Source organism: Mus musculus, chromosome 12 (assembly GCF_000001635.26).
Source record: "Mus musculus strain C57BL/6J chromosome 12, GRCm38.p6 C57BL/6J".
In the NCBI taxonomy this organism is placed as follows: domain Eukaryota; kingdom Metazoa; phylum Chordata; class Mammalia; order Rodentia; family Muridae; genus Mus; species Mus musculus.
The window spans coordinates 23,687,905-23,759,993 of NC_000078.6; the positions used below are offsets into that span (position 1 = coordinate 23,687,905).

Consider the following 72,089-nt stretch of genomic DNA (forward strand, 5'->3'; position numbering starts at 1 on the left):
CAGGCTGTGGTGATGATGGTAGCTGCCCTCTCACCTTTAATCCCAGTACTTGGATGTGTGTGGAAGAGGCAGACAGATCTCTGAGTTCAAGGCCAGCATGGTCTACAGAGTGAGTTTCAAGACAGCCAAGGCTACACAGAGAAACAGTGTCTTGAAAAACAGAAACCCAACCAACTAACCAAACACACAGCCAAAAAACAAACCCAAAATCTACAACAAAAAATCCAGACAAACATTCAAAAACCAACAAGCTTGCCAGGCTTTGGTGGCACTCGCCTTTAATCCCAGAACTTGGGAGGCAGAGGCAAACAGATTTCTGGGATCAAGGCCAGCCTGTTCTACAAAGTGAGTTGTACGACAGTCAGGGCTACACAGAGAAACCCTGTCTCAAAACAAACAAACAAAAAAAAAAGAAAAGAAAAGAAAAGAAAAGAAAAGAAAAGAAAAGAAAAGAAAAGAAAAGAAAAGAAAAGAAAAGAAAAGAAAAGAAAAGAAAAGAAAAGAAAAGAAAAAAACCAACAAGCTCTCCAGGACAAGAGAGATGGATCAATGAAAGTCCTATTTTCTTGCAGAGGACCCTGGTTTGATTCCCGGCACCTGCTCACAACCATGGTAACTCCAGTTCCCGTTGAGGGCGGTGGGGTTTATGCTCTCTTCTGTCCTCCACAGGCAGTAGACACACATGCACTGTACACCTCTAGCATGAATGCATAAAAACTATTTCCCTGGACATTTTACATCAGTGAATGTTTCATTTAAATTTTCCTTGGTATTTAATTATGTAGAGATTTGTGTGTGTGTGTCTGTGTGTGTGTGTGTCTGTGTGTCTGTGTGTGTGTGTCTGTGTGTGTGTGTGTGTGTGTGTGTGTGTGTGTGTGTGTGTGTGTGTGTGTGTGTGTGTGTACATGCACGCAATTGAGTGCAGTGCCAATGAAAGGTAAAGAGGCGATTGGTTTCCTGGAGCTGGCCTTACACTTGGTTGGGAGCTGCCTGATGGAGGTGTTGGGAACTGATCTCCCGTCCTCTGGAAGAGTATCAAATGCTGTTAACCACTGAGCCATCTCTCTAGCCTCTTCTCTTTGTTTTTAAATCAAATAAATCCCATAGTGAACTATCATTGCTTATCTGTCAAAATGGTCAAAATAAAAACAGTGACACACCAAACACTGGCAAAGGTTCACAGTGACTGAATTTCTCATAAATTGTGGGTAGGGATGTAAAATGTCCCAGCCACCTGGACTGGCAACTTTTGGTTGTCAACTTGACTTCATCTGGAATGAAGTAAAACCCAAGCTGGGTACACCTGTGAGAACTCTTTTTCTTTTGAAGTGGGAAGTCCCACTTTTAATCCAGGTTTTCTGAGGTAGGAAAGACCAACCTGTAATCTAGATCCTTTGAGGTGGGAAGGTCCACCTTTAATCTGGCTATGCCTTCCCATGGCAGCCTATAGAAAGAACATGGAAGAGGGAAGGTTTTGCTCTTTGCTACTTGGACCCGGGTGGGCATCAAAGTCAGTGATCCTACTCGAAGGAGGGGGTGGTGTTGGTGGAAAAGGGAAAGTCCATGACCTGGGGCCCTGGGATGACACCCTGTAGCACTGGTGTTATGGGAGTGAGGGCTGAGGGAGCGAGGTCCCCATGCAGGCGAGCATAACTGCAGCGGGCCTAGATGAACAGAGACAGTCTATGGTTTTAGAGCTTTATTATCGAAAGGCAGGGAGAATGAGAAAAGGTGGAAAGAGAGAGAGACCAGACATGGCCAAGAGAAGAGAAGGGGGAAAAGAAGAGAGAGAAGAAAGTCTAGAGTAAGAGGGAGTGAGTAAGTTTAGACAGAGAGAGGAGAGGAGAGGAGAGGAGAGGAGAGGAGAGGAGAGGAGAGGAGAGGAGAGGAGAGGAGAGGAGAGGAGAGGAGAGGAGAGGAGAGGAGAGGAGAGGAGAGGAGAAGAGGGGAGAGGAGGGGAGGGAAGGGGAGGGGAGGAGAGGGGAGGGGAGGGGAGGGGAGGGGAGGGGAGAAGCAGAGAGGGAGTAGAGGAGAGTGGAGAGTAAGTGTAAGGGGAGTAAGAGCAAGAGAATGGGGAGGGTCCAAACAGCCCCTCTTATGGTATGCTGTTATCTTTACTGTTGCTAGGTAACTGGAGAGTTTAACCTGAAGGTCAGAAGCTTGGGGCATTGCCTATGTGACTAAAGCCATGCTTCTCTTGTGGGGGCTGTGGGGGGCAGTAACTTTGACAGGAGCCAGAGTTTCAGGAGACATGAGAGAACTTCCATCTCATGTAGGTGAATTATCACCACTGGGTCCTGGGCTTACACCTCAGCTTGACTGGAGACCAGACTGTCTGTGTATAGCCCAATGCCCAACAGCACACAGGCTGATAAGATGACTAAGTGGGTAATGGTGCTTGATAACCTGAGGCTAAAACCCAAGATCAATGTAGCAAAACTGACTTATTCAATTTGTCTTCTGACCTCCACATTCACACACTCCACCTATGAAAGAAGTAAATGAATAAAAATTTAAAACAAAAGCCAGGCGTGGTGGCACAAGCCTTTAATCCCAGCATTCAGGATGCAGAGGCAGGCAGATTTCTGAGATCGAGGCTAGCCTGGTCTACAAAGTGAGTTCCAGGACAGCCAGGGCTATACAGAGAAACCCTGTCTCGAAAATCCAAAAAAAAAAAAAAAATTAAAACAAACAATTGAGCTGAGCATACAATTGCTGTGAGGTCCAACCATCGTGCTCCCGGGCAGTTATCCCAGAGACTTGGAAATTCGTGTTCACAGATACATCTTTTTGTAAGTGTTCACAATGATTGTGTGTGCCAGAAGCAGCTCTCCAGCTTCAATAGTGACTTGGTAACCGAACTGCCATGCATTGGTGCTGTGAAATGCAACTTAGCCATAAAAAGTGTCTAGGGAATTCTATGGAGTACAAAAATATCCCAAAAAGGAAGTGAGGAAGAGAGAGAGGGGGGGGTATATAATTATTAAAATGCAATGGGAGGATCCTGAAGGGGCTGGAACCATCTGGAGAATTTTTTGGACGGGGGAGGGGTTGAGACAAGGTTTCTCAGTATAGCCCTGGCTATCCTGGAACTTACTCTGAAGACCAGGCTGGCCTCCAACTCAGAAATCCACCTGCCTCTGCCTCTCAAGTGCTGGGATTAAAGGTGTGTACCACTACTGCCTGGCTTATTTGAATTTTTACAAGTGTCATTTATTTGTTTGTTTGTTTGTTTCCAGAATAAGGTGTATATACCCCAAAGTGGACCCAAATTTCACACTTGCTATACAGATGATGACAATGACCTTAAATTTATATTCCTCCTGCCTCCACCTCTGAGTTCTGGGACTATAGATGTGTGCAACCAGGCCTAGTTTTATGTAGCACTGAGTACCCCACCCAGTGTCATGAAAGTTAGGCAAGCCCTCGACCACCAACTTCACTACATGCCAGCCTGAATATGATTTATTTTTGTAACTACAAAGGAGATTTTGCTTTAAAAATAAACCTCTTCATATTAGTAGCAGTTGCTTAAGCCTTGCTAAGCTGGAGCCTGAAAACTTTCTCAAGCTGCTGAGGGTGATGAGAAGGTAGACACTTCTATTGCAAATGAGGACTTCTAAATTTCTACCCAACAACTTCCATCTCCACCTGGGTTGGTGACACATGGTTTCTGAGAGTCAGCCTCAAAAGCCACAAGGATGCCTGTACCTCACGAACTATAGGCACAGGTTCTTATTCTTTGCCCTCACCTCTTTCTAAAATCCCTGGCTGCGGGAAGATGTATTAACTGCTGGAAGATGTATCTGCTGCTGGAAGATGTATCAGTTGCTGGAAGATGTATCTGCTGCTGGAAGATGTATCAGTTGCTGGAAGATGTATTGAAAGACTCTGAAAGGAGCCCCTCGCTCAGGCCTCAGGACAATAGAGGACACCCAAGAACTCAAAATAGACCTAGCTTGATGTAAACCACATGAGGCTTTATTCGGGGAAAGCCAGAGCTCTGTGGACGATCATATCCCACGCAGGGGTAGAGGAGACGACCTCAAGGGGAAAGAGGTCCCAGTTTTTATAGGCCCTCAGGGGGGAAAGGAGAAGGGGGAGAGTAGGGGATTTCCAGATCTAAACAATGTCTATTCTCAAGAAATGGGTATGGGAGGGGTACAAGGAAAGAGTCTGGTGCAGGTGTAGCAACTTAGGATTGGCCGGGTTGTGGTTGCTGGGGAGATTTTCTGACTCTTTCTCTGCAACCAATATCACAAACACCTGGCAATGGGCTTCATCAGTGGGCACACACATGGGTTCAAGGAACATTCTAAACATTGGAAGACACACGGGTTCAAGGAGTGGACAGAACATTGTGCGCCTCTATTTTTCTAAATCAGTGAAGCTAGTTCTGCTAACAGTGACATCTATCTTGCCAATTTCAGGGCTTCTGTGACCTTTTGCATTCTGTCAGGATCTTTCAGTATCTGCTGCTGGAAGATGTATCTGCTGCTGGAAGATGTATCAGTTCCTTACAGATGTATCTGCTGCTGGTGTTCCTGTTCATACCCATCTACAGGTCTTTTTATTATCTTCTCTGTCCCTCTCCTACTCCAAACATCCTCTTAGGCTCTATCAGGGCCAGGTCTCTGCCTGCTGCATAAGCATGACATGTTTGTTCTTCAGAGGTTGCCTTGCCTGAATATTGTAACCAGCTCCCCCAGGAAAGATAGGACCCATCTCATTGCTAACAGTTTTCCCTTCTGAATTCCCATGAGCATGTCTGTTCTGCCCATGGCTCAGCTGTATCTGTGAGTAAGGAAGAGAGTTAGTTAATACTTAGTTGAACTCAAGCTCTTGGGTGAGACTCTATGGGGCTTGTGTCTTCTGGGGCAAAGTCAAGAAGCAGCCCCACATGTCAGTGTTCACACATGCTGCCATGAGTGTGCTGAGAAAGCCTATTCATCAGTCTAGTGTAGACTGACAGCACCTCCTCTCCTGCCTCCTCACTTGGAAAATGTCACTGAGCTCGCTTTGTGGGGAAAGCAGGAGCTGGGAATTTCCTAGGTCTGTGCCACTTTGTGCGATGGAAGGGGGCCTGGCTCTTTTCTGATGATGAAAATAAGGACATGTTGCTGTCTTGGATTACCCACTTCTGGATCTTGTTACTATGGAAGAAAGGTTCTTTCTCAGCTGCAAGTGAGTAGCTCAAATGAGAAAGCCATGTCCAACAGAAGCCCACAAAGGAGGAAGGACAGGACACTTAGGACTTAATATGGAGGTGTCAAATGCGCTGTGGAAGACAGGTGATGAAATTGCTTCACATCAATTCTGGTTTCTGTTTTAAAACATTTGATTTGTTGCTATGAAAACAAATATATGGAAAGAATGCAGTTCGGTGACACAAAAGGCATTTCTTCTTCCTAACTTTAGATGCTGTTTCCCTCTACCCTTTGACAAGTCGCTGGCCAGCAGAGGAGACAGTTGTGGAAGGGCAGCAAATGCTCTTTCTGGAGAAGTGGCCTCAGCCCAAGCTCACAAGGTGTGTGGGGTGGGTCAGGTGCAATTTTAAACTAATTGATGAACTGCTGTGTGGAGTCTATTCATTAAGACACGCTCTTGGTACTGATGAAACCCTAAACTACAGGGACCAGGAGGAGGCTTAGAGACGCTGGCCAAGGGGACATCTTCATGGTTCTGTGTGACTCACCAGACTGTCTTCTGGGGACTGGGGACAGCCCAGTTTTGGTAGCAGGGAGACTCTCACTGTGACTGCCTGTCTATTTAAAGCTCATGAGGAAACCGAAAGAGGAAACAATTGTCCCATAGGATAGTCTTCTGTAATGTCACTGCTACAGACCCTTCTACATAGGACTCATTAAAGGTCTAGCTCTGAGGACCAAAATGGGGCAAGGGTGTCTGGGATGGAGGAGAAGTGCAGGAACAGTGTGGCCCCTCTAAGTCCCTCCCTTGGTAAAGAGAAGGTTTAACTTACATTGATGTATTAGGTCTATATTTTGCTGTGAGAAAAGATATACCATACAAATCAGAGACCTTTTAAAGCAGGTGGACTGTGGGTTAGACACTCCTAGGTTCCAAACTGGCCTCAGAGCACACAGCAGAGGGACAACTGCAGTCCCAGGTGAGCTCCCTAAGGGCCCTCTCCCCACCCTGAGGGAGGTGACTTCCTCATAGTCCCTGCCAGGATGGGAGCCCACCCCACCCAGGTACTCCTAGCAATGCCATCCTTTCTGAGACCAAATGTTTCTCTTTTCTCATACAAAACCCATAGACAGTCAATTGTTGTGCTTCCTCTACTGATCCCACCTCTCAGATAGGCAGGCCCACCTCACTATCAACTCTGGAGTAGGCGAGAGGGCAGAGGAGGCAGTGAGATGGGCTCGTGTGTGTGTGTGTGTGTGTGTGTGTGTGTGTGTGTGTGTATGTGTATTAGTGTGTGTGTGAGAGAGAGAGACAGAGACACAGAGAGAGATAGAGACAGACAGAGAGAGAAAGAGGTAGACAGACAGACAGAGAGCTGAGAGTACTGAGCACCTATCTCAGTGTGTCTTTAGAAATTCTTGAGACTGATTCTCCCTCTGTTACTTACTGGCCAGTCTGTGTTGGAGACCAGCAGTTGGCATGGTGGGAAATAGGATGGGATGAGTGGGCCATTCTTTACTTCAGCCCAATCTTCTCTCTCCCCCTCCCTCCCTCCCTCCCTCCCTCCCTCCCTCCCTCCCTCCCTCCCTCCCTCTCCCTTCCATCCCTCCTCTCTCTCTCTCTCTCTCTCTCTCTCTCTCTCTCTCTCTCTCTCTCTCTCTCTCTCTCTCTCTCTCTCTCCTCTCTCTCTCTTCTTTCTCTTAACGCAGACCAGGTCTCTCTATAATGTAACTTTAGCTGTCCTAGAATTCTGTATGTAGATTCAGGCTGTAGATCAGGCTGTATCTTTGTGTGTTGGGATTAAAGGTATATGCCACCGTGCCTGGCTTCTGCTTTTTTTAAAAGAGATTATTAATTTTATGTGTTAAGTATTGGTCTGCATGTATGTAGGTGTGCCACATGAGTGCAGTACCTCTGAAAGACAGAAGAGGGAGTCATTGGAGAAACTGACAGTTGTGAGATGCTGTGTGAGTGCTGGGAACCAAATGGGGTTGTCTGCAAGAGCAGCCAGTGCTCTGAGTCACTGAGCCATCTCTCCAGCCTGTTTTCTTTTTTTGTTTTAAATATTGTCTGTGACTGTTGAAGAGCTCTTAGTGACTGTCAGCAGCCCAGGACTTCTCAGAAGCAGTCACATTCCCCACGGGTCCCCACAGGTGTGCCTTCAGACAGTGGACCTCCTCCCAAGGTTACCCTTAAAGTCATGTTTGCTCTCCCAGCATTCCTGTTGCTCAGGAATGCAGTAGCTCAGTTGGCACAGAATCTGGGCTGGGGCCAGGGCAGCCTTCTCTCTGTGTGTTTTCAGGTGGCAGCTGGCAGGCCCTGTTTCTTGTGGGCTGTTGCTACCTGGGCCTCTCTATAGGGCACCTAACACTGGCAGGTAGCTTCCCTCCTAATAACGAGTGGGCAATAAGTTGATAGAGACCAACTCAGGGGCCTCTTTTATCACCAGACCTTAGATGTCACCTGTAGGTTGAAGTTGGAACCCTTGGGGACCCCTAAGGAGGTTGCCTCTCATCTCTCTCCTTTATTTCTATTATTTATTTGTTTGTTTGTTTGTTTATTTATTTATTTATTTATTTATTTATTTATTTATTTATTTATTTGAGATAGGGTTTCTCTGGGTAGCCATGGCTGTATGGGAACTCACTCTGTCAACCAGGCTGGCCTCGAACTCAGAGATTCAGCTACTGCTGCTCCTGTTGAGATTAAAGCCATGCTCCACCACTACCTGGTGCCTTATTCTTATATACAGAAGCATGCCAAGCTTTTTCATGTGGCTATTTAGATATATCTTAGTCTTGAGACTATATGTACCTATGTCTGTGTATCACACATTCTGCATACTGCATTCCATACCCCAAAATTGCTTGACTGCATCTCTCGCGATTGATATTCAGTACTTATGTCAAAGAATGCTCTAGTGAGCGTTTGCCAGTCATGTCTGTGTGGCTGAGGGAGAAAGCTCTGATGTCAATCTAGTCTCCTTCCTTTCTCCCTCTGACCTCTAACTGACTTGCACCCTGGCTCATCTCATAGCTTGTTAACAAGTACCAGCAAGGCCAAGGCAGTTGTTTCTCCTCCCCTCTCCTCTCCTCCTCTCCCCTCCCTTCTCCCTCCCCTCTCCCTCTCCTCCCCTCCGCTCTCCCTCTCCTCTCCTCCCCTCTCCCTCTCCTCACCTCCCCTCTCCCTCTCCTCCCCTCCCCTTTACTCCCCTCCCCTCCCTCCCCTCCCCTCTCCTCCCACTGATCATCTTTCTTCTATCTTATGCTTCTTGTTCTTCCCCAGGTGGCCCTGCTTGCAGCCTAAGCTCCATAACTCCCCTTACCAGCTTCAGGCAACCTGTATGAACATTCCAGGTCAGACTGGGCATCTCTCTTCCAGGTCCCACAGTGAGCTGAGCAGGGTTCCATTCAGAACTTGGAGGCTACCTCAGGACTATCTGCCATGTCTGTCTTTCTGGGCCTGGAAGATCTCCACTAGCAGGTATCAGCTGAAACTCCGAATGGAAGCCTTGTATAAACCTGGCCTTAGCTGCCATGCTCTGATACCTAGTGCAGGAATAATGGATCAACCACACCTTGACAATGAACACCATTGTTAACAGAGTTGCCTTTCAAGGCTGGAGACAAACATAGTGAACAGTCAGTTCTAAGTACTTGTGCAGTGTAATTGCATCTCTGGACTGTGGCTCTCTGACCTCCATTCCTTTTCCATGCAGCTCTGAGCACGTTAGAATTTTCTTCCTCCTTTGGTCCTCTGACATTGATTTCTGCTCAGCCCCAAGACCTGAAGGGGCCTTCATCTCCATGCTGAGTTACAGTGCCTAATGTTGGCCTTCCTCACTCCAAGGAAGTGACAAGCCATGCTCACAGTGGCTGCTGGTGGTAAGGAAAAGCATTTATCTCCCTGTAGGTAGTCTGTGCCCACTGGGGAGACACATTGGTGGCAACTTTTCTTCTACCCAAATTATAAGAATCAGCACAGTGAGGCTCAGTGGGCCAGGTATGGATGGAGTTCCATTGGAAGAGATTTGTGATTGATCCTCTGTGGTTGCATAATATTAGTTGTTAGTTTGACAGGATCTAGAGTAGCGATTCTCTTCTCAGCCTTCCTAACACTACGACCCCTTAATATAGTTCCTTGTGCTGTGGTGACTCCAAACCACAAAGTTATTTGTTGCTGCTTCAAACCTTTATGTTTTTATTGTTACAAATCAGATTGTAAATATCTGATATGTAACCCCACCCCAACCCCAAAGGGGTTGAGACCCACAAGTTGAGACCCACTGATCTAGAATCACCATAGAGCTATGCCTCAGGGTATGTCTTCAGGGGATTATCTGTTAGGTTAATTGAAATGGGAAGAGCAACCCACCTTAAATATGGACAGCAGTGTCCCCCCCACCCCTCCGATAGATTTCCAGAGAGCATAAACAGGAGAAAGCCAGCTGAGTCCCAGTATTCATCTCTCTGTGCTCCCTGCTGCCATGATAGACTGCATCCTTTTAAACCATCTGCCATAGAAATCCTTTCTCCCATGAGTTGCTTTTGGAAGATATTTGGTCACAGACACCAGAGAAGAAATCAGCACACCCTGCCAGCTCTGGGTGCAGTACTCAGCTTCTCTAAGCTGAGGAACTATCTCTAAGAGATCTGCCCTAGGGAATGTCAGAAGGGGCTCAGTGAAGGACTGTTGGGAGCCATTAAGGCAACGCTATTGTCCTGATCTCTGAATTGGGCCTCTCCCCCACCCCCACCCCCGAGAAGAGGGTCAAAAGCGGGCCACCGACACATGGATTCCGAGAACCATGGGAGGTTCCAGCCCTAGGTCATCACCGATGTCCTGACCACACCCTGATACCACCAAGTTCCTGCTTCCCCGTGTAGCTGCCAAAAGAAAGAATTTCTATTGCCCCCCTCCCACTGATAAATACTTCTCCTTTTGCTTGTATTGCCCTACCCCTCCCACTGATAAGTATCTGTACTTCCCCCTTTGCTTGTGCATTTAAACCTTAGACCTTTCTCAATACATTGGGGTCTTGATACAACTTCAGAACATTTCCGTGTCGTTATTCGTACAAGACCCTCGTCTCTCTCTACCCCCCATTTGGTTATTAGGAGGAGGTCCCCTCGAGATCCTCGAATAACTGGACCTGCTGGACGGGTCAAGTGGCGCCCGACGTGGAGCACGAGGTACGACTGCCCTCCGGACAACGGATTAAGGATTAAAGAGGTACCGCGCAGACAGAGAAACAGTGAGACAGTCCACTGACACTTCACTTGAGTGTCGAGTACGGACGTCAGGAGGTAAGCCTAGGCATTCAGTTGTTGTCCCATTAACCATGGGGCATTTAGTGAAGAGATAAAGGGTTCTCTTAAGGAGAGAGGGATAAGAGTTTTAAAAAAAGGGAAATTTAATAATATATTTTTGTTTTGTGGACAAGAGATGTCCATGGCTGGTATTAAATGGTTCTGAAACTTAGAATAAAGTAGGCAAAGAAATCAATAGTTTAATAAAACAAGGAGGAGATGTCCATGAGTCCTTTTTTAGTTATTGGGGAATCATCAGAGATCTCTTTGAGCAGGCAGAAAAGGGCGGAAAAGGTGCTCGCCTCCTAGCCCTTACTGAAGATTTTTTAGAAAACGACCAATCGCCATCTCACAAAAGCAAAACTAAGCTGCCAGCGCACAGTATCTCTATTGGAAGGTTTAGCAGAAGGCTACTTGGTACCCAATAAATGAAATAAAGTTATTCAGTCTGTCCTCACTAGAGGCCAATATTTAACTTGAAAGTCAGAGTTTGTGGAAGACAGCCTCCTGGACTGCTGACAAAATCTGTGGTTAAGGCAATTTCGCTACAGACATAAAACAATTAGGGCTCTCCCCTGGTGTCCTTGCCCCGGCCGCACAAGCGGCCCTGAGAGCTTGGCGCGCTGTCCCTGCTACAGGGGCACTAACTATGCCCCTAACCAAGATTATACAAGGGCCCCAAGAGTCCTATGGGCAGTTCGTTGCCAAATTGCAGGAAGCAGCTGAGAAAATTTTGGGACCTGAGGGTCTGTTAGTCCGACAATTTGCTCTTGAAAACGCCAATTCAGCATGTAGGGCTGCTCTGAGAGGTAAAACCAAGAGTTTAGATATAAATGGTATGATCAAGCTTTGTAATGAGGTAGATGTGTTTTCTCAACAAGTTTCTAAGTCTATTAACCTGGCCATTGGGGCTGCTCTAACTCCAGCTCCAAGATTGGTGTCAAGCCCCATTGGCCCAAGTTAAAAGTAGACATCTGTGTCCTCACATTGGGTATAGATGCCGCCTGGGGCACCCCTGATTATTATATGCCTCAATTAACAGCAGTTAACACAGGTAAATTTGAGCCCCCTCCCCAAAAGACGTTTTTTCTCATCATCGGCCGAGTGTCCAGACTTTTACAAGGCCTAATGGTGACTCCTACAGTGGTTGACACCGATTACCATGGGGAGATAAAAATCTTAGTCACCGCCACGCAGGAACCACTTACCCTTAGGGCTGGAGAGCGCATAGCCCAAGCCTTACCACTCCCACTATTCGGCCATTTCCCTTATATGAAAGAGGAGCGAGGACCTTCCTCCCTGGGATCCTCAGAAGTCTACTGGGCACAGAAAATAACTGATTCATGGCCCATGCCGACTTTGTTTCTAGAGGACAAACAGTTCAAAGGGCTCCTAGATACCAGGGCAGATGCGACAGTAATTTCCTCAACACACTGGCCTGCAGCCTGGCCCTTACAGCCCACTAAGGGATGGTGTAATCCACTGATCATAAAATTTACTGCTAAGAGGAGGAACTTAGAGGCTTGAAAAAGTTCTCGCCCTCTCACCTGGGGCCTAAGATTGTATCAAGATAACTATGACAATGGCCTGACCTTTAAGGTTCCGCTTCCTAAAACCATCCCTAATAATCATAAAGCAGCCATAGGACTTCCAGGCACCCGCCCCCCTGTTCCTGCCCCAGGGTGTGCTACGACCCTGTTTCGGCCCACTCTCCCTGCGGGGAGGCCCCCCTCTTCCACTGATTTACTGTGGTCTATATTAAATGCTTCTGCTTTAGCCTTGTTGTATAAGACACAAAGAGATAATGCATCAGAATCTGAAGATTGTTGGATGTGCTTTTCTGCTTCCCCGCCCTTTTATGAGGGCATAGCCTTATTTGAAAATTTTACCCTGCTTTCAGACGCTAGGCAGCTTCCCCTTGAGTCAGTTCAGCTTACCTTGACAGAACTCTCTGGGGTAAGAAGTTGTGTGTTGGGCCCAGGCATGCTTCGAGGCCCTTGCTAGAGATTTGCAATAACACATTTATAGTAAATAAAAGTGGGTTTTAAAGAGACTTCGTAAAGGTCAAAAAATTCATAGATTAGGTTTTATTGGAAGTTAAGAAATCATTTCCTAAAACTATATAATTCATTTTGTCAATGGTGTTTTTGTTGGTTGCAGAAAATAGAGAGCGTTTTTACAGATGGCTATAAATTATTTAACTAAGTGTGGACTGATAATGACTTCAAAAAAGATTTAGCATGGTAAACTTTTAGGTTATTTGAGACATTTAGTGTATAGAGATTGTGTGTTTTCTCAAAAATTTGCCCTCAGATTAAATAAATTAAAAGTTTTAGATGCTTGCCAGAAACTGTTAGAAAATCTTGGATTTTAATCTTGGTTTGACAAGCTACCTCTTACAAGCAGGAAAGGAAAGGAAGGAATAAAGGAAAATGGATTTTAGAACTCTCCCAGGGACAGAGAGAAATCGGGGGACGCCCTGTTTTATTCTCTCTGGCCCCTACAGGAGAAGCTCTCTACCCTCTTTTGCACCAATCACGTCAATTCATGTATGTTTTTTGTCTCGTTGTCTAAATGATTGTTTCGTTGTCTGAATGACTGGCTGTTTTATGTTTCATGTTAAAAAGAAGAAAAAAAAATGGTTAAAACTTTACCTGCTGAATCACTCTCAGTATGCACAATTGAGGCTGAGAGGCCCTTCCCTTTAGCCAAAATCAAGCACAGCAGGAGAGGTCCTGCTGAAAAACTTCGAATCTACAACCTCTTAGTTCTAAGGCAAATAAGCTGATAGTTGTTCTTTCCTAAAAAATTCTCTGCAATTTTGTGATTATTGTATTTAGCAAATGACAAAGTGTGTTTTTATCTTATAAGTATAGCTATAAAAAGTAAAAGTCTTTAATTGATCTAAATTTATAAGATTCGTGAAGCCACTTCATTTGGTTTTTGATTGGTCTTAAAGATATAAATATGATCTACATATTTTGGTCATAGAAAATTGGCTTATAAGTTATTTGGGTATGATTAAAAAGGTATAACACTGGTTACAAAGTTAGCTTAAGTAATAACTCAAGGCTAGAGTCATTTTCAAACAAAAGCACCTGGCATAAAACAGCCCAGAAAACTAGTCCTCTAAAGATACTCCTAAATTGAGATAAAATTTTGTGTAATTCTTATCCCAGAAAGTAGACTTATAGAGATAAGATTTTAAAACAATGTCTCTTTAATAGAACATTAAAATTTACACTGTCATGCATTCATAAATTAGCAGCCAAACTTTATAACATGATAGTGATGTTTCTAGTATTGACTTTAAAGAAAATAAATTGTTTAAAATTGGGTCTTGCTTTCCAAAAGTTATAGATATATTCTAATATTACAACGGAAACTTAAAAATTAGGGTTAAAATTGCCAGTGTTCCATTGACTGCCACTTGCAGTTTGATTACAAATTTAAGGTCTTTAATTCACCTGTATATTGTAGTTAAGATAATTATAAGAGTAATCATCCTTAAGAAAGAGTATCAAAAATTAGAGGCATAGATAGTTAAATTGTTCCTCTAAAACTGGTCCTTATTACAGGAGGGCCAAGATGCTCAGATTAAAAAATATTCTACGTTTAAGTTAATGTAGCCCAGAGAAGATTGCGGCCTTCTTTTATTTTTGCAAACAGTGCCTAAGAAAGTTTTTCCCTGTGTTCAAAAAAAAGTTCTTTTTAGCTTTGTTACAGATCTATTCAAATGTTTAAAATAATGCTTAAATTCAAAGAGTTTTACTTTTAGTGAACTGGTGATCACTAGATAATTTTGCCTGTAGGTATGGCTAACATAGCTTTACAATATGTATGAAATTTTTATTGTCTGCTTCAATACAAGAAACAAAGTTTAAATCTTTCAGTGTATATTGTTTCCTAAGTGAAAAAAAAGTATTCTATTAGCTAATGCCTCCAAAGAGAAGTTTAAAGTTCTGAAAAGTAATTGTTGCTCCATAAGATTTAGAGGCAACATATTTTTAATATTTAGGATTTTAGTTACAAAAAATCTAAAAAAGAAAAATTTATTTGCTTCAAAATTTTTATTTTCAAAACCTCCAAAAGATGTTTTGTCAACAATTTAATGTTACACATGTTACTGAGATATTTTATAATTCTCAAAGACAAGGTATTGTAAAACTTTAAAAACTATACCTTCTTTAAAAACAAAGAAGGGGGGAGGGAAATTATATCCCCGTGCACATTATTTGGATCACATATTTGTTTTGGAAAAACTGGATAAAATAGTGTCTATGGCAGATAAAAAGGATCCACTTATTGGCACTTGCCATGATCCTGTTCAGATACTTAATATGGGGAAAAGGGGGAATGTTTCTGTTTTTTCCACAGAATGCTACAAGAGCATACTAGCTTCCAATGTGACAGGCAGACCTGTGACCTGTGAGTGCCCTGACAGTGGTGACCAAAAAGCTGTGCTGAGTGCACAAAAGAGGAGAAATCGGAGAGCATCCACTTACAAACAGATAAAGAAACTTCGTATCTCCACCATGGGTTGCAGCAAGGAGTACCAACCTGGTGCCAACCTAAAATAAAAACAACTAAAAAAGCTGACTCATGAGGCAAAAAGACTGGTACAGAGAATGTACAAGATGCTTTCGTCAGAGACACTGTTTTTGAGCATTCAGGCCAGCTCCTTATAGCTATGAAAGTTTGTACCTTACCTATATGCTTATTGTTAGATAATTTTAAGAGTTAAGATCGCCAATCTTGGAAAGTCTTTTCATATTCATTGTAATTCTTGTCAATTAACTAATTGTGTAAATCCTAATTTAGATAAGGAATCTACTGTTATGTTTTTGTAAGAGACCTGCTTATGCTTTGCTGCCCATTAGAGTTAGAAAATGATCCTTGGTTTTAAAATCTGAAAATGCAAACTTTAAAAAGGTATCTACCACAGCTTTAGATCAGCAGCTACATACTGCCCATTTTGCTAATGATAAGCATAGGGATATTTCTATAGCTTTGTCAGAGCAACATATTATATAGATAAAAATTTAGAGGCAAAAGATGTCTTAAAAGTAGTAGTCTTAGTAAGAAGACAGGATATAACATACATTAAGGCTAGAAAGGTAGAAATTTTAGACATAGCCAAGCCTTGACCGGTGTTCCACTGTCCTAGAAAGTCCTTGAGCAGACCATGGGCTTAGAATTCAGGAAGAAAGTTGACTATTCAGTGACATTCAGAATTGCCTCTGGCATTACACTATCACTTTAATAAAAGCTAGGTCACTGCCTTACACAGGAATTTAGCATCAACTAGGAAAAAGGAAGTTTAAGACCTAAAGAGGAACCAGAGTAGATACTTAGAACTGTAGATAGCTGAGTTACACCCATACACAAGTATTTACAATGGCCTAGAGGAAAGGTGAACTACCAAAACTGGTTTTCAACCTCCCCCTGGCTTTCGACCTTGTTGCCCTCCCTTTTAGGGCCCCTATTGGAATTCCTATTATTGATCTTCGGTCCTTGGGCATTTCAGAAATTGACCCGATTTGTTAAATCTCAAGTTGATTCATCTCTCTCAAGTGCATTTGTTTCAGTCCATTACCATCGGCTGGATGTTGGCGATAACAAGCAGGTTACTGGAGAAGAGACAGACTTGGATACCGCTTCATCACCCTCTTCTCGGGGAGAGAGACTCAATTTCCATAAAATGCTTAAGTAAGATCATTCCCCTCCCCCTAAATTCGGCCATCAGTCTCATGCCACAAATCATTTATAGATTGCCGTAGTCTGTGCTTCCGACATGGTAATATACGTTCTCGCCACATTGGAAACTAAACAGTCATCCCAGGCTAGACACATCAAAAAATTAAAACTTGAAGCCGTCGCCCGTGAGAGTTGTAAGACTAAGTACTGCACAGAGATTAGTCTGAAAGCTGTTAGACAGTCTCTGAGAGGCATGTCTGATTGCATAAAGGTTGAGTGCCCCAGGGACCTTTCCCCAGAAAAAACGGCACAGGAGCAGGTCAGGGTTACTCTGGGCAAAAATCTGTGGGCCTGAGAGTCAATCCTGTACATGGCCCCTAACATTAAACACTGGGGATCAGACCTCTACCTCTACCCACGGAGCTTGCTTCGTTCCTAAATCCCTTGGCTGGCCCAAGTTATACCCAACAGACTGGGACCATTAATTCAAGCCTCATAGATGACTTGTCCTTGTGTCCTTCGTGGTTTTAGAGAATCATCCGGTGAGCAAACAGACGTTTAGGTGATCGTTAAAAACGTGGCTACAAATTTATTATACAATATGCCTTTATAAAAATATTAAAACGGGGGAGATGTTGGGAGCCATTAAGGCAACGCTATTGTCCTGATCTCTGAATTGGGCCTCTCCCCCCGAGAAGAGGGTCAAAAGCGGGCCACCGACACATGGATTCCGAGAACCATGGGAGGTTCCAGCCCTAGGTCATCACCGATGTTCTGACCACACCCTGATACCACCAAGTTCCTGCTTCCCCGTGTAGCTGCCAAAAGAAAGAATTTCTATTGCCCCCCTCCCACTGATAAATACTTCTCCTTTTGCTTGTATTGCCCTACCCCTCCCACTGATAAGTATCTGTACTTCCCCCTTTGCTTGTGCATTTAAACCTTAGACCTTTCTCAATACATTGGGGTCTTGATACAACTTCAGAACGTTTCCGTGTCGTTATTCGTACAAGACCCTCGTCTCTCTCTACCCCCCATTTGGTTATTAGGAGGAGGTCCCCTCGAGATCCTCGAATAACTGGACCTGCTGGACGGGTCAAAGGACTGAGTGTTTAATTGCTTGGAGTCTCCATTAGAGTGAGGGATCCACTCCCAAGCATCATTCCTCAAGACTTTGCTCTACCCCTTCAGAGACCACATCCCCACACACTATAGTTTTATATTACAGCTGACCTCCCAATGTCCATTTCCACAGTGGAGCCTGAACTCCTGACAAGAGCCAACATTGTAGCACGGCTATGGCCTCTGAGCACAGTGTCTGTTGAATGGACTGACTCTCTTCACTGCTGACCTCCTACCCAAGCTCCCTGCCACAGTTAACCCTCACTGTGCATCTCTTCCGTGCCAGCACCATTCCAGGCTTAACAAAAGCCATCCTAGTTAGTATCCAACTGGCCACAGTGAAGGAAGTGCTGCCCAGCCTCTCTTTACCCCCATAACCACTGATCTTTGCTAGTTATCTTGACTTCATCTGGCAGCAACTAAAATCCAAACTTGTTGGCTATGTCTGTGCACCAGCAGATTATACAACTGCAAACACAGATGAGAGAGTTAGGGTGTTGTTGGTCCCTGCTTGCTCTTTCTGTCCTGCATCCCAGCCTGCACATCTGTGGGTTTGAGGTAGACTGCCCCACCCTGGCTTAAACAAACACCCTCCAAGATGGCCAGGACATCTGGGAAGACTAGGGGCGGGGCTGCGTCATCCATATGGCTATGGAGAAGAACTGGTCCCTGCAGGATAAAGGCTTTCTATGTGTAGCCTTTTGGGTGAGGAGCACCCACACTACTGCAAACACCTCCCACTTATGTTCTCTAAGGAAGCTCAATAAACTCATTGGCTTTACAGAATGAAGTTCAGCAAATCTTGTTTCCGTTTGACATGGAGACCTTACGGGGAACTGTAACATTTTGTCTCCCCAGAGGAAGGATTTTAGTACTGCATGAGTTTAGTTAGTTTCACTTCACAAAGGAAGGAGCAGAGATTTGGAAAGTTGTGTGACTTGTGGGCTCACACATAGGTCACACGTGTCCTAGTTGTGGGTGAGAAGAGCAGCTGAGGTACAAAATGTCCTTAAACTCCAAACTCCCCAATCACATGTCCACCTGCTCCCGTGGAAGCTTGCTCCAGGCCTCTTATCTGGTGCCTAAAGCCTGAGAGGTGCTGAGTGGACTTTTGGAGCCAGCCCTGGCTCTGGAACCAGAGGATCAGGTTTGGCTAGTTCGTTCTGACCAGATAAAACCTGGTCTCCCTAGAAACTGCTTGTCTTTCAGCCTGAAACTCTCCTTAAATTTTCATGTCTTTTGCTTCAGACACTTAGTTTGTCTAAAATTTCCACAAAATAGGAGATCATTACCTACGGAGACAAACCCTGTATCCACCATAGGGCTACCCTCTAAGGCAGGTGCCCAGCCCACAGGGAGCTATGCCAGGTGATTTTGGTGCTGGGAAAGGCTTCTGGCCAGGGTGATGGGTCTGGACTTTGGGTCTATTCTCAGTGTCGATTGCTCAAAAAAACAATTGTCAAGAGCCTGAAGTCTTGCCAGATCTAAAGATGGAGAAACTAGCCCCAACCGGAGCAAGGCAGATTTATCAGTTCTCAACCTGAGGGTTATGACTTTTTGGAACCCCTATATCTCCAAAAATATTTATATTAGAATTCATAATAGCAGCAAAATTGCAGTGATGAAGTAGCAAGTTAAATAATAATTTTTTGGCTGGAGGTCATCACAACATGAGGAACTGTATTAAAGGGTCACAGCATTCGGAAGGTTGAGAATCATTGTTTTAAGTGGACATAGAAGGAGATGCTAAGGAGGACTCCAGTTTCTAGCATGGAGTGGCCCTGAAATTCAGGACCAAGACAATGATAGGTTTCCTTCATGCCAAGCTAGTTGGAGAAAGCAATATGTAGAGTGGAAAGGGCCAGATATACAAACCTCAGCTGAGGTCAGAAGAATGGCTTGGTCACAGACTCATGGGCCTACAGATTTCTTTTCATTTTTGATTTTAATGTTTTTGCATGTGTATGCATATGCACTGTGCATGTGTATTTCCATATGTATGGGCACATGTGCATGTGTGGGCAGCTCAGGGTAGACATTGGGTGTCTCCCTACCCCACTCTCCACTGTATTTATTGAGGCCAGTTCTCCTGAACTGTAGCTTGCTGATTCCAGCTAAGCTAGCCAGGCAGCTGGCCCAGAGGATGTCCCCTCTGTCTTTCAGATGTTGGGATTACAGGTAACTGCCATACCTGCCCAGCTATTACATGGTTCTGGAGATCTACATTCCGGTCTTCATGCCTACACAGTGCATGTTTTAAGCACTAATCCATTGTCTCCCCACAGCCCTGTTTAAAAAAATAAAATAAAAGTTTTGATGTTTGAGTAATGACAGACCCAAGGGAAGCTGCAGCTGGGTCCATGCATCTGTCCTTCAGGTTCAGCCCCTGGTCCTGTCCTGCACAGCTACAGTGACATTGAAGTCAGGGATAGGGACACTGCTACCATCCACACAGCTTTGTTATTGTCATGATTGTGTGCACGAACAGGCACATGCATGCTGTGTGCATGGTATCTGATGCAGTTTCAGAGCAAGTGTAGATCTGTGTTGTCACTGTCATTGATGGCTCTTCCAATGGTTAGAAAATTGCAGAGAAAATTCTGTGGAGAGGTGACCCTATGGTCTCCTAATAATGAACCTTCCTGCCCCATCCTCGGCTCTGCACCCTTCCTTCCTGCCCCATCCTCCTCTCTGTACCCTTTGTCCTGCGGCTTTCTGCTCAGGCTCACTTCTGAGTACCCTCCCCCTGTGGTCCATCCTGTGGTAAATAACCAGCTTAGAAATCACAATGGACTAGTTTCTAAGCTGCATTTACCAGAAAAGTCTACATGTCTTGAAGGCTTTGCTGGGCCTTGTGTTAATTTTAGCTTGAATCAAAGAAAATGCACTTTCATGATTTGTCGATTACATTTAACAGCTGCAGCTGACGCTGGAGTGACCCTGAAGTCCGTGTCATGAGGTTAAAGCATAGCTCTGTACACAAGTGACACCATTGGTGGTGCTTCTGTTTTTTGGCTAAATTCTACACTTTGAGGGGTCTTTCCTTACTGAGACAGTCTCTGAGAAACCTAGTAAGTGAACTCCCACAGAAACAAGGGGGAGGGAAACACCCATTCTTTTTGTTATCAATTTTCTGCTCCACATATTTTTGGTCACTCAGTAGCATATAAATTCTTCCATCCATGAACTCTGATGTTGGAGGTCTGTAAACAGAAGCCCCAGACTCACCCAGTGGAAAAACAGTTCTGCAAACTGCAGAAGCAGCAATTGAGTAGTGCACCACTGCCATCTAGGGGTCACGTTTAGTGTTGCCACATATGATGGCTCTTGAGTATCTTGTTAGTCTGTTCCTGGGCCTACCAATGGGAACTATTCAGTCAACTTCAATGGCTCCCAGAAAAAAGAAGTCTAGTGTGGAGAAGCTGGGGTCAAGGGGACCCTGAGATGAAGCTGACAAAGCTTCCCACACTCTTTGGAAGGGGACAGAGGCAAGCAGTGGTGACAGTATCTAGGGGCTCTGGGTCAGGCAACACAGGGTTTGAGTCCTGAATCTGTCCCTTGTCAGTTACTGGACCTAGAACAAGCTACTTAGGCCTCTTCATTCATTCTATGAGACAGGGTGTACTTGGGGATGCAAACATGGCCGCAAATTTGAGATTCTTCTGCCTTAGCTCCTCTAGTGATGGGATTGGAAGGTTGAACCATCATGACCTGACCACTTAAACTTTTGGAGATTGGTGGTTTTAATACCTAGTGGGAAACAGGACTAGTGATTAGGCCAGCATGGCCATTAAAAATATGTGAACCACGAGGAACATAATAGAGCCTCCAAATGGAAGGCATATATAGTTCTTACTGACTGGTAGGTAATAAGACTAAGCAGGAGAGGTATGGGGGACAGGGAAGGCTACACAAATGAGACAAAAAGACAACGTTTCACAGGGTCAGTAGGAGTTCTCCATTCAAAGGGTAAAGGACAATCAAGATGCAGGAACCGTGTGTAAAAAGGCATTTTAGTAAGAATGGTCCCACTGTGCTGAGTGCATTTCATTGAGTTTGGCCTGGTCTAAGCTTAAAGTGGATGAGGTGTGGCTGGAGAGAAGCTCACCCACAGCCACAGAAATGCAAAAGCCACATTCTGCAAGGCTCACCAAGACTTTGTCCCTTTTGGGTGGTGCTTCCTTCAGGTGCTGAATGGCCCTGGCTTCCTGACAGGAAGTTGATCTTTAGATTTGAAAATGGACTGTGGGATTGTAATCTTAGGGATGTGTTGGTAGTGTCCCTTAGGCTATGAAAGCTGATTAGCACCTTCACTTCCAACAAGACATCCTGTGGGTGTTCTGGGGTCCCATGGAGAAGGCTAGCTCAGGGTTTGGCCACAAGACAGCTTCTTCCTTGAATAAATTCTTCCTTTTCTTTTTAAAGGTGTATCTAAATTTATTTCACAGGCATTGGTGTTTTGCTTGTATATATGTCTGTGTGAGGGTGCCAGATCACCTGGAACAGGAGGTACAGACAGTCTTGAGCTGATATGTGGGTGCTAGGGAATTGAACTCAGGGCCTCTGGAAGTGCCACCAGTGCTCTTAACCACCAAGTCCTAATAAGTACTTACTATAATAATTGTCAGATTTTGTTTTTGAGACGGGGTCTCACTATGGAAACCTGGCTGGCCTCAAACTCAGTATGTAGCTAGGAATGGCCTTGGACTCCTGATGTGATTGACAGGTCCCCAGACTGCTGGGAATGTAAGCACAGCTGGAGGCCAGAGGACAACTTATGGGAGTCGGTTCTTCCCTTTCACCACGTGGGTCTAGGAGATCAGACTTGTTCTCTGCTCTTGGATTTTTGAGCTGAGGTCTCGCTATGGAGTCCAGGTTGTCCTAGAACTCATGACTTTCCTGCCTCAGCCGCCCCATTTCTGTGCTCTTATTTCTGCCCCTCACTGTACTCTCACATCTTGTGTGTCTTTGGGTTCTCCATTTGAGAAGACTACCAAGGCTGGAGAGATGGCTCAGCTGTTAAGAGCACTGACTGCTCTACCAAAGGTCCTGAGTTCAAATCCCAGCAACCACATAGTGGCAGAGAGGGAGAGAGAGAGAGAGAGAGAGAGAGAGAGAGAGAGAGAGAGAGAGAGAGAGAGAGAGAGAGAGAGAGAGAGAGAGAGAGAGAGGTCTTCATAACTGGACAGAAACATTCATCAATTCTCTTATTCCCCATTATTTGAATAAGTGATCCTGAACTTGCTGGATGACATTATCCTGAGGGACTGTTTCTGTCCAATATCTAAAACACCTTCTAGCCAACAGCACCTTTCTCCTTGAGGTGAGGTGGGAGCAAAGACAATGTCTGGCCAATCTCAGAGTCTCCAGTGCTCACCCAGGACAGGTGCTCAGTGGGTGCTTCCTGAACATCTTCAGATGGTCTGGGGCTAAGTCTACAGGTTATGTGGCTTTAAGCAGGAGGGCCAATGGCCTTGTTGTGTGTGGATCCCACTGAGTGGTAAAAAGGCTGGCATGGAATACTCTCTGACTAAATTCTCTGCTGTTCCATACATTCAAGTACTTTCCCCATGTCTACCACTTACCTGCTTCATCCCCACACTCACTGGAGAGTGAACCATGAGCAGGGTGCTTGGGGCAACACAGGAAACTCAAAGACCTTGGTTTATTTGATCATTTTAATATGCCAGGTCAATGGAAAGGAAGGACAGAGCACACAGGAATACCTGTGTTTGCAGGACAGAGGGCAGATGTCCACAGCCTTGGGCATGCATATATCTCCTGTGTAATTAGACAAATGACTATATAAATACCACAGCACAGCCAGACTTGGGGGTGGGGAGAATCACAGGCCACAGGGGACCATGCTTTAACAGCAGTCAGAGGCTTTAAATACAGGGGCTGAACCTTCTCACTTTATACAAAATGTATATATTAAAAGTAAGGATACCACGGTATATACATGAAAGCAGCTTTGGTCAGAGAAAATGAACAAGGGAGGTGGAGCCATGCACAGGAAGGGCTTGCCTGTCTACTCTCCATCTTCCTCATCCTCACAAAGTCACCTGGGATCATAGAATAAATCTGCTGGTCTCCTTAAGATACTGAAAAGTCCTGTCTGGTGTCCTTAAGGGTCTCCAGGCCCTCTGTGGGCAGGGAAGGAGCCCTACAGCTGAGAACACTTGAAACCTTGGAAGGAACCAGCCTGGACTGGATGGGGAGGGACATCTATTGGATCAGATAGCGGAGGGAGCTGCATTCAGCCAGACCAGGTGAGTGTGTTATGCTGCCTGGACCCAGGTCCCTAGAGAGGAGGAGAATTCACGGAGAAATCCACTTTTGCAAGCAAAGCTGAAGATGGCAGGTCAAGCCTGTGTTTCTCACAACTGTGTAAAAGCCCATTCCCCTCAGAACTGGCTAGCACTGCTGGGATCACACTGCAGCAACCAGACAATGGATGGGTCCCTCTTGGCACCTTTGTTGAATTCTTCCAGGGACATTTTGCCTGAGGAATGGAAGAGGGAGACTTAGGACTAGCCAGTTCTCTGGTTAAAGTCTGGAACCCTCTGGAAAATGGAAAATGTCCAGACTCTTCTCTCTCTCTCCCTGTCTCTCTTCCTCCCTCCCTCTCTCCCTCCTTTCCTCCCTTTTGTTTTGTTTATTGAAACAGGGTTCCTCTATGTAACAGCCTGGCTGTTCTAGAACTCACTTTTTAGACCAGGTCAGCCTTGAACTCACAGAGTGCCTCCTGTCTCCTATGAGCCCCGATTAAAGACATGTGCCACCATGTCTGACCAGAGGGTATTTTCTTAACTAGTGATTGATGGAGCAGAGCCCAGCCCATTGTAGGTGGTACAACCCTGGGCTAGTGATCCTGAGTTCTATAAGAAATAAGGCTGAGCAATCCATGGGGAGCAAGCCAGTAAGTAGCAACCCTTTCATGGTCTCTGTATCAGCTCCTGCCTTCAGGTCCCTGCCCTGTTTGAGTCCCGCCCTCACTGCTTTTGATGATGAACTGTTATGTGGAAACTGTGAGTGAATAAACCCTTTCCTCCCCAAGTTGCTTGTGGCCATGGTGTGTCATCAGAGCAATGGAAACCCTAACTCAGACAACGTGGATGAAGCCTACAGCTCAGAGGGTCTACTGACAATGCCCATGGTTATAGAGCCCTAGGAAGGGTGCAGGATGCAGGCTAGGTGTACCTGACTCTGAATTCTAGTCTCCCTCCCTCAATCAGAGCTGAATCAAGTGGGCTGGAAAAGGGCAGGCCTGCATAGGGAAGAGGGTATATCCCAAACACCTCTGTGCCATCAACAATTTCACAGGCTCATTTACTTCTCTCTCCCAACCCCCACCCCCTCTCCCAATCCCCTCCTCCATCCCCACCTGCTCACTCCTGACATGTTTCCTACCATCTTTCTTTGTGTCCATCTGTCTGAAGACCTTGTCTGTTCACTTCTCGGGCATGGACTCGTCCCCGGGCATCCTCATAGGGCACCATCTTGTAGATGGCCTGCAAAGGGGCATCTGTGAGTGTGCTCTGGAGGATGGAGGGTGGGTTATGGTTCTCGCTCTGCTAACCAAGGAGCATGGACAGGGCAGAGTCAGGACCCTTCTCTCATCACAACAAGTCTCACAGACAAGGTGCTGGGCAAAGGGAGCCAGGAAAGTTTAAGTGACGTTCAAGAGCACAGGATACAGTTGGGGTGTGGAAGAGTGGAGGGCTCCTTGGTTCAGATTAGAGGGGAGGTTGTGGGTCAAAGCGTCTGTCTGAAAGGAAGATCTTTGGTGGGGAGCTGGGAAATCCTGGAGGGAAGGTCAAAGGGGAAATATATTGAGCCCTGCCCACCCATGGGTCATGAATCTGCAGATCCAACAAACTCCAGGTGGGAAATGGTCTAGAAAATGAAACTGGAGATACACAGACAGTTTCTTGTTATTTCCCAAATAATACAAATTATTATTAACATCTATAGCCATTGTCTTAGGACTGTATATAACTACTTATTTTATGGATGTATGTAATTATTTATTTGGGAGAGATGATCTCACGTGGAATTCAGAGGACAACTTGTGGAAGCTGGTCCTCTTTTCCTACCATGTGGGTCTTAGGGATCGAACCCAGGCTGCCAGGCTTGGTAGCAAGTACCTTTACCCACAGCGTCAGCCCACTGGACCAAATACAGAGATGGTTTAGAGCATGGAGCAGGAAGGATGCAGGGTGCACATAAGCACCGCTCCTGTGAAGAACTGACTGCTGACTCATCCATTACTGTGTCTTTCTGATTTCTATAGGAAGCCCTACAGACAGCTAATGTGTGTGTATGCTATACATGTGAGTGCAGATGAACACCCACCCATGCAGAGGCCAAACAGGAATACCGGTGTTCACAATATTCCCTTTTCTCTCTCACTGAACCCGGACGGGGCTTACCATTGTAGCTAGGCTGCCTGCTCAGCAAGCTTCTGGTACTCACTTGTCCCCTAGTTCTAGGGTTTCAGGCATGCTCAGCCACTCCTGGCATTTCCATGGGTGTTGGGATCAGATCAGGTCCCCATGCTGGGTATCAAGTGTTCTTCCCCACTGAGCCACTTTCCCAGTTCTTGCTTTGACAATTCTTAATCACCTATCTGAGCCTCAGATCTCATTGGAGGTTTTTTGTTTTGTTTTGTTTTGAAAAAAAAAAAAAAGATCTGTTTTATAGAACTCTGTGAATAAACCTGATGGATGAGCTCAGCTGGGGCCTGATGTCCAGCAAGCAATCGATAGATGCTTGGCTTTTATCTTTACTCTCTGCAAAGACAGGCATTCCTTTAGTACACCAGGTAGCAAGTGGGCAGAGGAATGACCTGGTGTATGGGGCCGGGGATGGGGGTCCTGGATCCCTGCACTCCCCATGCTCCAGGCCCTGTCAAGTGCAGGTACCTGCACTATCTCCAGCATTTCACTGCAGCTGATGTAGCCATTGCTGTCTAGGTCGGACATGCTGAAGGCCCACTTGACCTTCTGTTCCAGCTTGTCCTGAGAGGTCATGCTCAGAGCAATGATGAACACTGGGAAGTCGATGGTGCTGTCGCTGTTGGTGTCAAAGGTGTGGAAGACATGTTCAGTGAACTTGGAGGTGTCTCTGTAGGGGAAGAAGTTGGCCTAGATCTTGAAATTGTCCATGGTCAGGTGGCCAGTGGGACAGTCATTGAGGAAGTGTTGTACCACTCCTGAAGCTCATGGTCGGTGAACTCCCTGTGTTTCCGCAGGTCCTGCAGTACCTCAGGACACAGCTTGCTGTTCTGCTTGCCCATGGCATCTGGCAGTGGAGAAAAAACCTGCAAGGCCAAGACACAGGTGAGCTGTGGGTACCTGAAACCCCAAGTCTGGCTTCCTATCACACCCTACCACCATCCTGGCTAAGCAATATCCTCTGTATGTCCAGTGCCATCCATTACAGCAGTGGTTGGTTCTCAGCCTTCCTAAAGCTGCAACCCCTTAAAACAGTTCCTCATGTTGTGGTGAACTCCCAGCTATAAAGTCATTTTCATTGCTACTTCGTAAGTGTAATTTTGCTTTGGTTATGAATCATAATGTAAATATGTGATATGCAGGAGGGTCTTAGGTGACTCCCTGTGAAAGGGTCATTCGATCCTCAAAGGGGTTATGATAACACAGGTTGAGATCTTCTGGGACAGAAGAACTCTAGACCATAATAGTGCAAGCTCTGACTTTTAGCATTTCCAGGATGGCTCTCCTCAGGAGGTACAAAATGGTTCTATATAACATGGCAAAACCCAGAACACTCTAGGAAAGAAAGAAAGAATATCTTTTTATGGCTAAATACAGTTTACTTGGAGCATGCATGCAGAATCGTGGTATAAGGGGACAGGGAGAGACAACCTAAAATCAGTGGATGAAGCTTTGTCAAATGTCCTGTAAGGGTTAAACAAGAGTCAGGATCGAGACAAACCCCTCAGCTCATCAGCTTGGGGCAAAGGGGTCTCATGGACCCAATGCTGACTCTTCGCTTTGAACAGCTAGTTCTTTTTCTTGTGGGGGACTCAGTGTGTGTTTGTTTCCTTGTCACAGATACATTTGCTGATGTTGCATAGTAAATAAATCTTGCCTGTGTAGGTGGATGCTAGTGGTACACATTCTTAGCTAACACAGCTAGGGTAAATTTAGAACTAGGTTGACACCCATCTTGAGTGGACTCAGGGATGATACCAGAGAACAGGAACATGGCTTTGGCCCTTCAAAGTTCAACTTCATTAATCAGCAACCCTAACTTTATGAATGACATTTTAAAACCCCATTCTTACCCAGATTTCTGGGTTAATCTGGGTAAGTAGGGTTTCATGGGGACCCAGGTATTAAAGCTTTGAAGCATGTTGACAGGGGGCTTCTAGATACCCCAAGACCTCCCTGTCCCCCTCCATACAATACTGGGAGAAGTTACCAGCACATGCCATGCTGTTTTAACCCTAGAAGAGACATCTGGGAACCTTATGGGAGTCCCCACTCTCTATTATGCCTATGAGATATTGTTCTGCCAGGGAGATCTAGAATTGCATCAATTTTCGGTAAATGTCAATGTGAATGTTACCAGCTGAAACAGCCCCCTTGGAAATTCAGGACTGTGCTTCATTGGCCAGCACACCCCACTGCAGTCTCCCACAAGGCCCAAGTGTGAGATCCTGCAGTGATTGGCCACTGGACATTAATGCTCGTTCACTTCCCTACCTCAATTTTGGTTTCTTTCTTTCACAGTATCACACCTGCAATAGCTCTGTTATTTTTGAAATGTGTAGAAGAACTAGTGTGGGTGAGTCTCTTCTACCCAAGTCCCAAAGGAAACTACTCTGAACTGCTCAGAGGCTTATGAATTCTAAGCACTAGGTGCTAGGTCCTGTTAAGGAAGATGAGACATGCACTCAGTATTACCTGCTATCGCCCCTGTCTTCTTCACCTCTTTCCCAGGCTGTTAATGTTCTAAGTACATATTTTATTTACTTATCTAGATGACTAGGAGATATTTAAAGTTCCTTGTCCAACACAGACATATGGCAGCTTGATATTGCCTTTCAAAGCACACATTTACTTATCTAAACACGTTCTCCCCTGTAGAAACAACCAACTCAATTGTCCACAGCATCTTGATCAGAAATAACCATCAACTGAGCTAGCCTGGTGCCACACATCTGTAACTCCAGAACCAGAGGGTGGGGGCAGGATTATCTTGGAGTTCAAGGTCATCTAAGACTATATAGCAATTCAGGACTAGCCTGGGCTACACTAGACCCTGTCTCCAAAAAAATTATATTAAAAGAAAGAGAACAAGCAGGCAAGTAGTGGTGCATGCCTTTAACTCTAACACTCATTGACAGAAGCAGACAGATAGGAATTCAAGGAAGGCTAGCCTGGGCTACAGAGCAAGTTCTAGGATAGTCAGGACTACACAAAGACCCCCTCCCCTCTCTCTCACACACACACACACACAAACACACACACACACATGGGGTGGAGAAGGGAGAGAGAGAGAGATCTACCAATGGAAGAAGATCTTGCACAAGGGCACGTGATGGCAGGTGCCATCTTTGAGAAAAGGTCAGATGGCTTTGTCTGTGGAGGCCTCCTCTGGAAGAACTTACAGAAAATGGTAAAGTTGAGTGAAGAAGGGAAGTGGCTGGATGGTCAGGGACCTTGGAGGCCCTTTTGTCGTGTTTTCCTTTGTAATTTTATTTGTTTATTTGTTTTCTGAGATAGGGTCTCATGTAGCTCAGGCTGGCTTCAAACTTACTATGTAGCTGAGGACGACCTGTACCCTTACCTTCCTGCCTCCCCTGTCTAGCAGTCACAGCTGTGATCCACCGGGCTTGGATCATTTACAGTTTTAAGATATTGAAATGTGGAGGCAGAGGCAAGCGGATTTCTGAGTTCAAGGCCAGCCTGGTCTACAAAATGAGTTCCAGCACAGCCAGGGCTACACAGAGAAACCCTGTCTTGAACCGCCCCCCCCCAAAAAAAAGATGTTGAAATGTGTCCACGTGTTCATTTCCTTTTTTCTCCTTCAATGCTTTAATAATATGTACTTATATAGTATGTTACAAATGTTTTTCTTGTTATATAATACATTGAGTGTGTGCCTGGTACTTGCTGAGGCCTGAATAGTATGTCAGATCCCTGGAACTGGAGTTACAGAAGTTGTGAGCCACCATGTGGGTGTAGGGAACAAGACTGAACTGAGGTCCTCTGCAAGAACAGCAAGAGCCCTCTCTCTAGGATCCCAGTCCCCTTAGATTTTATTTTCTACTCAAAGAAGAAGCATCCCCAAATCACAGTGGCCCAGCCTCTATCTCTTGACTGGTGGCATGTCTAAGAACCTCTGAGTTGATAGAACACTTTAGGCTAGGAACAAGAAATAGAGACAGAGCCTTGGTGCTGGCACACAGCTCCAATCCCAGCAGTCAGAGGCAGCCAGATAACTTTGAGCTCCATGCCAGTCTGGTCTACACAGAGAGAAGCCTGTCTTGAAAACAAACAAAAAAAAATCCAAAGAAGGCAGAACTAAGGTCCTGGAGGACCTGCATAGAGGGGCGCAGGCCCTCTCAAATCCCCCGGTGATGGCTGACTGCCAGATCCTCTGTTTTCTTGTTACACTCACTTCCTATCTCACAGCCTTGCTTCTACCAAGGTTTACTGTCCTCTTTCCTTATCACCTACAGCCTGGGCTTCAGCCTCGAGTCAACCAACCTCTCCCTGCCTCACTGGACATTGAGCTTGACAGGGTGGCCAGTGCTGGCCAGAAGTACCACAAGAAGCTAGCTACATCCAGCTCTGAACAGAAGCCCACAATACCAACTTCTGCATCCACAGAGTCTGCCCTAAGAGGACAAATGCGACTGCTGGTGGCTGAGGGGTACCACAGGCCTAGGATAAGCATACAGATGAAGAGCTAGCTGCTCTCCATGGAGCCCACTACCCAGGGCTCTAATCCACATCCCAACACAGAGTAAGAGCATATCATGAATCTTTGGGAAGGGATAGAAATGCCCTAGTTTTATTGTAGGTAATTCATTTTGGAAACTCAATTAATAAGACACTCGTAAAATTGAAGCCACACTGGAACACGGAAGTGGAGGTAAGAATAGGACAACCAACTGTGGGAGGGTAGTACACCTAGTGATGGTTGGTCCAAAGAATCCCTTAGTGGAGCAGGACAAGGCATGCAAAAAGAGATGTCTGGGGACAATCCAGGAATATTGATGGGGAAGGAAGGGAGGGAGGAAGGAAGGAAGGAAGGAGGAAGGAAGCAATGAAGAAGGAAGAAGAAGGGAGGGAGGGAGAAAGGAAGGAAGGAAGCAAGAAAGAAGGGAGAGAGGGAGGGAGGGAGAAAGGAAAAAAGGAAGAAGGGAGGGAGGGAGGAAGGAAGGAAGGAAGAAGAAGAGAGAGGGGAGGGAGGGAGAGAGGAAGGGAGGGAGGGAGGAAGGAAGGAAGGAAGGAAGGAAGGAAGGAAGGAAGGAAGGAAGGAAGGAAGGAAGGAAGGAAGAGGGGAAAGGAGGGCAGGGGAAGGAGAAGGGAACAGGAGTACCTAGAGGAAGGGACAATGAGCTGAGTCCAGGAAAGTGGCTGCTTGGATGTCTCTATCAGTGGCAGACCCTCAGGAGGCCTTCAGGCAGGAGATACATCTGTGTGGGACAAGGTGGATGGGGGGCCCCAGAAAACAGGGCAGAGTTTGGGGTGGTAGGAGGTGGAAGGTAGAGAAGCCAGGTTGGACCAAGCTGTGGGGTGTGTGTGTGGTCCCCTGATCAAACAATAATATTGGAGAGAGAAGACCTAGACCTGGTGAAGCCATGTAGCTACAAGGTCTCACCAAAGAACCATTAACAGAGGGAAACTTATAACGTGTGTCTGAACTGGGGTCTTCTAAGAAACTTCACCCATCAGACACATCTTGCTAACCAGAAAACTGACCATCAGAGAACTGCAGAACCTCTCCTAAGTGAGCCAGGACCTGACTCCAGGATACCTGGCTATGGGATTGTGCTGGTATGACAGTCCCAGAGAGGGCCATGTGGAAACAGCTGCATTGCCACCATAGCCAGCCCTATGCTTGTGGCTCCTCTTCATGATCAACAGCCCTGCTCCCCACAGCCTTGCCACAGACCCTTGGTTTCCAGCTCATGCATGCAGCATCCACTCACCTCATTGAACACACATCACTGCTGTGTCTGTGATTTATCATCTAACAGATGCTACTAGAATGCCAAACTCCTGGTACCTGCTCTGCAGGTATCTGCCGGGAGAAGGCTGCAGTGCAGACAGCCTTGGAGGTGTTGGAGGAGAGGATTCGTTTCCCTTATTTCCCATTCCCTTCCCAATGGCTTGAAGATCTGCTCCTTACCCCTCTGTCATTCATTAAGCAACTGAGCCAGCCTTAGTGATGTTTAGCTGTCTGGGGGAAAAAAACCTGACCAAAAAAAGGAATGCTTATACAGTTACAGAAAAATCACTGTGTGCTCCCCTGAAGAAATACCTACCCAGCCCTGGCCATGAAACTAACCCAGGCTTCATTGATCAGACAGCCCTACTTTCATCTTTTTAGGGGGTGGGGAATGAGGGTCCCTGGATCACACAGCCACCTCCCACTTGTTTAAAGCACTTCACATTCTAGCAGGGATTAGATCTGACAGACAACAGCCTTGGAGATCAGGACATGTGATTTCACAGTAATGGGAATTGGGGGAGGGGGCTAACAGCTCCTACCCCTTCTCCCAGGGTCTGTTATGCTCTTATTGTCCTTAGCACACTGAATTGTAAATTAAGGAAAGAGCAAACAAGTAGCTGGGAAGCTCTGTGGAAATATTTAACCCGAGCTTGGTACTGCAAGTAAAAAGCTTTGCTAACAGCACAGTTGTGCTGTCACTGGGAAAGGCCCTTGGGAGCTCCAATGTCCCATTAACCACAGCTCAGTGCTGGCTAGGAACATGCATGGTACAGTTCATCTCACCACGCAGCAATCTCATCAGTCAGACTGCCATACCTCAAGGACTGCTAGACATCGACCCTGGAGGGAAGGTGGTGGGAGACGTGGGTACCAAATCCCTAGGAAGTCCTGGACTCAGGAGAGACTGGGTGCATCCTCTGTGAATTTGAACTTCAGCAGACCATCTGCACTTGGATGGTGAAGAGCCTGTTCCATGTCAGGTGGAACAGAAGATGGCAGGGGGAAATCAGCCTCAACTGTGCTCTTCGTTATGGTGACCGGCAGAATATTGTTCCTCGTCTTCCTTGTCCTCATCCTCGTCCTCCCCCTCGTCCTCCTCCATCCTGCTGTAGGTGAAACTCAAACAGCCTTAGGGTCCACTTGAGTGCAGCCCTCTGCAGAATGGCCATCAGCTGCAGGAGATGCACCTGGAGCCACACAAGCTGCACTGAGTCTGCACGGACACTAGAGGGCGCAGGCTGGCAGATTCCCTAGCCCTCAGCACACACCCCTTTCAATTTCTAAACTAGGCAAGAAAGCATAGTAGGTCTAAACCAGAGCTTCTCAATGGGTGGGTCCCAACTCCTTGGGGATTGCAGGACTCTTCATAGGGGTTGCCTAAAACTATCAGAAAGCACATATCTATATTATGATTTGTAACGATAACAGAACTTACAGTTATGAAGTAGCAAAAAAATAATATTTTGGTTGGGGTGACCATGACATGAGGAACTGTATTAAAGGGTCACAGCATTAGAAGTTTGAGAACCACTAGTCCAAACTAAGTAAAACCTTAGGTTAAAATACACAGTTATTGGGCCCGTTTGGAATACAATGGGTTAAATCTAACAGGCTGTGGACATTGTTCACCCCGTTTCTCTTTCCTCTTTCCATGTGGTTGTAGAACAATCTCATATTATATATGAATGTTATCATATTTCTTGGACAGCGCTGGGCAGTACCAAGGACTCTGGAGCTGATACCACCACACAGGGATCCTATTTACAGCAGTTAGCATCCTATGGCATCCAATGATCACTTTACTCACTGATACCGGGAGTGGGAGATAATGTGTTGCCATCCCACAGGCCTCCTCAGGTCCACAGACCTATCCTGCAGGGCTACCTTGGACCTCTCTGGAGAAGCCAGCTATAAGGTACCAGAAGCCTGAGTCCAGCCAGGGAGGCAGAAGGCTACAGTGAGAGAGGTACCCTCCTCTTCTGAGTGGGACAACAGCCAACCACCCAGTGAGATCTATGGGAGGGAGTGTTACTGCAACCTCAGCCTGCCATCTGAACCATAGATCCCATGTCATGGTACTAGTCACTGCAAAACCATCCTGACTCCCAAGCCACATTCCAGGAGCTCACACTTCCAATTCATCAGAGCCTCAATGACTGTTTTTTTTTTTTTAAAAAAAAAAAAGGTATCAGAGCCATTGAAATGACTCCCTGGGTAAAGGCACTAGGCACCAAGCCTGATGACTTGAGTTTAAGCTGGGACCATCTATGAGAACTTTTTTTCTTTTGAAGTGGGAAGTCCCACTTATAATCCAGGGTTTCTGAGGTGGGAAGACCAACCTGTAATCTAGATCCTTTGAGGTGGGAAGGTCTACCTTTAATCTGGCTACGCCTTCCCATGGCAGCCTATAGAAAGAACATGGAAAAGGAAGCTTTTGCTCTTTGCCTGCTTACCCTTGCTCTCACTGGCAAGCTCATTCCTTCACTGGCTTTCTATGTCTTCGGGATTCCAGTGTCTACTGAAGACCAGCCGAGGTGCTCATCTTCATGAACTGAAAAACTACTGGATTCCTGGACCAATAGACAGCCATTGTTGGACTAACTAGACCACACCCTGGAAAAAACACTCTAATAAATCCCCATTTTATGTCTCTGTATAGGTTTGCTATCTGTTCAGGTCTCCTAATTCACCTTCCTAGAAAACAGTTCAGCTGTTTTGTAAGAAACAAAACATAGCACACTGTGGGTACTAAAGGGGGGCAAGGGAAGGAGGGGGAAGGGAGGATAGCCCACGTCCGGCCAGAGTTCCTCCTATGCTCTGGGCAGGCAGACTCAGGAGGGCTGCCAGATGCTTTCCACTTGGAACCGGGTGGGTATCTAAGCCACTGACCCCACTCGAAGGGGTGGTAGTGGTGGTGGTGGTGGTGGTGGTGGAAAAGGGAAAGCCCCTGACCTGGGTACACAGGACTACACCCTGTAGTACTGGGGTAATGGGAGTGAGGGCTGAGGGAGAGAGGTTCCCACGCAGTCCAGAGTAAGCGCAGCAGGCCTAGATGAACAGAGACATTCTATGGTTTTATAGCTTTATTATCAAAATTCAGAGAGAATTAGAAAAGGTGGAAAGAGAGAGAGACCAGCCATGGCCAAGAGGAGAGAATGGGGAAAAGAAGAGAGAGAAGAAAGTCTAGAGTAAGAGGGAATGAGTAAGAGGTGAGAGAGAGGAGAGGAGAGGAGAGGAGAGGAGAGGAGAGGAGAGGAGAGGAGAGGAGAGGAGAGGAGAGGAGAGGAGAGGCGAGGCGAGGGGAGAAAAAGAAGAGAGAGAGGAGAGGAGAGTGGAGAGTAAGTATAAGGGAAGTAAGCAAGAGAGCAAGAGAATGGGGAGGGGCCAAATAGCACCTCTTATGGTATGCTGTTATCTTTACTGTTGCTAGGTAACTGGGGAGGAGTTTAACCTGAAGGTCAGAAGCTTGGGGCATTGCCTACGTGACTAAAGCCATGCTTCTCTTGTGGGGGCTGTGGGGGCAGTAACTTTGAAAGGAGCCAGAGTTCCAGGAGACATGAGAGAACTTCCGTTCCATGTAGGTGAATTATCACCACTGGATCCCGGGGTTACACCTCAGCTTGACTGGAGACCAGACTGTCTGTGTATAGCCCAATGTCCAACAGCACACAGGCTGGTAAGATGGCTAATTGGGTAATGGTGCTTGATAACCTAAGGCTAAAACCCAGGATCATTGTAGCAAAACTGACTCCTTCAATTTGTCTTCTTACCTCCACATTCACACACTCCACATATGAAAGAAGTAAATGAATAAAATTTTAAAACAAACAATTGAGCTGAGCATACAATTGCTGTGAGGTCCAACCATTGTGCTCCCAGGCAGTTATCCCAGAGACTGGAAACTCGTGTTCACAGATACACCTTTTTGTAAGTGTTCACAATGATTGTGTGTAATGGCCATAAGTGCTGTCCAGATGTCCTTCAATAGTGACTTGGTAATTCAGCTGCCATGCACTGGTGCTGTGGAATGCAGCTTAGCCATAAAGAGTCCCTAGGGAATTCTATGGAGTGAAAAAAATATCCCAAAAAGGAAGACAGGAAGAGAGAGAGAGAGAGAGAGAGAGAGAGAGAGAGAGAGAGAGAGAGAGAGAGAGAGAGAGAAAGAGAGAGAGAGGTATATGGTTATTAAAAAGCAATGGGAGGCTGCTGAGGGGGTTGGAACCATCTGGAGAAATTTTTTGGAGTCGGGGGTTGAGACAGAGTTTCTCTGTATAGCTCTGGCTATCCTGGAACTCACTCTGAAGACCAGGCTGGCCTCCAACTCAGAAATCCACCTGCCTCTGCCTCCCAAGTTCTGGGATTCAAGGTGTGCACCACTACTGCCTGGCTTATTTGAATTTTTACAAGTGTCATTTGTTTGTTTGTTTGTTTGTTTGTTTCCAGGATTGGGTGTATATAGCCCAAAGTGGACACAAACTTCATGCTTGCTGTTCAGAGGATGACGATGACCTTAAATTTATGATCCTCCTGCCTCCACCTCTGAGTTCTGGGACTATAGATGTGTGCAACCATGCCTAGTTTTATGTAGCACTGAGTACCCGACCCAGAGTGTCATGAAAGTTAGGCAAGCCCTTGACCAACTTTGATACATGCCAGCTCAAATATGATTGATTTTAATAGCTACAAGGGAGATTTTGCTTTAAAAATAAACCTCTTCATATTAGTAGCAGTTGCTTAAGCCTTGCTAAGCTGGAGCCTGAAGTACTTTCTTGGGCTGCTGAGGGATGGTGAGAAGGCAGAAACTACTATTGCAAATGAGGACTTCTAAATTTCTACCCAACAACTTCCATCTCCACCTGGGTTGGTGACACATGGTTTCTGAGAGTCAGCCTCAAAAGCCACAAGGATGCCTGTACCTCAGGAACAATAGGCACAGGTTCTTGTTCTTTGCCCTCACCTCTTTCTGAAATCCCTGGCTGCTGGAAGATGTATCAGTTGCTGGAAGATGTATCAGTTGCTGGAAGATGTATCAGTTGCTGGAAGATGTATCAGTTGCTGGAAGATGTATCTGAGCTGGAAGATGTATCAGTTGCTGGAAGATGTATCAGTTGCTGGAAGATGTATCTGAGCCGGAAGATGTATCAGTTGCTGGAAGATTTATCTGCTGCTGGAAGATGTATCAGTTGCTAGAAGATGTATCTGCTTCTAGTGTTCCTGTTCGTAGCCATCTACAGGTCTCTTTATTATCTTCTCTGTCCCTCTCTTACTTAAAACATCCTCTTTCATTCTATCAGGGCCAGGTCTCTCCTTGCTGCATAAGCATGACATGTTTGTTCTTCAGAGGTTGCCTTGCCTGAATATTGTAACTATCTCCCCCGGGAAGGATAGGACCCATCTCATTGCGAACAGTTTTCCCTTCTGAATTCCCATGAGCATGTCTGTTCTGCCCATGACTCAGCTGTATCTGTGAGTAAGTAAGAGAGTTAGTCCTCTCCTGCCTCCTTACTTGTAAAATGTCACTGAGCTAGCTTTGTGGGGAAAGCAGGAACTGGGAATTTCCTAGGTCTGTGCCACTTTGTGCGGTTGAAGGGGTCCTGAATCTTTTCTGATGATGGCAATAAGGACATGTTGCTGTCTTGGATTACCCACTTCTGAGTCTTGTTACTATGGAAGAAATGTTCTTTCTCAGCTGCAAGTGAGTAGCTCAAAAGATAAAACCGTGTCCAACAGAGGCCCCAAAAGGAGGAAGGAAGGACACTCAGGACTTAATATGGAGGCACCAATTGCGCTGTGGAAGACAGGTGATGAAATTGCTTCACATCAATTCTGGTTTCTGTTTTAAAACATTTGATTTGTTGCTATGAAAACAAATATATGGAAAGAATGCAGTTCGGTGACACGAAAGGCATTTCTTCTTCCTAACTTTAGATGCTGTTTCCCTCTACCCTTTGACAAGTCAATGGCCAGCAGAGGAGACAGACCTGGGAGGGCAGCGAATGCTCTTTCTGGAATAGTGGCCTCAGCCCAAGCTCACAAGGTGTGTGTGTGGAGGGTCAGGTGCAATTTTAAACCAAATAATGAACTGCTGTAGGGAGTCTACTCATTAAAACACACTCTTTGTACTGATGAAACCCTAGGCTACAGGGGACAGGAGGAGGCATGGAGACACTGGACAAGGGAACAGTCTTCATGGTTCTGTGTGACTCACCAGGCTGTCTTCTGGAGACAGGGGGACAACACTGTCTTGGTGGCAGGGAGAGTCTAACTGTGACTGGCCGTCTATTTAAAGCTCATGAGGAAAACGAAAGAGGAAACAATTGTCCCATAGGATAGTCTTCTGTAATGTCACTGCTACAGACCCTTCTACATGGGACTCATTAAAGGTCTAGCGCTGAGGACCAAAATGGGGCAAGGGGGTCTGAGATGGAGTAGAAGTGCAGGAACAGCGTGGCCCTTCTAAGTCCCTCCCTTGTTAAAGAGAAGGTTTAACTTACATTGATGTATTAGGTCTTTATTTTGCTGTAAGAAAAGATATCCCATACAAATCAGAGACATTTAAAGCAGGTGAACTGTGGGTTAGACTCTCCTAGGTTCCAAACTGGCCTCTCTCCCTCTCCCTCTCCCTCTCCCTCTCCCTCTCTTCTCCCTCTCCCTCTCCCTCTCCCTCTCCCTCTCCCTCTCCCTCTCTCTCTTTCTCTCTCAAAGCAGACCAGGTCTCTCTATTATGTAACTTTGGCTGTCCTAGAACTCACTATGTAGATACAGGCTGTCGATCAGGCTGTATCTTTCTGTGCTGGGATTAAAGGTATATGCCACCGTGCCTGGCTTCTCCTTTTTTTTCAAGGGGTTGTTTAATTTTATGTGTATAAGCATTGGTACCCATGTATGTAGGTGTGCCACATGAATGCAGTACTTCTGAAAACCAGAAGAGGGAGTCACTCGAAAAACTGACAGTTGTGAGATGCTGTGTGAGTGCTGGGAACCAAGTGGGGTTGTCTGCAAGAGCAGCCAGTGCTCTGAGTCACTGAGCCATCTCTCCAGCCTGTTTTCTTTTTGTTTTAAATGTTGTCTGTGACTGTTGAAGAGCTTTTAGTGACTGTCAGAAACCCAGGACTTCTCGGGAAGCAGTCACATTCCCCACAGGTCCCCACAGGTGTGCCTTCAGACAGTGGACCTCCTCCCAAGGTTACCCTTAAACTCATGTTTGCTCTCCCAGCATTCCTGTCGCTAAGGAACGTAGTAGTTCAGCTGGCCCAGAATCTGGGCTGTGACCAAGGTAGCTTCTCTGTGTGTGTTTTCAGCTGGCTGCTGGCAGGCCCTAATTCTTGTGGGCTGTTGCTACCTGGGCCTCTCTATATAGGGGTCCTAACACTGGCAGGTAGCCTCCCTCCTAATAACGAGTGGGCAATAAGTTGATAGAGACCAACTCAGGGGCCTGTTTTATCACCAGATCTTAGAAGTTGCCTGTAGCTTGAGGTTGGAACTCTTGGGGAGGAGGGTGCCTCTCATCTCTCTCCTTTATTTCTATTATTTGTTTGTTTGTTTATTTATTTATTTATTTATTTATTTATCATCTCTCTCCTTTATTTCATTTATTTATTTATTTATTTATTTATTTATTTATTTATTTATTTATTTATTTATTTATTTATTTATTTGAGATAGGGTTTCTCTGGATAGCCTTGGCTGTTTGGGAACTCACTCTGTAGCCAGGCTGGCCTCAAACTCAGAGATTTAGCTACTGCCGCTCCTGTTGGGATTAAAGCCATGCTCCACCACTGCCTGGTGCCAGATTCTTATATACAGAAGCATGCCAAGCTTTTTCATGTTCCTATTTAGATATACTTAGTCTTGTGAATGTATGTACCTGTGTCTGTGTATCACATATTCTGCATACTGCATTCCATATCCCAAAATTGCTTGACTGCATCTCTCAGGACTGATGTTCAGTTCTTAGGACAAAGAATGCTCTAGTGAGCGTTTGCCAGAGTGTGGCTGAGGGAGAAAGCTCTGATGTCAGTCTAGTCTCCTTCCTTCCTCCCTCTGACCTCTAACTGACCTGTACCCTGGCTCATCTCATAGCTTGTTAACAAGTACCAGCAAGGACCAGGCAGTTGTCTCTCCTCCCCTCCCTTCTTCATCCCCCTCCCTCCCCCTCCTTCCCCTTCCCTCCCCTCCCCTCCCCTCCCCTCCCTTGCCACTGATCATCTTGCCTCTATATTACCCTTCTTGTTCTTCTGCAGGTGTCCCTGCTTGCAGCCTAAGCTCCATAACTCCCCTTACCAGCTTCAGGCAACCTGTATGAACATTCCAGGTCAGACTGGGCATCTCTCCTCCAGGTCCCACAGTGAGCTGAGCAGGGTTCCATTCAGAACTTGGAGGCTAACTCAGGACTATCTGCCATGTCTGTCTTTCTGGGCCTGGGAGATCTCCACTAGCAGGTATCAGCTGAAACTCCAAATGGAAGCCTTGTACAGTCCTGGCCTTAGCTTCCATGCTCTGACAGCTAGTGCAGGAATAATGGATTAACCACACCTTGAACATGAACACCATTGTTAACAGAGTTGCCTTTCAAGGCTGGAGACAAACATAGTGAACAGTCAGTTCTAAGTACTTGTGCAGTGTAATTGCATCTCTGGACTGTGGCTCTCTGACCTCCATTCCTTTTCCATGCAGCCCTGAGCACGATAGAATTTTCTTCCTCCTTTGGTCCTCTGGCACTGATTTCTGCTCATCCCCAAGACCTGAAGGGGCTGTCATCTCCTCGCTGAATTAAAGGGTCACAGCATTAGGAAAGTTGAGAATCATTGTTTTAAATGGACGTAGAAGGAGATGCTAAGGAGGACCCAGTTTCTAGCATGGAGTGGCCCTGGAATTCAGGACCAAGGCAGTGATGGGTTTCCTTCAGGCCAAGCTAGTTTGAGAAGTCTGGGGGATATGTAGAGAGGAAAGGGCCGGATTTACAAACCTCAGCTTGAGGTCAAAAGAATGGACTGGTCACAGACACCCAGGCCTACAGATTTCTTTACATTTCTGATTTTAATGTTTTTGCATGTGTATGCCTATGCACTGTGCATGTGTGTTTCCATATGTATGGGCACATGTGCATGTGTGGGCAGCTCAAGGTAGACATTGGGTGTCTCCCTACCCCACTTTCCACTGTATTTTTTGAGGCCAGGTCTCCTGAACTGTAGCTTGCTGATTTCAGCTAAGCTAGCCAGGCAGCTGGCCCTGAGGATGTCCCATCTGTCTCTCAGATGCTGGGATTACAGGTAACTGCCATACCTGCCCAGCTATTACATGGTTCTAGAGATCTGCATTCCAGTCTTCATGCCTACACCGTGCATGTTTTATGCACTAAGCCATTGTCTCCCCACAGCCCTGTTTAAAAAATAAAATAAAAGTTTTGATGTTTGAGTAATGACAGACCCAAGGGAAGCTGCAGCTGGGTCCATGCATCTGTCCTTCAGGTTCAGCCCCTGGTCCTGTCCTGCACAGCTACAGTGACATTAAAGTCAGGGATAGGGACACTGGTACGATCCACACAGCTTAGTCATATCGTGTGTGTGTGTGTGTGTGTGTGTGTGTGTGTGTGTGTGTGTGTGTGTGTGTTGTATGTGCACGCGTGCACCCATGCGCTGGCACATACATGCTGTGTGCATGGTATCTGATGCAGTTTCAGGGCATGTGTAGATCTGCGTTGTCACTGTCACTGATGGTTCTTCCTATGGTTAGAAAATTGCAGAGACGATTCTGTGGGGAGGCGACCCTAGGGTCTCCTAATAATGAACCTTCCTGCCCCATCCTGTTCTCTGTACCCTTCCTTCCTGCCCCATCCTCGGTTTTGCATCCTTCCTTCCTACCCCATTCTCTAATCTGCACCGTTCTTTCCTGCCCCATCCTTGGCTCTGCACCCTTCTTTAGTGCCCCATCCTCGGTTCTGCATTCTTCCTTCCTGCCCCATCCTCGGCTCTGTACCCTTTCTTCCTGCCCCTTCCTCCTCTCTGTACCCTTTGTCCAGGTGGCTTTCTGTTCAGGCTCACTTCTGAGTACCCTCCCCTTGTTGTCCATCCTGTGGTAAATAACCAGCTTAGAAAGGACAATGGACTAGTTTCTAGGCTGCATTTACCAAAAAAAGGCTACATGTCTCGAAGGCTTTGTAGGGCCTTGTATTCATTTTAGATTGAATCAAAGAAAATACACTTTCACGATTTGTCGATTATATTTAACAGCTGCAGCTGACGCTGGAGTGACCCTGAAGTCCGTGTTATGAGGGTAAAGCATAGATCCGTGCACAGTGACACCATTGGGGGTGCTTCTGTTTCTTTGGCTAAATTCTACACTTTGAGGAGTCTTTCCTTACTGAGACAGTCTCTGAGAAACCTAGCAAGTGAACTCCCACGGTTTCCCTCCCTCGGAGGGAAACACCCTATCTTTTTTATATCAATTTTCTGCTCCACATATTTTCGGTCACTCACTAGCATATGAATCCTTCCATCCATGAACTCTGATGTTGGACATCTGTAAACAAAAGCCCCAGACTCATCCAGTGTAAAAACAGTACTGCAAACTGCAGAAGCAGCAATTGAGTAGTGCACCGCTGCCATCTAGGGGTCACGTTTAGTGTTGCTACATATGGTGGCTCTTGAGTATTTTGGAATCCAGCCTTCTTAGTCTGTTCCTGGGCCTTCCAATGGGAACAATACAGTAAACTTTAATGGCTCCCAGAAAAAGGAAGTCTAGTGTAGAGAAGCTGGGGGTCAAGGGGATCCTTAGATGAAGCTGACAAGGCTTCCCACACCGTTTGGAAGGGGACAGAGCCAAGCAGTGGTGACAGTATCAAGGGGCTCTGGGTCAGGCAGCACAGGGTTTGAGTCCTGAGTCTGTCCCTTGTCAGTTACTGGACCTAGAAAAAACTACTTAGGCCTCTTCATTCATTCTATGAGACAGGGTGTTCCTGGGGAGGCAAACATGGACTCAAATTTGAGATTCTTCTGCCTTAGCTCCTCTAGTGCTGGGATTAGAAGGGTGACCCATCATGACTGGAACACTTAAACTTTTGGAGACTCGTGTTTTTAATACCTAGTGGGAAACAGGACTAGTGATCTGACCCTAATTAGGCCAGCATGGCCATTAAAAATATGTGAACCACGAGGAACATAATAGAGCCTCCAAATGGAAGGCATATATAGTTCTTACTGATCGGTAGCTAGTAAGACTAAGAAGGAGTTATGGAGGACAGGGAAGGCTACACAAATGAGACAGAGAGACAAGGTTTTACAGGGTCAGTAGGAGTTTTCCGTTCAAGGGGGAAGGGCAGTCCAGATGCAGGAACCATGTGTACAAAGGCATTTTAGTAAGAATAGCACCGCTGTGCTGAGTGCATTTCATTGAGTTTGACTTGGTCTAAGCTCAAGGCAGATAAGGTGTGGCTGGAGAGAAGCTCAATGGTTAGAGCACTTACCGCTTCTGCTGGGATCAGAGTTTGGTTCCCAGCATCCATGTACCTGGGCTTACAACTGCCTGTAACTCGAGCTTCAGGACATCCAATATCTTGCTCTGGGCCTCCACTGGCACCTGCATGCATATATGCAAATGCATGTAGTCTCTCTCTCTCATGCACATGCCCACAATTGAAGTAATAAAATACATCTTAAAAATCCACTGAGTGAAATAGAACAGGTGAGTTTGGCTAGAACCTCCAGGACGGCTCAGCAGTCCATCTTGCTTCCAACCTTCCTCCAACCTCTCATGTCCCCACCTTGACATTCCCTCTCTGGGCTTCCTGCTACCACTGTCTCCAACACTGTCTAGCTACAAGGTTTGGTTTAGGGCAAGGTGTGGATTGGGGTTAGCTTCACCCACAGCCACAGAAGTGCAAAAGCCACATTCCGCAAGTTTCACCAAGACTTTGTCCCTTTTGGTGGTATTTCCTTCACATGCTTAAATGGCCCTGGCTTCCTAACAGGAAGTTCATCTTTAGATTTGAAAATGGACTGTGGGATTGTAATCTTAGGAGTGTGTTGGTAGTGTCCCTAAGGCTATGAAAGCTGATTAGCACCTTCACTTCCAACAAGACATCCTGTGGGTGTTCTGGGCTCCCATAGAGAAGGTAGCTCAGGGTTTGGTCACAGGACAGCTTCTTCCTTGAATAAGTTCTTCCTTTTCTTTTTAAAGGTGTATCTAAATTTATTTCACAGGCATTGGTGTTTTGCTTGTATGTATGTCTGTGTGAGGGTGCCAGATCACCTGGAACAGGAGGTACAGACAGTCTTGAGATGATATGTGGGTGCTAGGGAATTGAACTCGGGGCCTCTGGAAGTGCCACCAGTGCTCTTAACCACCAAGTCCTAATAATTACTTTCTATGACAATTGTCAGATTTTGTTTTTGAGATGGGGTCTCACTATGGAAACCTGGCTGGACTCAAATTCAGTATGTAGCTAGGAATGGCCTTGGACTCCTGATGCGATTGTCAGGTCCCCAGACTGTGGGGTTGTAAACACAGGTGGAGGCCAGAGGACAACTTATGGGAGTCGGTTCTTCCCTTTCACCTTGTGGGTCTGGGAGATCAGACTTGGTCTCTGCTCTTGGATTTTTGAGCTGAGATCTCACTATGGAGTACAGGTTGTCCTAGAACTCATGACTTTCCTGCCACAGCCGCCCCATTTCTGAGCACTTATTTCTGCTCCTCACTGTACTCTCACATCTTGTGTGTCTTTGGATTCTCCATTTGAAAAGACTACCAAGGCTGGAGAGATGGCTCAGTGGTTAAGAGCACTGACTGTTCTTCCAAAGGTCCTGAGTTCAAATCCCAGAAACCACATGGTGGCAGAGAGAGAGAGAGAGAGAGAAAGAGAGAGAGAGAGAGAGACAGACAGACAGACAGACAGACAGACAGAGACAGACAGAGAGAGAGAGACAGACAGAGAGACAGAGAGAGAGAGAGAGAGAGAGAGAGAGAGAGAGAGAGAGAGAGAGAGAGAGAGAGAGAGAGAGGGAGAGAAGTCTTTATAACTGGGCAGACACATCCATCCATCCTCTTATTCCCCATTATTTGAATAAGTGATCCTGAGCATGCTGGATGACATTAGCCAGGGCACATGCCCTGTTTGGTCCTGAGGGACTGTTTCTGTCCAATATCTAAAACACCTTCTAGCCAACAGAATAGGAGGGCCAATGGCCTTGCTGTGTGTGGAGCCCACTGAATGGGGAAAGGCTGGCATGGACTCCTATCTGACTAAATTCTTGGCTGTTCCTTATTTTCAAGGACTTTCCCGATGTCTACCACTTACCTGCTTCATCCCCACACTCACTATAGAGTGAACCATGAACAGGGTGCTTGTGACAACACAGGAAACTCACAGACCTTGGTTTATTTGATCATTTTAATATGCCAGGTCAATGGAAAGGAAGGACAGAGCACACAGGAACACCTGTATTTGCACGACGGAGGGCAGATGTCCACAGCCTTGGGCATGCATGTATCTCCTGTGTAATTAGGCAAATAAATACTTAAATACCACAGCACAGTCAGACTTGGGGGTGGGGGGAATCACAGGCCACAGGGGACCATGCTTTAAAGGCAGTCAGAGGCTTTAAATACAGGGGCTGAACCTTCTCACTTTATACAAAACTTATATATTAAAAGTAAGGATACTGCAGTATATACATGCAAGCAGCTTTGGTCGGAGAAAATGAACAAGAAAGGTGGAGCCATGCACAGGAAGGGCTTGCCTATCTACTCTCCATCTTCTTCATCCTCACAAACTCACCTGGGATCATAGAATAAATCAGCTGGTCTCCTTAAGATACTGAAAAGTCCTGTCTGGTGTCCTTAAGGGTCTCCAGGCCCTCTGTGGGCAGGGAAGGAGCCCTACAGCCCAGAACACTTGAAACCTTGGAAGGAACCAGCCTGGACTGGATGGGGAGGGACATCTATTGGATCAGATAGAGGAGGGAGCTGCATCCAGCCAGACCAGGTGAGTGTGTTATGCTGCCTGGACCCAGGTCCCGAGAGAGCAGGAGAAATCATGGAGAAAACCACTGTATCAAGCAAAGCTGAAGATGGCAGGTCAAGCCTGTGTTTCTCACAACTGTGTAAAAGCCCATTCCACTCAGAACTGGCTAGCACTGCTGGTATCACACTGTAGCAACCGGACAATGGATGGGTCCCTCTTGGCACCTTTGTTGAATTCATCCAGGGACATTTTGCCTGAGGAATGGAAGAGGGAGACTTAGGATTAGCCAGTTCTCTGGTTAAAGTCTGGAACCCTCTGGAAAATGGACAATGTCCAGTCTCTCTCTCTCTCTCTCTCTCCCTGTCTCTCTACCTCCCTCCCTCCCTCCTTCCCTCATTTCCTCCCTTTTGTTTTGTTTATTGAAACAAGGTTTCTCTGTGTAACAGCCCTGGCTGTTCTAGAACTCACTTTTTAGACCAGGTTGCCTTGTACTCACAGAGAGCCTCCTGTCTTCTATGAACTCCCATTAAAGACATGTGCCACTATGCCTGAACAGAGGGTAATTTCTTAACAAGTGATTGATGGAGGAGGGCCCAGCCCATTGTAGGTGGTACAACCCTGGTCTAGTGATTCTGAGTTCTATAAGAAGGCTGAGCAAGCCATGGGGAGCAAGCCAGTAAGTAGCAACCCTTTCACGGTCTCTGTATCAGCTCCTGCCTTCAGGTTGGTGCCCTGTTTGAGTCCCGCCCTCATTGCTTTTGATGATGAACTGTTATGTGGAAACTGTGAGTGAATAAACCCTTTCCTCCCCAAGTTGCTTGTGGCCATGGTGTGTCATCAGAGCAATGGAAATCCTAACTCAGACAACACGGATGAAGCCTACAGCTCAGAGGGTCTACTGACAATGCCCATGGTTATAGAGCACTAGGAAGGGTGCAGGATGCAGGCTAGGTGTACCTGACCCTGAATTCTAGTCTCCCTCCCTCAATCAGAGCTGAATCAAGTGGGTTGGAAAAGGGCAGGCCTGCATAGGGCAGAGGGTATATCCCAAACACCTCTGTGCCATCAACAATTTCACAGGCTCATTTACTTCTCTCTCCCAACCCCCATCCCGTCCCCTCTCCCAATCCCCTTCTCCCTCCCCACCTGCTCATTCCTGCCATGTTTCCTACCATCTTTGTTTGTGTCCATCTGTCTGAAGATCTTGTCTGTTTGCTTCTCGGGCAAGGACTCGTCCTCAAGCAACTTCATCATGGAGGACACCATCTTGTAGATGGCCTGCAAAGGGACATCTGTGAGTATTCTCTGGAGGATGGAGGGTGGGTTATGGTCATCGCTCTGCTAACCAAGGAGCATGGACAGGGCAGAGTCAGGACCCTTCTCTCATCAGAACAAGTTTCACAGACAAGGTACTGGGCAAAGGGAGCCAGGAAAGTTTAAGTGACGTTCAAGAGCACAGGATACAGCTGGGGCATGGAAGAATGGAGGGCTCCTTGGTTCAGAGTAGAGGGGAGGTTGTGGGGCAAAGCATATGTCTAAAAGGAGGTTCTTTGGTGGGGAGCTGGGAAATCCTGGAGGGAAGATCAAAGGGGAAATACATTGAGCCCTGCCCACACATGGGTCCTGAATCTGCAGATCCAACAACTACAGGTGGGAAATAGTCTAGAAAATGAAACTGGAGGTACACAGATAGTTTCTTGTTATTTCCCAAATAATACAAATTATTATTAACATCTATAGCCATTGTATTAGGCACTGTATATAACTACTTTACTTATTTTATGGGTGTATGTAATTATTTATTTGGGGGAGGTGATCTCATGTGGAATTCAGAGGACAACTTGTGGAAGCTGGTTCTCTTTTCCTACCATGTGGGTCTTAGGGATCTAACCCAGGCTGCCAGGCTTGGTAGCAAGCACCTTTACCCACAGAGTCAGCTCACTGGACCAAATACAGAGATGGTTTAGAGCATGGAGCAGGAAGGATGCAGGGTGCACATAAGCACCGCTCCTGTGAAGAACTGACTGCTGACTCATCCTTTACTGTGTCTTTCTGATTTCTATAGGAAGTCCTATAGACAGCTAATGTGTGTGTATGTTATACATGTGTGTGCAGAAGAACACCCACCTGTGCAGAGGCCAAAAAGCAATACCGGTGTTCACAATATTCCCTTTTCTCTCTCACTGAACCCGGCCGGGGCCTACCATTTTAGCTAGGGTGCCTGCTCAGCAAGCTTCTGGGACTCACTTGTCCCCTAGTTCTAGGGATTCGGGCATGCTCAGCCACTCCTGACTTTTCTGTGGGTGTTGGGATCAGAACTCAGGTCCTCATGCTGGGTATCAAGTGTTCTTCCCCACTGAGCCATTTTCCCAGTTCTTGCTTTGACAATTCTTAATCACCGATCTGAGCCTCAGATCTCAGTAGAGGTTTGTTTTGTTTTGTTTTGTTTTGTTTTGTTTTGTTTTAAAAAAAGACCCGTTTTATAGAATTGTGTGAATAAACCTGATGGATGAGCTCAGCTGGGGCCTGATGTCCAGCAAGCAATCGATAGCTGCTTGGCTTTTATCGTTACTCTCTGCAAAGACAGGCAGTCCTTTAGTACACCAGGTAGCAAGCGGGCAGAGGAATGACCTGGTGTATGGGGCCGGGGATGGGGGTCCTGGATCCCTGCACTCCCCATGCTCCAGGCCCTGTCAAGTGCAGGTACCTGCACTATCTCCAGCATTTCACTGCAGCTGATGTAGCCATTGCTGTCTAGGTCAGACATGCTGAAGGCCCACTTGAGCTTCTGTTCCAGCTTGCCCTGAGAGGTCATGCTCAGAACAATGATGAACACTCGGAAGTCGATGGTGCTGTTGCTGTTGGTGTCAAAGTTGTGGAGGACATGTTCAGCGACCTTGGAGGCATCTCTGTAGGGGAAAAAGTTGGCCTAGATCTTGAAATTGTCCACAGTCAGGTGGCCAGTGGGACAGTCATTGAGGAAACCCTTGTATCACTCCTGAAGCTTATGGTTGGTGAACTCCTTGTGTTTCCGCAGGTCCTCCAGCACCTAGGAAAGACAGAAAGAATATCTTTTTATGGCTAAATACAGTCTACTTGGAGCATGCATGCAGAATTGTGGTATACGGGGACAGGGAGAGGCAAGCTAAAATCAGTGGAATGAAGCGTTGTCAAATGTCCTGTAAGAGTTAAACAAGAGTCAGGATCAAGACAAACCCCTCAGCTCATCAGCTTGGGGCAAAGGGGTCTCATGGACCCAATCCTGACTCTTCACTTTGAACAGCTAGTTCTTTTTCTCGTGGGGGACTCGGTGTGTGTGTTTGTTTCCTTGTCACAGATACATTTGCTGATGCTGCATAGTAAATAAATCTTGCCTGCATAGGCGGATGTTAGTGGTTCACATTCCTACCTAACACAGCTAGGGTAAATTTAGAACTAGGTTGACTCACATCCTGAGTGGACTCAGGGATGATACCAGAGGACAGGAACATGGTTTTGGCCCTTCAAAGTTCAACTTCATTTGTCAGCAACCCTAATTTTATAAATGACATTCAAAAACCCAATTCTTATCCAGATTTCTGGGTTAATCTGGGTAAGTAGGGTTTCATGGGGACCCAGGTATTAAAGCTTTGAAGCATGTTGACAGGAGGCTTCTAGACCCCCCAAGACCTCCCTATCCCCATCCACATAATATTGGGAGAAGTTACCAGCACATGCCATGCTGTTTTTAACCCTAGAAGAGACACCTGGGAACCTTATGGGAGTCCCCACTCTTTATTATGCCTATGAGATATTGTTCTGCCAGGGAGATCTAGAATTGCATCAATTGGTCGGTGAATGTCGATGTGAATGTTAACAGCTGAAACAGCCCCAATGGAAATTCAGGACTGTGCTTCATTGGCCAGCACACCCCACTGCAGTCTCCCACAAGGCCCAAGTGTGAGATCCTGCAGTGATTGGCCACTGGACGTTAATACTCGTTCACTTCGCTTCCTCAATTTTGGTTTCTTTCTTTCACAGTAACACACCTGCATAGCTCAGTTATTTTTGAAATGTGAAGAAGAACTAGTGTGGGTGAGTCTCCTCTACCCAAGTCCCAAAGGAAACCACTCTGAACTGCTCAGAGGCTTATGAATTCTAAGCACTAGGTGCTAGGTCCTGTTAAGGAAGATGAGACATGCACTCAGTATTACCTGCTACCGCCCCTGTCTTCTTCACCTCTTTCCCAGGTTGTTAATGTTCTATGTACATATTTTATTTACTTATCTAGATGACTAGGAGATATTTAAAGTTCCTTGTCCAAAACAGACATATGGCTATTGCCTTTCAAAGCACACATTTACTTATCTAAACACGTCCTCCCCTGTACAAACAACCAACTCAAATGTCCACAGTATCTTGATCAGAAATAATCATCAAGTCAGGTAGCCGGGTGCCACACATCTGTAATTCCAGAATCGGAGGGTGAGGGCAGCAGGATCAGGAGTTCAAGGTCATCTATGACTATATAACAAGTTCCTGGCCAGCCTGAGCTACATGAGAACCTGTCTAAAAAAGTTATATTAAAAGAAAGAGAACAGGAAGGCCAGTAGTGGTGCATGCCTTTAACCCCAGCACTCAGTGACAGTGCAGACAGATAGGAGTTCAAGGAAGGCTACCCTGGGCTACAGAGCAAGTTGTAGGATAGCCAGGACTACACAGAGAAGCCCTGGCTCTCTCTCAGAGACATACACACAAACACCCCCACACACACACACACACACAAACACACAGAGAGACAGACAGAGACAGAGAGAGACAGAAACAGAGAGACAGAGATATCTACAAATGGAAGAAGATTATGCACAAGGGCATGTGGCCATTGCTGCCATCTGTGAGAACTGGTCACATGGGTTTGTGAGTGGAGGCCTCCTGTGGAAGAACTTACTGGAAAGGTAAAGTTGACTGAAGTGGGGAATTGGCTGGATGGACAGGTATCTTGTAGGACCTTTTGTCATGTTTTCCTTTGTAATTTTGTTTATTTGTTTTCTGAGTTAGGGTCTCATGTAGCTTAGGCTGGCTTCAAACTTACTATGTAGCTGAGAACGACTTGTACCCTTAGCTTCCTACCTCCCCTGTCTAGCAGTCACAGGTGTGAGCCACAATGACTGGCTCATTTGCAGGTTTTTTATTTTGTTTGTTTGTTTGTTTGTTGTTGTTGTTCTTTTATTTATTTATTTATTTTTGGTTTTTGAGACAGGGTTTCTCTGTATAACCCTGGCTGTCCTGGAACTAACTTTGTAGACCAAGCTGGCCTTGAACTCAGAAATCCCCCTGACTCTGCCTCCCGAGTGCTGGGATTAAAAGTCATTTGCAGTTTTAAGTTGTCAGAATGTGTCCATGTGTTCTTTTCTTTTTTTCTCTTTCAAAGCTTTAAGAATATTTTCTTATATAGTATGTTACGAATGTTTTTCTTCTTATATAATACATTGTGAGGTTGCCTGGTACCTGCAGAGGCCTGAGTAGTATGTCAGATCCCTGGAACTGGAGTTACAGAAGTTGTGAGCCACCATGTGGGTGTAGGGAACAGGACCTCTCTCCAGGTCTCAGTCCCCTTAGATTTTAATTTCTACTCAAAGAAGAAGCATCCCCAAATCATAGTCGCCCAGCCTCTATCTCTTGACTGGTGGCATGTCTAAGAACCTCTGAGTTGATGGAACATTATAGGCTAAGCCCTGTCTGGGCGGGGCTTCAGGAACAAGAAATAGAGACAGAGCCTTGATGCTGGCACATAGCTCTAATCCCAGCAGTCAAAAGGCAGAGGCAGCCAGAAAACTTTGAGCTCCATGTGAGCCTGGTTTACAGAGAGCGGACCCTGTCTCGAAAACAAACAAACAAACAAACAAAAAAAAAACAAATGAAACACAGAACTAAGGTCCTGGAGGACCTGCATAGAAGGGCGCAGGCTCTCTTAAGTCCCCCGTGATGGCTGACTGCCAGATCCTCTGTTTTCTTGCTACACTCACTTCCTACCTCACAGCCTTGCTTCTACCAAGGTTTAGGGTCCTCTTTCTTATCACCTACAGCCTGGGCTTCAACCCTGAGTCAGCCAACCTCTCCCTTGCTCACTGGACATTGAGCTTGACAGGGTGGCTAGTACTGGCTGGAAGTACCCCCAGAAGATACCTACATCCACCTCAGGACAGGAACACATAATACCAACTTCTCCATCCACAGAGAGTCTGCCGTGAGAGGACAAATGTGACTGCTGGTGGCTGAGGGGTCAGCACAGGCCTAGGATAAGCATACAGATGAAGAGCTAGCTGCTCTCCATGGAGCCCATGACCCAGGGCTCTAATTCACACCCCAACACAGAGTAACACCTTATCATGACTCTTTGGGAAGGGATAGAAATGCCCTAGTTTTATTGTAGGTAATTCATTGTGGAAACTCAATTAACCAGACACATGTAAAATTGAAGCCACCCTGGGAACACAGAAGTGGAGGTAAGAATAGGGTAGCCAACAGTGGGGGGGGTACACCTGGTGATGGTTGGTCCAAAGAATCCCTTAGTGGAGCAGGACAAGAGGTGCAAAAAGAGATATCTGGGGACAATCCAGATAATTGATGGGGAAGGAAGGAAGGAAGGAAGGAAGGAAGGAAGGAAGGAAGGAAGGAAGGAAGGAAGGAAGGAAGAAGGAATGAAGGAAGAAGGGAAAAAGGGAGAAAGGAAGGAGGAAGGAGGCAATGAAGAAGGAAGGAAGAAGGAAGGAAGGAAGGAAGGAAGGAAGGAAGGAAGGAAGGAAGGAAGGAAGGAAGGAAGGAAGGAGGAAGGAGGCAATGAAGAAGGAAGGAAGAAGGGAGGAAGGAAGGAAGGAAGGAAGGAAGGAAGGAAGGAAGGAAGGGAGGGAGGGAGGGAGGGAGGGAGGGAGGGAGGGAGGGAGGGAGGGAGGGAGGGAGAGGTAAAAGGAGGGCAGGGGAGGGAGAAGGGAACTGGAGAACCTAGAGGAAGGGACAATGAGCTGAGCCCAGGAGGTGGCTACTAGGATGTTACTGTCAGAGGCAGGCCCTCGGGAGGCCCTCAGGCAGGAGAAAAAACTGTGAAACAAGATGAGCAGGAGACCACAGAAATGAGGGCAGAGTTTGGGGTGGTAGGAGGTGAAAGGTAGAGAAGCCAGGTTGGACCAAGCTCTGGGGGGAGGGTGTCTCCTGCTCAAATACTAGTATTGGAGAGAAAAGACCTAGACCCGGTGAAGCCATGTAGCTCCAAGGCCCTCACCACTGAACCATTCACACAGGGAATCTTACAACATGTCTCTGGCCTGGAGTCCACTTAGAAATGTCACCCAACAAATACATTGTGCTAACCAGAGAACTGACCATCAGAGAGCTGCAGAACCTCTCCTAAGTGAGCCAGGACCTGACTCCAAGATACACAGCTATGGGATTGTGCTGGTATGACAGTCCCAGAGAGGGCAATGTGGAAACAGCTACACTGCCACCCCAGCCTGCCCTGTGCTTGTGGCTCCTCTTCATGATCAACAGCCCTGCAACCCACAGCCTTGCCACAGACCCTTGGTTTCCAGCTCACGCATGCAGCATCCACTCACCTCACTGAACACACATCACTGCTGTGTCTGTGATTTATCATCTAACAGATGCTACTGAAATGCCAAACTCCTTGTACCTGCTCTGCAGATATCTGACGGGAGGAGGCTGCAATGCAGACAGCCTTGGAGGTGTTGGAGGAGAGGATTCGTTTCCCTTATTTCCCATTCCTTTCCCAATGGCTTGAAGATCTGCTCCTTAGCAAATATTTCAGAGGAGGGAGCTCCAGAACACAGGGCTGTGCCTCTGCCCAGCCTTTGCCTCCTCCTTGGTATCAGGCTGCTAATTAGAATTCATGCTTTGCATTGGTTTAGGATATTCTTGCTGTTGTGGTTATAGTGTAAACACACACACACACACACACACACACACATACACACACACACACATGACCTTGATCCCAAGATGTACTAATACTATTTGGAGGCAAAAAGAACTTTGACATAGCTCACATCCAAACAGATCCCAAGTGACCCTCTTTGGATGCACAGAACAAGGCGTAAGCATCAGGAGGATGGAGACCACCTGGGAGCCTTCAATCCATGTTTCAGGGCTATCCCTGAGGCGTTGAGGATTCATGAGATGTAGGAAAGGGAAAAGGAAGGGTCTGAGCCTCGGGACCTGGTTCTGAGGAGCAATGACTTAAAGATCTGCTCCTGCATGCAATGTCATTTAAAGAAAGGGTTGTGACAATAGGAATGTGTCTGGCCATCTTAAGCAACTGGGACCAATGGCATAAGCAGTATGAGATAAGGAGGAAGAGAGGGTAGGATTGACCCTTTTCAGAAACTCCAGTAAAGAAGGGCTCTATGTAAAGAAGCCTCAGTCCTTGAGGGACTCCATGGATCATAGTCCTCCTGCCCTGCGACGTTCCACTACACCCAGACAGGAAAACACACCTTTACAATGCTAAGTGCTGCTGAGACTCTTGAATATCCAGCAGCTAGCCCTGAGCCATAGGAACTCTCAGACAGTGCAGTCAGGGACAGTGACCCCCCCTTCCTCTCCAAAGGGGACAATGATTCAGTACAGACGCTTGGGACAGAGGACCAACAGTCATAGAGCAAGCTAGCCAAAGAACCACCAGGGAGGAAAAGAAAGCAGGCTCCCAGCAGCAGAAAGCCCCCCACACCCACCTTAGCCTCATTCTTGATAGATACACCCCATCACCTGGGAGAGTGGATCACCACAGAAGCCCATACTTGAGCAGGCAGTCAGGACCAATTTCCAGTGTTTTCTCTTGGGTTCTTGAAGTATAGATGCTTGAGTCATGCTGGATTGAGGTCCCTACTCTCGAGTGCCCTGCACTACAATGGCACATTCCTAGGCAGGAGAACTAGGTGCTCTGGCCAAGAAGACGGAATTTAGAGTCAAAACTGTAGGCCCAGAGGGGATGGTGGATGATGACAGAGCCTCCAGGGAGTGGTAAGCAGTCTCACGTGGCTCAGCTAGGAGTTAGCAGAATGAGTCCCATTGAGAAAGAAAAGACCTAGGTTAGAGCTGGGCTCTGTCCTTTGGGTTTTGATCTATCCTGGGCCCCTTCCCTGCTAACATCCTGAGAGGCAATGAGTTTCCAAGGTGTGTTTAGCTGGTACCCAAAAAAGCTGCTGGCCAATAAAGTGGCTGTCAAAGCCATGATCTCTTAATACTCACTTTCATGAACCTGCTAAGTGGAGCCCACAAACGCTGGCAGCCTCATAGATGCTTCCTGGCACTTGCCTGTAGATGCCTAACAGAGACCTGGATAAAAAAATTAATACGAGGGACCTCATTTTAGCTCTCCTGGAGGCACTGAGACAGCAGCAAAGATGTGTGACGGGCTCAGTGGTACACACCCCGTTACCCCTCTGTCATTCATTAAGCAACCGAGCCAGCCTTAGTGATGTTTAGCTGTCTGTGAAAAAAAAAACCTGACCAAAAAAAGGAATGGTTATACAGTTACAGAAAAATAACTGTGTGCTCCCCTGAAGAAATACCTACCTAGCCCTGGCCATGAAACTAACCCAGGCTTCATTGATCAGACAGCCCTACTTTCATCTTTTTAGGGGGTGGGGAATGAGGGTCCCTGGATCACACAGCCAGCTCCCACTTGTTTAAAGCACTTCACATTCTAGCAGGGATTAGATCTGACAGACAACAGCCTTGGAGATCAAGGACATGTGATTTCACAGTAATGGGAATTTTGGGAGGGAGCTAACAGGGTCCCAGGTTCTCCCAGGGTCTGTTATGCTCTTATTGTCCTTAACACACTGAACTGTAAATTAGGGAAAGAGCAAAAAAGTAGCTGGGAAGCTCTGTGGAAATATTTAACCAGAGCTTGGTACTGCGAGTAAAAAGCTTTGCTAACAGCACATTTGTGCCGTCACTGGGAAAGGCCCTTGGGAGCTCCAATGTCCCATTAACCACAGCTCAGTGCTGGCTAGGAACATGCATGGTACAGTTCATCTCACCACGCAGCAATCTCATCAGTCAGACTGCCAAACCTCAAGGACTGCTAGACATAGACCCTGGAGGGAAGGTGGTGGGAGACGTGGGTACCAAATCCCTATGAAGTCCTGAACTCAGGAGAGACTGAGTGCATCCTCTGTGAATTTGAACTTCAGCAGACCATCTGCACTTGGATGGTGGATAGCCTGTTCCATGTCAGGTAGAACAGAAGGTGGCAGGGGGAAATCAGCCTCAACTGTGCTCTTCGTTATGGTGACCGGCAGAATATTGTTCCTTGTCCTCGTCCTCGTCCTCCTCATCCTCGTCTTCCTTGTCCTCATCCTCGTCCTCCCCCTCGTCCTCCTCCATCCTGCTGTAGGTGAAACTCAAACAGCCTTAGCCTCCACTTCAGTGCAGCCCTAGGCAGAATGGCCATCAGCTGCAGGAGATGCACCTGGAGCCACACAAGCTGCACTGAGTCTGCACGGACACTAGAGGGCGCAGGCTGGCAGATTCCCTAGCCCTCAGCACACACCCCTTTCTTTTTTTTTTTTTTTTTTTCCATTTTTTATTAGGTATTTCGCTCATTTACATTTGCAATGCTATACCAAAAGTCCCCCATAGCCACCCACCCCCTCTCCCCTACCCACCCACTCCCCTTTTATGGCCCTGGCGTTCCCCTGTACTGGGGCATATAAAGTTTGCGTGTCCAATGGGCCTCTCTTTCCAGTGATGGCCGACTAGGCCAACTTTTGATGCATATGCAGCTAGAGTCAAGAGCTCCGGGGTACTGGTTAGTTCATAATGTTGTTCCACCTATAGGGTTGCAGATCCCTTTAGCTTCTTTGGTACTTTCTCTAGCTCCTTCATTGGGGGCCATGTGATCCATCCAATAGCCGACTGTGAGCATCCACTTCTATGTTTGCTAGGCCCAGGCATACTCTGACAAGAGACAGCTATATCAGGGTCCTTTCAGCATAATCTTGCTAGTGTATGCAATGGTGTCAGCATTTGGAAGCTGATTATGGGATGGATCCCCGGATATGGTAGTGTCTACATGGTCCATCCTTTTATCTCAGCTCCAAACTTTGTCTCTGTAACTCCTTCCAAGGGTGTTTTGTTCCCACTTCTAAGGAGGGGCATAGTGTTCACACTTCAGTCTTCATTTTTCTTGAGTTTCATGTGTTTAGGAAATTGTATCTTATATCTTGGGTATCTTAGGTTTTGGGCTAATATCCACTTATCAGTGAGTACATATTGTGTGAGTTCCTTTGTGAATGTGTTACCTCACTCAGGATGATGCCCTCCAGGTCCATCCATTTGGCTAGGAATTTCATAAATTCATTCTTTTTAATAGCTGAGTAGTACTCCATTGTGTAGATGTACCACATTTTCTGTATCCATTCCTCTGTTGAGGGGCATCTGGGTTCCTTCCAGCTTCTGGCTATTATAAATAAGGCTGCTATGAACAAAGTGGAGCATGTGTCCTTCTTACCAGTTGGGGCATCTTCTGGATATATGCCCAGGAGAGGTATTGCTGGATCCTCCGGTAGTACTATATCCAGTTTTCTGAGGAACCGCCAGACTGATTTCCAGAGTGGTTGTACAAGCCTGCAATCCCACCAACAATGGAGGAGTGTTCCTCTTTCTCCACATCCACGCCAGCATCTGCTGTCACCTGAATTTTTGATCTTAGCCATTCTGACTGGTGTGAGGTGGAATCTCAGGGTTGTTTTGATTTGCATTTCCCTGATGCTTAAGGATGTTGAGCATTTTTTCAGGTGCTTCTCTGCCATTCGGTATTCCTCAGGTGAGAATTCTTTGTTCAGTTCTGAGCCCCATTTTTTAATGGGGTTATTTGATTTTCTGAAGTCCACCTTCTTGAGTTCTTTATATATGTTGGATATTAGTCCCCTATCTGATTTAGGATAGGTAAAGATCCTTTCCCAATCTGTTGGTGGTCTTTTTGTCTTATTGACGGTGTCTTTTGCCTTGCAGAAACTTTGGAGTTTCATTAGGTCCCATTTGTCAATTCTCGATCTTACAGAGCAAGCCATTGCTGTTCTGTTCAGGAATTTTTCCCCTGTACCCATATCTTCAAGGCTTTTCCCCACTTTCTCCTCTATAAGTTTCAGTGTCTCTGGTTTTATGTGAAGTTCCTTGATCCACTTAGATTTGACCTTAGTACAAGGAGATAAGTATGGATCGATTCACATTCTTCTACATGATAACAACCAGTTGTGCCAGCACCAATTGTTGAAAATGCTGTCTTTCTTCCACTGGATGGTTTTAGCTCCCTTGTCGAAGATCAAGTGACCATAGGTGAGCACACACCCCTTTCAATTTCTAAACTAGGCAAGAAAGCATAGTAGGTCTAAACCAGAGCTTCTCAATGGGTGGGTCCCAACTCCTTGGGGATTGCAGGACTCTTCATAGGGGTTGCCGAAAACTATCAGAAAGCACCTATCTATATTACGATTTGTAACGATAACAGAACTTACAGTTATGAAGTAGCAATAAAAACAATTTTTTGGTTGGGGTGACCATGACATGAGGAACTGTAATAAAGGGTCACAGCATTAGAAGTTTGAGAACCACTAGTCCAAACTAAGTAAAACCTTAGGTTAAAATACACAGTTATTGGGCCCGCTTGGAATACAATGGGTTAAATCTAACAGGCTGTGGACATTGTTCACCCCGTTTCTCTTTCCTCTTTCCATGTGGTTGTAGAAAAATGTCATATTATATATGAATGTTATCATATTTCTTGGACAGCGCTGGGCAGTACCAAGGACTCTGGAGCTGATACCACCACACAGGGATCCTATTCACATCAGTTAGCATCCTATGGCATCCGATGATCATTTTACCCACTGATACCGGGAGTGCGAGATAATGTGTTGCCATCCCACAGGCCTCCTCAGGTCCACAGACCTATCCTGCAGGGCTACCTTGGACCTCTCTGGAGAAGCCAGCTATAAGGTGAAGGCTACAGTGAGAGGTACCCTCCGCTTCTGAGTGGGACAACAGCCAGCCACCCAGTGAGATCTATGGGAGGGAGTGTTACTGCAACCTCAGCCTGCCATCTGAACCATAGATCCCATGTCATGCTACTAGTCACTGCAAAACCATCCTGACTCCCAAGCCACATTCCAGGAGCTCACACTTCCAATTCATCAGAGCCTCAATGACTGTTTTAAAAAAAAAAAGGTATCAGAGCCATTGAAATGACTCCCTGGGTAAAGGCACTAGGCACCAAGCCTGATGACTTGAGTTTAAGCTGGGAACATCTATGAGAACTTTTTTTCTTTTGAAGTGGGAAGTCCCACTTATAATCCAGGGTTTCTAAGGTGGGAAAACCAACCTGTAATCTAGATCCTTTGAGGTGGGAAGGTCTACCTTTAATCTGGCTACGCCTTCCCATGGCAGCCTATAGAAAGAACATGGAAAAGGAAGCTTTTGCTCTTTGCCTGCTTACCCTTGCTCTCACTGGCAAGCTCATTCCTTCACTGGCTTTCTATGTCTTCGGGATTCCAGTGTCTACTGAAGACCAGCCGAGATGCTCATCTTCATGAACTGAAAAACTACTGGATTCCTGAACCAATAGACAGCCATTGTTGGACTAACTAGACCACACCCTGAAAAAACACTCTAATAAATCCCCCTTTTATGTCTCTGTATAGGTTCGCTATCTGTTCAGGTCTCCTAATTCACCTTCCTAGAAAACAGTTCAGCTGTTTTGTAAGAAACAAAACATAGCACACTGTGGGTACTAAAGGGGGGCAAGGGAAGGAGGGGGAAGGGAGGATAACCCATGTCCGGCCAGAGTTCCTCCTATGCTCTGGGCAGGCAGACCCAGGAGGGCTGCCAGATGCTTTCCACTCGGAACCGGGTGGGCATCTAAGCCACTGGCCCCACTCGAAGGGGTGGTAATGGTGGTGGTGGTGCTGGAAAAGGGAAAGTCCCTGACCTGGGGCCACAGGACTACACCCTGTAGTACTGGGGTAATGGGAGTGAGGGCTGAGGGAGAGAGGTTCCCACGCAGTCCAGAGTAAGCGCAGCAGGCCTAGATGAACAGAGACATTCTATGGTTTTATAGCTTTATTATCAAAATTCAGAGAGAATTAGAAAAGGTGGAAAGAGAGAGAGACCAGCCATGGCCAAGAGGAGAAAATGGGGAAAAGAAGAGAGAGAAGAAAGTCTAGAGTAAGAGGGAGTGAGTAAGAGGTGAGAGAGAGGAGAGGAGAGGAGAGGAGAGGAGAGGAGAGGAGAGGAGAGGAGAGGAGAGGAGAGGAGAGGAGAGGAGAGGAGAGGAGAGGAGAGGAGAGGAGAGGAGAGGAGAGGCAAGGAGAGAAAAAGAAGAGAGAGAGGAGAGGAGAGTGGAGAGTAAGTATAAGGGAAGTAAGCAAGAGAGCAAGAGAATGGGGAGGGGCCAAATAGCACCTCTTATGGTATGCTGTTATCTTTACTGTTGCTAGGTAACTGGGGAGGAGTTTAACCTGAAGGTCAGAAGCTTGGGGCATTGCCTATGTGACTAAAGCCATGCTTCTCTTGTGGGGGCTGTGGGGGCAGTAACTTTGAAAGGAGCCAGAGTTCCAGGAGACATGAGAGAACTTCCGTTCCGTGTAGGTGAATTATCACCACTGGGTCCCGGGGTTACACCTCAGCTTGACTGGAGACCAGACTGTCTGTGTATAGCCCAATGTCCAACAGCACACAGGCTGGTAAGATGGCTAAGTGGGTAATGGTGCTTGATAACCTAAGGCTAAAACCCAGGATCAATGTAGCAAAACTGACTCCTTCAATTTGTCTTCTTACCTCCACTTTCACACACTCCACATATGAAAGAAATAAATGAATAAATTTTAAAACAAACAATTGAGCTGACCATACAATTGCTGTGAGGTCCAACCATCGTGCTCCCAGGCAGTTATCCCAGAGACATGGAAACTCGTGTTCACAGATACACCTTTTTGTAAGTGTTCACAATGATTGTGTGTAATGGCCATAAGTGCTGTCCAGATGTCCTTCAATAGTGACTTGGTAATTCAGCTGCCATGCACTTGTGCTGTGGAATGCAGCTTAGCCATAAAGAGTCCCTAGGGAATTCTATGGAGTGAAAAAATATCCCAAAAAGGAAGAGAGGAGAGAGAGAGAGAGAGAGAGAGAGAGAGAGAGAGAGAGAGAGAGAGAGAGAGAGAGAGAGAGAGAGAGAGAGAGAGAGAGAAAGGTATATGATTATTAAAAAGCAATGGGAGGCTGCTGAGGGGGTTGGAACCATCTGGAGAAATTTTTTGGAGTGGGGGGTTGAGACAGGGATTCTCTGTATAGCTCTGGCTATCCTGGAACTCACTCTGAAGACCAGGCTGGCCTCCAACTCAGAAATCCACCTGCCTCTGCCTCCCAAGTTCTGGGATTCAAGGTGTGCACCACTCCTGCCTGGCTTATTTGAATTTTTACAAGTGTCATTTGTTTGTTTGTTTGTTTGTTTGTTTGTTTCCAGGATTGGGTGTATATAGCCCAAATTGGACCCAAACTTCATGCTTGCTGTTCAGAGGATGACGATGACCTTAAATTTATGATCCTCCTGCCTCCACCTCTGAGTTCTGGGACTATAGATGTGTGCAACCATGCCTAGTTTTATGTAGCACTGAGTACCCGACCCAGAGTGTCATGAAAGTTAGGCAAGCCCTTGACCTACTTCGCTACATGCCAGCCCAAATATGATTGATTTTTGTAGCTACAAGGGAGAGTTTGCTTTAAAAATGAGCCTCTTCATATTAGTAGCAGTTGCTTAAGCCTTGCTAAGCTGGAGCCTGAAGTACTTTCTTGGGCTGCTGAGGGATGGTGAGAAGGCAGACACTACTATTGCAAATGACGACTTCTAAATTTCTACCCAACAACTTCCATCTCCACCTGGGTTGGTGACACGTGGTTTCTGAGAGTCAGCCTCAAAAGCCCCAAGGATGCCTGTACCTCAGGAACCATAGGCACGGGTTCTTGTTCTTTACCATCACCTCTTTCTGAAATCCCTGGCTGCTGGAAGATGTATCAGCTGCTGGAAGATGTATCAGTTGCTGGAAGATGTATCAGTTGCTGGAAAATGTATGTACTGCTGGAAGATGTATCAGTTGCTAGAAGATGTATCAGTTGCTGGAAGATGTATCTGAGCTGGAAGATGTATCAGTTGCTGGAAGATTTATCTGCTGCTGGAAGATGTATCAGTTGCTAGAAGATGTATCTGCTGCTAGTGTTCCTGTTCATAGCCATCTACAGGTCTCTTTATTATCTTCTCTGTCCCTCTCTTACTTAAAACATCCTCTTTCATTCTATCAGGGCCAGGTCTCTCCTTGCTGCATAAGCATGACATGTTTGTTCTTCAGAGGTTGCCTTGCCTGAATATTGTAACTATCTCCCCCAGGAAGGATAGGACCCATCTCATTGCTAACAGTTTTCCCTTCTGAATTCCCATGAGCATGTCTGTTCTGCCCATGACTCAGCTGTATCTGTGAGTAAGGAAGAGAGTTAGTTAATACTTAGTTGTGCTCAGGCTCTTGGGTGAGGCTCTGTGGGGCTTGTGTCTTCTGGGGCAAAGTCAAGAAGCAGCCCCACATGTCAGTGTCCACACATGCTGCCATGGGTGTTCTGAGAAAGCCTATTCATCAGTTTAGTCTAGACTGACAGCACCTCCTCTCCTGCCTCCTCACTTGGAAAATGTCACTGAGCTTGCTTTGTGGGGAAAGCAGGAGCTGGGAATTTCCTAGGTCTGTGCCACTTTGTGCGGTTGAAGGGGTCCTGAATCTTTTCTGATGATGGCAATAAAGACATGTTGCTGTCTTGGATTACCCACTTCTGAGTCTTGTTACTATGGAAGAAAGGTTCTTTCTCAGCTGCAAGCTCAAAAGATAAAACCGTGTCCAACAGAGGCCCCAAAAGGAGGAAGGAAGGACACTCAGGACTTAATATGGAGGCACCAATTGCGCTGTGGAAGACAGGTGATGAAATTGCTTCACATCAATTCTGGTTTCTGTTTTAAAACATTTGGTTTGTTGCTATGAAAACAAATATATGGAAAGAATGCAGGTCGGTGACACGAAAGGCATTTCTTCTTCCTAACTTTAGATGCTGTTTCCCTCTACCCTTTGACAAGTCAATGGCCAGCAGAGGACACAGACCTGGGAGGGCAGCGAATGCCCTTTCTGGAGAAGTGGCCTCAGCCCAAGCTCACAAGGTGTGTGTGTGGAGGGTCAGGTGCAATTTTAAACCAAATAATGAACTGCTGTAGGGAGTCTACTCATTAAAACACACTCTTTGTACTGATGAAACCCTAGGCTACAGGGGACAGGAGGAGTCATGGAGACACTGGACAAGGGAACAGTCTTTATGGTTCTGTGTGACTCACCAGGCTGTCTTCTGGAGACAGGGGGACAACACTGTCTTGGTGGCAGGGAGAGTCTCACTGTGACTGGCCGTCTATTTAAAGCTCATAAGGAAACACAAAGAGGAAACAATTGTCCCATACCATAGTCTTCTGTAATGTCACTGCTACAGACCCTTCTACATGGGTCTCATTAAAGGTCTGGCTCTGAGGACCAAAATGGGGCAAGGGGGTCTGAGATGAAGTAGAAGTACAGGAACAGCGTGGCCCTTCTAAGTCCCTCCCGTGTTAAAGAGAAGGTTTAACTTACATTGATGTATTAGGTCTATATTTTGCTCTAAGAAAAGATATCCCATACAAATCAGAGACATTTTAAAGCAGGTGAACTGTGGGTTAGACTCTCCTAGGTTCCAAACTGGCCTCTCTCCCTCTCCCTCTCCCTCTCCCTCTCCCTCTCCCTCTCCCTCTCCCTCTCCCTCTCCCTCTCCCTCTCCCTCTCCCTCTCCCTCTCCCTCTCCCTCTCCCTCTCCCTCTCCCTCTCTCTCTTTCTCTCTCAAAGCAGACCAGGTCTCTCTATTATGTAACTTTGGCTGTCCTAGAACTCACTATGTAGATACAGGCTGTCGATCAGGCTGTATCTTTCTGTGCTGGGATTAAAGGTATATGCCACCGTGCCTGGCTTCTCCTTTTTTTTTTTTAAAGGGGTTGTTTAATTTTATGTGTATAAGCATTGGTACCCATGTATGTAGGTGTGCCACATGAATGCAGTACTTCTGAAAACCAGAAGAGGGAGAAACTGACAGTTGTGAGATGCTGTGTGAGTGCTGGGAACCAAGTGGGGTTGTCTGCAAGAGCAGCCAGTGCTCTGAGTCACTGAGCCATCTCTCCAGCCTGTGTTCTTTTTGTTTTAAATGTTGTCTGTGACTGTTGAAGAGCTTTTAGTGACTGTCAGAAACCCAGGACTTCTCGGGAAGCAGTCACATTCCCCACAGGTCCCCACAGGTGTGCCTTCAGACAGTGGACCTCCTCCCAAGGTTACCCTTAAACTCATGTTTGCTCTCCCAGCATTCCTGTCGCTCAGGAACGTAGTAGTTCAGCTGGCCCAGAATCTGGGCTGTGACCAAGGTAGCTTTCTCTGTGTGTGTTTTCAGGTGGCAGCTGGCAGGCCCTGTTTCTTGTGGGCTGTTGCTACCTGGGCCTCTCTATATAGGGCTCCTAACACTGGCAGGTAGCCTCCCTCCTCATAATGAGTGGGCAATAAGTTGATAGAGACCAACTCAGGGGCCTGTTTTATCACCAGATCTTAGAAGTTGCCTGTAGCTTGAGGTTGGAACTGTTGGGGAGGAGGGTGCCTCTCATCTCTCTCCTTTATTTCAATTATTTGTTTGTTTATTTGTTTGTTTGTTTGTTTATCATCTCTCTCCTTTATTTCGTTCGTTCATTTATTTATTTATTTATTTATTTATTTATTTATTTATTTATTTATTTATTTATTTATTTATTTATTTGAGATAGGGTTTCTCTGGATAGCCTTGGCTGTTTGGGAACTCACTCTGTAGCCAGGCTGGCCTCAAACTCAGAGATTTAGCTATTGCTGCCTCCTGTTGGGATTAAAGCCATGCTCCACCACTGCCTGGTGCCTGATTCTTATATACAGAAGCATGCCAAGCTTTTTCATGTTCCTAATTACATATACTTAGTCTTGTGAATGTATGTACCTATGCCTGTGTATCACATATTCTGCATACTGCATTCCATATCCCAAAATTGCTTGACTGCATCTCTCAGGACTGATGTTCAGTTCTTAGGACAAAGAATGCTCTAGTGAGCGTTTGCCAGTCATGTCTGTGTGGCTGAGGGAGAAAGCTCTGATGTCAGTCTAGTCTCCTTCCTTCCTCCCTTTGACCTCTAACTGACCTGCACCCTGGCTCATCTCATAGCTTGTTAACAAGTACCAGCAAGGACCAGACAGTTGTCTCTCCTCCCCTCCCTTCTCCCTCCCCCTCCCTTCCCTTCCTTCCCCTTCCCTCCCCTCCCCTCCCCTACCTTCCCACTGATCATCTTGCCTCTATCTTATGCTTCTTGTTCTTTTCCATGTGTCCCTCCTTGCAGCCTAAGCTCCATAACTCCCCTTACCAGCTTCAGGCAACCTGTATGAACATTCCAGGTCAGACTGGGCATCTCTCCTCCAGGTCCCACAGTGAGCTGAGCAGGGTTCCATTCAGAACTTGGAGGCTACCTCAGGACTATCTGCCATGTCTGTCTTTCTGGGCCTGAGAGATCTCCACTAGCAGGTATCAACTGAAACTCCAAATGGAAGCCTTGTACAGTCCTGGCCTTAGCTTCCATGCTCTGATAGCTAGTGCAGGAATAATGGATTAACCACACCTTGAACATGAACACCATTGTTAACAGAGTTGCTTTTCAAGGCTGGAGACAAACATAGTGAACAGTCAGTTCTAAGTACTTGTGCAGTGTAATTGCATCTCTGGACTGTGGCTCTCTGACCTCCATTCCTTTTCCATGCAGCCCTGAGCACGATAGAATTTTCTTCCTACTTTGGAAGGAGATGCTAAGGAGGACCCAGTTTCTAGCATGGAGTGGCCCTGGAATTCAGGACCAAGGCAGTGATGGGTTTCCTTCAGGCCAAGCTAGTTTGAGAAGTCTGGGGGATATGTAGAGGGGAAAGGGCCAGATTTACAAACCTCAGCTTGAGGTCAAAAGAATGGACTGGTCACAGACACCCGGGCCTACAGATTTCTTTACATTTCTGATTTTAATGTTTTTGCATGTGTATGCCTATGCACTGTGCATGTGTGTTTCCATATGTATGGGCACATGTGCATGTGTGGGCAGCTTAAGGTAGACATTGGTTGTCTCCCTACCCCACTTTCCACTGAATTTTTTGAGGCCAGGTCTCCTGAACTGTAGCTTGCTGATTTCAGCTAAGCTAGCCAGGCAGCTGGCCCTGAGGATGTCCCATCTGTCTCTCAGATGCTGGGATTACAGGTAACTGCCATACCTGCCCAGCTATTACATGGTTCTAGAGATCTGCATTCCAGTCTTCATGCCTGCACCGTGCATGTTTTATGCACTAAGCCATTGTCTCCCCACAGCCCTGTTTAAAAAATAAAATAAAAGTTTTGATGTTTGAGTAATGACAGACCCAAGGGAAGCTGCAGCTGGGTCCATGCATCTGTCCTTCAGGTTCAGCCCCTGGTCCTGTCCTGCACAGCTACAGTGACATTAAAGTCAGGGATAGGGACACTGCTACGATCCACACAGCTTAGTCATATCATGTGTGTGTGTGTGTGTGTGTGTGTGTGTGTGTGTGTGTGTGTGTGTGTGTGTGTGTGTGTTGTGTGTGTGCACGCGTGCACGCATGCGCTGGCACATACATGCTCTGTGCATGGTATCTGATGCAGTTTCAGAGAATGTGTAGATCTGCGTTGTCACTGTCACTGATGGCTCTTCCTATGGTTAGAAAATTCCAGAGAAGATTCTGTTGGGAGGCGACCCTAGGGTCTCCTAATAATGAACCTTCCTGCCCCATCCTGTTCTCTGTACCCTTCCTTCCTGCCCCATCCTCGGTTTTGCATCCTTCCTTCCTACCCCATTCTCTAATCTGCACCCTTCTTTCCTGCCCCATCCTTGGCTCTGCACCCTTCTTTCGTGCCCCATCCTCGGTTCTGCATTCTTCCTTCCTGCCCCGTCCTTCCTGCCCTATCCTCGGCTCTGTACCCTTTCTTCCTGCCCCATCCTCCTCTCTGTACCCTTTGTCCAGGCGGCTTTCTGCTCAGGCTCACTTCTGAGTACCCTCCCCCTGTTGTCCATCCTGTGGTAAATAACCATCTTAGAATGGACAATGGACTAGTTTCTAGGCTGCATTTACCAAAAAAGGCTACATGTCTAGAAGGCTTTGTGTGGCCTTGTGTTAATTTTAGATTGAATCAAAGAAAATACGCTTTCATGATTTGTCGATTACATTTAACAGCTGCAGGTGACGCTGGAGTGACCCTGAAGTCCGTGTTATGAGGGTAAAGCACAGATCCGTGCACAGTGACACCATTGGGGGTGCTTCTGTTTTTTTGGCTAAATTCTACACTTTGAGGAGTCTTTCCTTACTGAGACAGTCTCTGAGAAACCTAGCAAGTGAAATCCCACAGTTTCCCTCCCTCGAAGGGAAACACCCTATCTTTTTTATATCAATTTTCTGCTCCACATATTTTCGGTCACTCACTAGCATATGAATCCTTCCATCCATGAACTCTGATGTTGGACATCTGTAAACAAAAGCCCCAGACTCACCCAGTGGAAGGAAGAAGGAAGGAAGAAGGGAAAAAGAGAGAAAGGAAGGAAGGAAGGAAAAAAGGAAGGAGGAAGGAGGCAATGAAGAAGGAAGGAAAGAAGGAAGGAAGAAGGGAGGAAGGAAGGAAGGAAGGAAGGAAGGAAGGAAGGAAGGAAGGAAGGAAGGAAGGAAGGAAGGAAGGGAGAGGTAAAAGGGGGGCAGGGGAGGGAGAAGGGAACTGGAGAACCTAGAGAAGGGACAATGAGCTGAGCTCAGGAGGTGGCTACTAGGATGTTACTGTCAGAGGCAGGCCCTCGGGAGGCCCTCAGGCAGGAGAAAAAACTGTGAAACAAGGTGAGCAGGAGACCACAGAAATGAGGGCAGAGTTTGGGGTTGTAGGAGGTGAAAGGTAGAGAAGCCAGGTTGGACCAAGCTGTGGGGGGAGGGTGTCCCCTGCTGAAATACTAGTATTGGAGAGAAAAGACCTAGACCCGGTGAAGCCATGTAGCTCCAAGGCCCTCACCACTGAACCATTCACACAGGGAATCTTACAACGTGTCTCTGGCCTGGAGTCCACTTAGAAATGTCACCCAACAAATACATTGTGCTAACCAGAGAACTGACCATCAGAGAGCTGCAGAACCTCTCCTAAGTGAGCCAGGACCTGACTCCAAGATACCCAGCTATGGGATTGTGCTGGTATGACAGTCCCAGAGAGGGCCATGTGGAAACAGCTACACTGCCACCCCAGCCTGCCCTGTGCTTGTGGCTCCTCTTCATGATCAACAGCCCTGCACCACACAGCCTTGCCACAGACCCTTGGTTTCCAGCTCACGCACAAAGCATCCACTCACCTCACTGAACACACATCACTGCTGTGTCTGTGATTTATCATCTAACAGATGCTACTAAAATGCCAAACTCCTGGTACCTGCTCTGCAGATATCTGGCAGGAGGAGGCTGCAGTGCAGACAGCCTTGGAGGTGTTGGAGGAGAGGCTTCGTTTCCCTTATTTCCCATTCCCTTCCCAATGGCTTGAAGATCTGCTCCTTACCAAATATTTCAGAGAAGGGAGCTCCAGAACACAGGGCTGTGCCTCTGCCCAGCCTTTGCCTCCTCCCTGGTATCAAGCAGCTAATTAGAATTCATGCTTTGCATTGGTTTAGGACATTCTTGCAGTTGTGGCTATAGTGTAAACACACACACACACCCACACACAAACACACACACACACGCACACACACACACACACACACACACACACACACACATACACACACACACACACACACACACACACACACACACACACACACATGCCCTTGTTCCCAAGATGTACTAAAACTATTTGGAGGCAGGAAGAACTTTGACATAGCTCACATCCAAACAGATCCCGAGTGACCCTCTTTGGATGCAAAGAACAAGGCATAAGCATCAGGAGGATGGAGACCACCCGGGAGCCTTCAATCCATGTTTCAGGGCTATCCCTGAGGTGTTGAGGGATCATGGGAAGTAGAAAAGGGAAAAGGAAGGGTCCGAGCCTCAGGACCTGGTTCTGAGGAGCAATGGCTTGAAGATCTGCTCCTGCATGCAATGTCATTCAAAGAAAGGGTGGTGACAATGGGAATGTGTCTGGCCATCTTAAGCACCTGAGACCAATGGCATAAGCAGTATGAGATAAGGAGGAAGAGAGGGTAGGATTGACCCTTTTCTGAAACTCCAGTAAAGAAAGGCTCTATGTAAAGAAGCCTCAGTCCTGGAGGGACTCCATGGATCATAGTCCTCCTGCCCTGCGACGTTCCACTACACCCAGACGGGAAAACACACCTTCACAATGCTAAGTGCTGCTGAGACTCTTGAATATCCAGCAGCTAGCCCTGAGCCATAGGAACCCTCAGACAGTGCAGTCAGGGACAGTGACCCCCCCCCACTTCCTCTCCAAAGGGGAAAAGGATTCAGTACAGACGCTTGGGACAGAGGACCAACAGTCATAGAGCAAGCTAGCCAAAGAACCACCAGGGAGGAAAAGAAAGCAGGCTCCCAGCAGCAGAAAGCCCCCCACACCCACCTTAGCCTCATTCTTGACAGATTCACCCCATCACCTGGGAGAGTGGATCACCAGAGAAGCCCATACTTGAGCAGGCAGTCAGGACCTTTTTCCAGTGTTTTCCAGTCTCTTGGGTTCTTGAAGTATAGATGCTTGAGTCATGCTGGATTGAGGTCCCTACTCTCGAGTGCCCTGCACTACAATGGCACATTCCTAGGCAGGAGAACTAGGTGCTCTGGCCAAGAAGATGGAATTTAGAGTCAAAAATGTAGGCCCAGAGGGGATGGTGGAGGATGACAGAGCCTCCAGGGAGTGGTAAGCAGTCTCACGTGTTAGCAGAATGAGTCCCATTGAGAAAGAAAAGACCTTGGTTAGAGCTGGGCTCTGTCCTTTGGGTTTTGATCTATCCTGGGCCCCTTCCCTGCTAACATCCTGAGAGGCAATGAGTTTCCAAGGTGTGTATAGCTGGTACCCAAAAAAGCTGCTGGCCAATAAAGTGGCTGTCAAAGCCACGATCTCTTAATGCTCACTTTCATGAACCTGCTAAGTGGAGCCCACAAATGCTGGCAGCCTCATAGATGTTTCCGGGCACTTGCCCGTAGATGCCTAACAGAGACCTGGATAAAAAAATTAATATGAGGGACCTCATTTTAGCTCTCCTGGAGGCACTGAGACAGCAGCAAAGATATGTGACGGGCTCAGTGGTACACACCCCGTTACCCCTCTGTCATTCATTAAGCAACCGAGCCAGCCTTAGTGATGTCTGGGGGAAAAAACCTGACCAAAAAAAGCAATGCTTATACAGTTACAGAAAAGTCACTGTGTGCTCCCCTGAAGAAATACATACCTAGCCCTGGCCATGAAACTAACCCAGGCTTCATTGATCAGACAGCCCTACTTTCATCTTTTTAGGGGGTGGGGAATGAGGGTCCCTGGATCACACAGCCACCTCCCACTTGTTTAAAGCACTTCACATTCTAGCAGGGATTAGATCTGACAGACAACAGCCTTGGAGATCAGGACATGTGATTTCACAGTAATGGGAATTGGGGGAGGGAGCTAACAGCTCCAGGGTCTGTTATGCTCTTATTGTCCTTAGCACACTGAATTGTAAATTAAGGAAAGAGCAAACAAGTAGCTGGGAAGCTCTGTGGAAATATTTAACCAGAGCTTGGTACTGCGAGTAAAAAGCTTTGCTAACAGCACAGTTGTGCCGTCACTGGGAAAGGCCCTTGGGAGCTCCAATGTCCCATTAACCACAGCTCAGTGCTGTCTAGGAACATGCATGGTACAGTTCAGCCCACCACGCAGCAATATCGTCAGTCAGACTGCCAAACCTCAAGGACTGCTAGACATCGACCCTGGAGGGAAGGTGGTGGGAGAGGTGGGTACCTAATCCCTAGGAAGTCCTGGACTCAGGAGAGACTGGGTGCATCCTCTGTGAAGTTGAACTTCAACAGACCATCTGCACTTGGATGGTGGAGAGCCTGTTCCATGCCAGGTGGAACAGAAGGTGGCAGGGGGAAATCAGCTTCAACTATACTCTTCCTTACGGTGACCAGCAGAATATTGTTCCTCGTCCTCATCCTCATCCTCGTCTTCCTTGTCCTTGTTCTCGTCTTCGTCCTCTCCCTCATCCTCCTCCATCCGCTGTAGGTGAAACTCAAACAGCCTTAGCCTCCACTTGAGTGCAGCCCTCTGCAGAATGGCCATCAGCTGCAGGAGATGCACCTGGAGCCACACAAGCTGCACTGAGTCTGCACGGACACTAGAGGGCGCAGGCTGGCAGATTCCCTAGCCCTCAGCACACACCCCTTTCAATTTCTAAACTAGGCAAGAAAGCATAGTAGGTCTAAACCAGAGCTTCTCAATGGGTGGGTCCCAATTCCTTGGGGATTGCAGGACTCTTCATAGGGGTTGCCTAAAACTATCAGAAGGCACATATCTATATTATGATTTGTAACGATAACAAAACTTACAGTTATGAAGTAGCAAAAAAATAATATTTTGGTTGGGGTGACCATGACATGAGGAACTGTATTAAAGGGTCACAGCATTAGAAGTTTGAGAACCAATAGTCCAAGCTAAGTAAGTCCTTAGGGTAAAATACACAGTTATTGGGCCTGTTTAGAATACAATGGGTTAAATCCAACAGGCTGTGGACATTGTTCACCCCGTTTCTCTTTCCTTGTTCCATGTGGTTGTAGGAAAATCTCATATTATATATGAATGTCATCCTATTTCTTGGACAGTGCTGGGCAGTAGCAAGGACTCTGGAGCTGATGCCACCACACAGGGATCCTATTCACAGCAGTTACCATCCTATGGCATCCGGTGATCACGTTACTCACTGATACCAGGAGTTCAAGACAATGTGTTCTCATCCCACAGTCCTCCTCAGATCTACAGACCTATCCTGCAGGGCTATTGTACCTCTCTGGAGAAGCTAGCTATAAGGTACCAGAAGCCTGAGTCCAGCCAGGGAGGCAGAAGGCTACAGAGAGAGAGGTACCCTCCTCTTCTGAGTGGGACAACAGCCAGCCACCCAGTGAGATCTATGAGAGGGAGACTAGAGTGTTACTGCAATCTCAGCCTGCCATCTGAACCATAGATCCTATGTCAAGGTACTAGTCACTGCAAAACCATCCTGACTCCCAAGCCACGTTCCAGGAGCGCACACTCCCAATTCCCCAGAGCCTCAATGACTGTTTAAAAAAAAAAGGAAGCAGAGCCATTGAAATGACTCCCTGGGTAAAGGCACCAGGCCCTAAGCCTGATGACTGGAGTTTAAGCCTGAGAACTCACGTGGTAGGAGGAGAGAACTGAATCCCAGAGGCTGTGTCCTCTGACCTACATTCACTGGATCACTTGCCCACCACACACAAACTAATCCATATGCATAAAATTTA

The 72,089-nt window shown here is 46.5% G+C and overlaps 2 pseudogenes; both read right to left on the reverse strand.

Annotated features, from left to right (window-relative positions):
- Nucleotides 1-23,530: 23,530 nt before the first annotated feature.
- On the reverse strand, nt 23,531-36,512 carry Gm9305 (annotated as a pseudogene).
- An 8,337-nt stretch (nt 36,513-44,849) lies between these two features.
- Gm9309 lies at nt 44,850-48,944 on the reverse strand (annotated as a pseudogene).
- Nucleotides 48,945-72,089: the final 23,145 nt, after the last annotated feature.